Source organism: Strongylocentrotus purpuratus, unplaced genomic scaffold (genome assembly GCF_000002235.5).
Source record: "Strongylocentrotus purpuratus isolate Spur 01 unplaced genomic scaffold, Spur_5.0 spur5_contig_844, whole genome shotgun sequence".
Lineage (NCBI taxonomy): Eukaryota > Metazoa > Echinodermata > Echinoidea > Camarodonta > Strongylocentrotidae > Strongylocentrotus > Strongylocentrotus purpuratus.
The window spans coordinates 2,134,073-2,202,500 of record NW_022145551.1 but is presented as its reverse complement, the minus strand read 5'-3'; the positions used below and the strand labels follow the sequence as shown (position 1 = coordinate 2,202,500).

The following is a 68,428-nucleotide window of genomic DNA, read 5'->3' as shown; positions in this document are numbered from 1 at the left end:
GATTGGTATCTTGAACCAGGAAATATAGAAACTAATCACAACCTCTTCGAAGATTCGTTCTTTTAATTTTACACCTGTTTTTGTATTTATAATATGTTTTGTTTTAATTAATAATACAACATCCTGCTCGTGCCGTACTGTATAAATAATATAGGGCAATTCACAGATGGCACTTCTTCTTCTTCTTCTTCTTCTTCTTCTTCTTCTTCTTCTTCTTCTTCTTCTTCTTCTTCTTCTTCTTCTTCTTCTTCTTATTCTTCTTCTTCTTTTTATTCTTATTCTTCTTCTTCTTCTTTTTATTCTTATTCTTCTTATTCTTTCTTGACGCTTTTCTGCAACTGTGGAAAATCGTAGAGTACACCAGGTTCAATTTTGATAGAAATTTGGTTTTCTTTGGCATGCACAAGATTGCAAGATTGTGAAAATGATTTTTATCAACGGTATAATAAACTTGAACTCCTCTAGCGAACGAGATATTTTCTCCCTTATTTTCCTCATTCTTACAGTTTTGAATCTACGTGAGATCAATAAATATCAACAGTTAATCAAAATAATACAGCTAAGCATATCGATCCCCGTCATTACATCCATATGATAAACGCTTCTCAAAAATTAATATTTCAAGGAAACTTATTCTTTTGAAATCGGAGTTTCCATAGTAACTCTGTTTTGTTGGTGGTATGAATGGATGCATGCCGTGTTTCTTCCTTAGCCCCGATTTCACCTCCAGAATCACACACGATCTAAGCTTCAATACCATAACAGCCTTGGTCAGATATTCAAGAATTGAACAGCTTAATTCCAATAGGAACTGAATCCATTTTTGTAAATTCTGAGAGAAGATAATTTGTTGACCAGATTGTGTACAGGCGTCTATAGAAAAGTGATATTACAAGGTACATCTTTGTATAATTGATCCAAAAATTTAGGTAAATAATTTTGTTGAAAGACGGGTACTATAATAAATGAACAATGTTCTGATATCAAGAACTCAATTTTCATCAAAAGTCGATGTAGCTCCTTTTGGAATTAAGCTCTTCAATATTATTGTTGTGTCCAGCACAAGTGACACACACACACACACACACACACAAGCCAGTATAAAGTCATTATGGTAAAAGGACGTTTTAAAAGAGGCTTAGGAAAGCAATAATAAGATATAAAGACGGGAGACTCATCAGCTTCGAAGCACGGTGGAGTTTTCCAGGAATGGTTCGTGAAGATCGTAGCGGGAGAAAGCGGAAGGTTTTGTTGAGATGGCGGGTATAGACCGTGACCCCAAAGATACACAAAAGATGCTCGACGGAGGAATGGCAAAGGGCTTTAGAGATGAATCTGAGAGATGGTTTAGCTTTAATATCAATGGGTAAACTTAACCTAGAAAAAAAAGATGCCTGTTAATCACAAGTATTAATGCTACTCTTATGCAACTAACACTAATAAAGCGGCTTTGATCCGTACTCCTGAGGTTATTGTTATTTTAATATCTCTCTCTCTCTCTCTCTCTTTCTCTCTCTCTCTCTCTCTCTCTCTTTCCAGGTACACTTCAGTTGTTTTATTATCAGATCTGCTGTATACACTTTCATAATTGTTGTCTTAACTAGGCTAATATTATTATTTTCCCGATTCATAAACTGACGCTGATGCACTTGCGAAGTGTTAATCGTACTTGTGGTAGTACATGAAGTAGTAGAAGTAATTTTCTACAGTGGAGTAACAGTAACATTATTTCCCTCTCTATTTCCTACGCCACCCCCCTCCCTCCCACTTCTTTGTTGACAGATTTTCCCTCTCTTGTCATTTCTCTCTGCCTATTTCATCTTGACGAATCTCAATGACTTCTCTATATATCACAGACAATATCCGATACATACAGATTCGATTTGATTGATTATATCATCACGTCTGCCTTTTCATTAGGGTCAAGTTTGCTTGAAATTATTACCATCACATTTAATCATGTATAGAGCATATTGACAAGGACAACCTCTCTTTGTATCAGCATTGAATATCCTACCAAATTGATTTCTCGTAATGATGTCGTTGCTGTAAGGACATCACAATTCATTTGTAATCTCAGAGTCACGTATGGGTAATTCTGATAAGACTAATGGATTATGGAGTAAGAGGCATGGCCAGTGGCGTATCCAGCCGGTACTCCCCCCCCCCCCCCCACTTTAATCTTCATCCCCTAATTGCAACGATGTGTGTCCCCAAAGAGTTTATAAGATTTTAACTACTTGGTTTACCTAATAACTGTGACATTGTTTTTCATATAATTCATGTAAAAGCGAAAGCCCCCCCCCCCTGCTATTGTGATGTGCCCCCAGTCGTTTATTTATCTTTGAATACGCCAATAATAACTTAGATGACATGACCCTCGTATTTTCAAATCCTCTGCAGCAATGCTCACGATAGATAGAAATTTTGTAATTTCAAAACTCTTTTGCAATATCGAGTAGTCAAATAATATATTTGCCCGGCAGCATAATCACACAACATAATCTTGGTAATGTGCTTCTGATAATCAGTACAGAACCGGTTCAATGTGTTGCCCATTTCTTTGGTGTTTTGTTTTTTAATTACAATACTATTTTGTTTAATTCGGCGGTATATATTTATTATTGTTTTTTTTTATGTTTCATGCAATTTTTTCATTTAAAGAAGATAACCGACAAGTCGATAGATAACAGGAGCAGACAGACAGCTGCGTACCTCGAGGGGTTTGGTGGTTGGGGGGGGGGGGGGGAGGCACATTCAAATTGAACATTTATATCGTGAAATGCAACGGCAGCGATCATCCCTCTATGCGTGCCCTACGTTAGCGTTTCCCCCTCTTATGTTGTTTGTTTGTTTGTGGTTTGTTTGTTTCACATTTTGACATTCGGGTCAACAGCCAACATACCATAAACAGCGTGAAAGAAAATGATTATGTTCTTTGTTATCCCCTACATCGTAATTCGCTCTCCTAGAAACATAGCCACTAAAAACCGTTATCACTATACGAAATCAAATGACATCGCATCGTCATCACGTCATCGTCATCACGCCATCGTCATCACGTCATCCTCGTCATACTCATTGAAATTGAACATTATAACGTTTAATGCAACGGCAGCAAACATCCCTCTATTTGCGCCGTACGTTCATGTTTTTTTCTATCGTTGTTTGTTATTTTGTTTGTTTCACATTTTGACGATCGGGTCAACAGCGTACACACCATAAACAACGTGAAAGAAAATTATTATATGTTCTTTGTTATTCCCTACATCGTAATTCGCTCTTCTAGAAACATAGCCACTGAAAACCGTTATCACTATACGAGATCAAATCTCATCGCATCGCCATCACGCCATCGTCATCACGCCATCGTCATTACGTCGTCATCGTCATACTCATTAAAATTGAACATTATAACGTTTAATGCAACAGCAGCGAGCATCGTTCTATTTGTGCTCTACGTTCGTTTTTTTTTTCGTTATTTGTTTGTTTCACATTTGACAGTCGGGTCAACAGCGTACACATCATAAACAACGTGAAAGAAAATTATTATATGTTCTTTGTTATTCCCTACATCGTAATTCGCTCTCCTAGAAACATAGCCACTGGAAACCGTTATCACTATACGAAATCAAATCTCATCGCATCGTCATCACGCCATCGTCATCACGTTATCATTGTCATACCCATTAAAATTGAACATTAAAACGTTTAATGCAACGGCAGCAAACATCCCTCTATTTGCGCCGTACGTTCGTGTTTTTTTCTTTCGTTGTTTGTTACTTTGTTTGTTTCACATTTTGACGATCGGGTCAACAGCCAATACATACCATAAACAGCGCGAAAGAAAATGATTATATGTTCTTTGTTATCCCCTACATCGTCATTCGCTCTCCAAGAAACATAGCCACTGAAAACCGTTATCACTATGCGAAATCAAATCACACCGCATCGTCATCACGTCTTGGCCGTGAACTTCATCTTGTCAGAGGGCCTCTGATTAAACTCTCTGATAACGTCTTCTACCAGGAATCAGTCTCACATTCTTTGCCGTTGGATTTACTTAACATTAACATGTGTGTGCCTTATTGCACTGGATTAATAGAAGTGGGATACAATGCCAGGCCATCGCGGTAATTTCTGGCCAAACAGCGCCTTTGATTAGACAACTAGATATTGACGCTTTATACTGTATTGGATTGGATTGGGCAGTTACTCTAAAGTTATTAAACATTTACATTTAGGGATTTGCTTTAGGGAGGGGTTACGTGGAACGTGTATTGTCATCATATTTGACTCAATTCTCAGTTTTATGAATAATCTTACAGAACCATGTATTAATGAAAAGGTATCATAACCAAGAAATTGAAAACATAAATTAATCGTTAGCATAAACTGTGCAAATTAGCCAGTTTTGTTTAAAACTCAGGCTCTATTGAATACATAACAATCTAAAAAGCTGATTTTGGCAATTTGGCAATTTGTGTTTGATTGATCCCAGCTTCAAAAATTCATAACTTCCTTATTTTCAATTTGTTTTCCTCAAACTTTCACGAACCTGTTTCTGTCATTGTTCTGCTACTATTGAAACCAACTCAACTTCAAGGAGGACTTCCCCTTTAAAAAGGGATATCGAGTGCGTGAAATTGTGGGAAAGTTCCGTGTCATGTAAATTTTACTTTAAAGATCCACTGCACTACATTACTTATAGCTACATGTACATGCGCCCTTTATATAGCAAACAATGCCTAATCGATGACCATTGGTCCCCCATGATCCTCTTCTTCTCATGTTAATTGAGAGCTGATTTGATGAGATAACCAAACGTAGGTGACCATGAATCGAGGTCTAAGTCCTCCTGGCCAAACTAGTGCAGAGGGGCACTCTCTTTTGATTCCTGTATCTCTCTTTCTTGTTTTTCTATCATTTCGGTTTTCCCCGTCATGGACCCCCCCCCCCCCCCCCCCCTCCATGTAGTTACGCCATGACGTCATGCAACACACGTAGTCAGCAGAAAAGGTTAATCAAATACGCGTCACATGTCAAGCACTCTTTATCAGAACTATCGACTTCTATCAATTAGCCTAATCAAGAGAGAAAAATAGGAAGGTTAATTGATATGAATGTCCAATTATTGACACAATCGTAAATTAGAATCCAGATGATCATTCTAAAATAATTTCACTCCAAAGGGTTTTGGCTATGACTTGTGATGAACACTCATGGTTTTAACTGATAGTAGATGCAGCAATGCCGGGGAAAAGTCCATTAGGATAAACACGATATGATTATAACAAGTAATGAAATATATTAACTTGCTCTGTTCAAAAGAAGTAAAACAAAGTTTGATTTTTCTTAGCTCTGGACGACGGAAAGACTTGTTTAATACAGGGGTGGTATAAAAACACATTTGCGATAGTTACATTTAGGGTGAATGTATGATTAAAACATTTCTCAAGGGAAAATATTATTGTTTTCAAAACTTGTTTGGTACTATAGGTAAATGTTCGCAAGATACGTCACAGAGTTGCCAATTTGTGTTTCATTGATAGCACCGTCAAAATATTCATAACTTTCTTATTTTAATCATTGTTTGTGTTGCTCAAACTTTAACTGACTTGTTTCTCTCATTGTTCTGTTTCATTTAAAACAAACTTGAAATCAGGATTGACTTCCCCCTTTAAATGGGACATGAGCCCCTGAGCTACTGTATATAGCCCTCCTCTTAACGATGTACGTAAATACTGAAAGTGATGATGTCATATTAACGTCAACATTATTTCCTTATAACAAATTTCAATTTATATTCATTCCCCTTAGAATGGACTTTGGTAGATTAACGACATGCTTATGACTTGTAAATCCAATCCACTGTTATTAATGTTGTCAAAATGAAGCACATAATGATTACTGAATAATGACGTTACAATGACTCAGATACACACATCAGTCCCTCGTGCTTTGTTCTGCGTTGTGTTTTGGAAAAGGTGTAATGCAACGTTATTGAAAAACCATATGGAGCGATGTATTTATATCATCGTAATTAACAAGGATTGGAAATACTTCAAATGAGTTGCCCCTCTTGGTATTAAGTCAGTGATGAAGGACACTAGCTTAGCTAGAAAGGAACGCGACCACCCTATTTCTTAAAATAACTTAACATCAGATTAGAGTTTGTAAATTGTAATCTTTATCGAAGTACTGAACATAAAAAATAGATTAGGGTATCTATTTAGCAAGACTTTAATGAAATTCAACTTTAGAGCAAATTTCCAAAGCTGTAAATTAGTGAGTCTTGTCATAATTATGAGAAGATACAAAACAGGCCCATAAATGCAATGGTTCGTATTCTATATATATAAACCTGTCCGGTTTATCTGACTATATATAAGTCAGATAAACCGGACTCTAGGACTCAAATTACTTTTAGCTAAAGAGAAACTCGGTTTGGACAAACGGGACATTGACTTGAAATGCTTTGTGAATGCAGTGTTTTGTGGTATCCTTTGTTCTTCCTCTTGTTTCTTCTTTACTCACCGCTAGGTTATAATGTCATTTTAGAGGAACTAGACAAACAAATATTAACAGCAAACGCCAGTGAAAGGACTGCAATCAAGAAGACTGAACTTGATATCAAAGCGCGATCTTAATCAAGAAACTGAAATCTTAATGATTGCTATCATGGTTAGCATGCATGGTTCATAATAATTTTCCAAAGGATTTTCGAGCACCTACTTCTTTTGGGGTCATACTTTCATCTATTTGTCTTACCTCACTTCTTTTGTTTTTGAGTCAAACATTTCCGACATTTGGTTGATTATAATTCATTAGAGTAATGCGCGCGCCGCTAATGAGTCGACGGCGAAGATGTGACGAGGAAAATTAGAACCCAAGGCCGGTCCCATTGTGACGTAGGCTTAACGTTCAGACGGATTGCATAACTGCATCATGTATATAGATGTAGATGTACTTCAGAAGGTTTTCTGTCATGATACAATAATAGAAAATGGTCATGCCTTATTAAAGGTAATACAAAGTTTTGGTATGGGGTCATGAATTTGGTTCAAATGAACATTTCGGAAGCAAATACGATCCTACAATATTCAAAATCGTTGTCGCGGAGCACCGGTAAATTGTTATATTCAATATTTCTCGAAAGCAGAAGTGTTTTAGGGGCTATATTTTCTAGTGCTTATATTACATCCACAGGGGCATCCAAATTTATCAAAAATGTAAAGAATCATTATCCACCCAATTTTCAAAATTTCCCAAAATTTTGTATTACCTTTAACGTGGAGAAAGTGCAAAGACGTGATTGTCTTTTTCTTCTTCATTACCATTACCTCAGGCTACAGGGCAAGAGCGCCCACGTATACTTATAACGTTGTGTGAAGGCATTGACAAAATATTTAAAAAACATACAGATCTATGATATATGTGTGACATTATCTACGCTTTATAGCGTTTTTCATTACATTAGTAAAGTACAGTTGTACATGCATGCACTTTCTGTTTCAGAGTGTAGGTGCAGCCGGCGGTGCAATGTACCAATTCGGTTATTACTAAGCCGATGCTGACGGGGTCCTTTCAGGTATACCTACCATCATGCATACTATAATTTTCTATATCATGCCATTCATTTTTTTAATCAAAGGGAAGGTCATTTGACCTTGGCTAATCACCAGATCGGAGGGAGGAAATGATATGTAATATCCCTTTAGCGGTGCCTTTCGATCTAATTACATAGTCATTTGACATAGATGAATCTAGGGCAGTCTGATAAAGAGCTGCGATTGATCCGAATCAATCGCAAGTCCACGAATCAATCGCATGTTTGCGATTCCCTGTCTCTTATGTACATAGTTGCAATTGATATAGATCGCAAATAAGTTGCGATTAATCGTAACTGTTTATAAGAAGGGGCCTAGGCCTGACTGATAAAACAATGAATTTCAAATTCACCAAACTAATCAATCCCCTGCAGTTGCTTGTGTATTGTAAGTTGTATTTATTGATTTCGAAAGGTAGCCCCTTACTACAGACTGTTGAATTGAATCGTGGACGTCATTACGTCCATTATCAAGTTTTGCTGATAAAATAAAATTTAGAATTATGGCAAGAAAAGAAACAAAGCGTGACCCGGATGACATATTTTATAGAAGATTTACCTTAATTTAAGCGAAATATTATGCCGGACAAACAAGGGTGGATCGTTATAGGTGGTAATTCGGAAACAAGGTCTTTGAAAAGCAAAAAGCAAACAAAAAGGAAAAGGAAGAGAAAGGGAAAGTAGAAACAAAGAAAACGAAATACAGTGACCACTGTGAGAAAAAAAGTACTACATTTTGGGGTCATCATATCTGACAAATCAATTTTTTTCAAGTACCTTCTTTTGAATAAAATTGAAAAAAGGACACATTGCTTTTTTTTAATCTAAGGTATTTACCATCTAATGTCACCAGGCTGTAAATAAGAGGGCATAGGCCGGTGACGCCCCCTCCCCCTCCCTTCCCTTTTCATGAATTCGCCAACCATGCCAGTGGCACAAACACTGTATAAACTTTTGATATGAACAGGGAGGGGGGAGGGATGGTAATAATCGTATTCATATTGTTATAGAGGGTTTGGGAGGGGGGGGGGTGGTAGATTTTTATAATGTTATATTTTCGTAATAGTTTGTGTTTCATTTCTATGTTTAAGTATTTCTTGACCTCTACGAAGAACAGAGTCATTTTGATAATGGCTCTGAACAGAGCATTCCAGCCGTTTTTTATTTTTGATTTGTATTATATTTGTAAATTATGTTCTTGTATGTATTTGAATTTGTATACGGAAAATAAAACCAACCAACCAACTGTTGCATCACATTATTTTGACCACGTGCCAACAAGGATTTCAGGATTATTTAAAATGGGGTGCCGCGTTGCATTTACGACAAATTGCATTTAATTGTATATTTAGGCAATGTGAACGTGCTTGTCATTAGGAATGTATTTACACCATGCCACGTTTGCAATGATGTACACATCTGTTCTTCCAATTGGAAAAATAATCGCTGAATCATTTGTGCTCATCTTTTCTCCATTAACATGCATTATCTATGCACATACAGGTTGTCATATCGACTCTTAACATTACTCTTCATGTATTTCACTCTCTTTCTATCGCTCTTTCACTCTCTCTCTCTCTCTCTCTCTCTCTCTCTCTTCTCTCTCTCTCTCTCTCTTTCTCTCTCTCTCTCTCTCTCTCTCTCTCTCTCTCTCTCTCTCTCCCTCTCTCTCCTCTCTCTCTCTCTCCCCTCTCTCTCTCTCTACCTCTCTCCCTCTCTCCCTCTCTCCCTCTCTCTCTCTCTCCCCCTCTCTCCCTCTCTCCCCTCTCTCTCTCTCTCCTTCTCTCTATAATATATATCTTTCCAAACTTTCCTTTCAATTTCCTCTCTCTTCGCTCTATGTCCATCTCTTCCTCTTAATCCCAATCCCCGTCTTCAAATTCCTCCCCATCATCATTATCGTGCTCTGTGGAGCTAAAATAATATCAAATATAGTTGCGTTATGAATTATCGATTGCTATTCCAAAATGAATGATTAAAGGGGTACTTCTTCCATCATTACGAGATCATGGCCGTTAGAGGAGCACATTTTGTTAATATTAAGCAAAAGGGGGTCCATGAATTTCCGAGATTGTTTTGTGGTGATTGTGATGAGCTCACGTTTCGTAATTATATTGTGAGGGATTTTCCTGCTAAATAGATGAGTAAGAATGTTTTATGAAATAGTGATCAGGTATGGTATAGCGGGGAAATGTTTTCTGACAAGAAAAAAAAAACAATGACAAAAGAAGATGCTTGTATACATAATAAGAAGGGCAGCTAGGTTTTTTATTGTGGGAAGGGAGAAGGGATTGAGGGAGGAGGGGGGAATAATGTCAACATTTTAGACATTTATTTTTAAAGAATCTCCTTCACCTGTTGTACCTAAACTCGTTATCATACAACAAAACTACATTGAACACACAGGAACGAATCCTTTCCTGCGTTTAAAAAAGGTGTTCTGTTAACCCGTTGGCTACTGAATTATCTTATTCTCATAGGCTTAACACAGGGCCCCATTGCACTACTTAATACTACTTGCGCCCTCTATACAGCCCAGAATGCCTAAGTTATTCCCCATGATGCCCCTTTTCTTATGTTAATTGAGAGCTGATTTAATGAGATAACCACCTACCATTGACCTTGCATGGAGGTCTAACCCCTCAATGCCAAACTAGTGCAGAGGGGCTTTAAATGTGTATGATTGGCATTTAGATGTAAATAGTCAAGCCAGCCACTCCTAAAATGTCGAGGACAAAAAAAAAGGTATGACCAGACATTTGGAAGGCTTCTGTCAACCAACCTCTTTACTAGACATCATGTGATCATGATGATAATTGAGATGGAAGTAGGTTCCTCCTCGAGATGTGCAAATAAAATACAAGAACTTTAGCACATTTTCGGGGTGTCAGTTTTGCAAATTTCAGCTGAAGGAAGGTCCGTGTATATAGACGGGGAAATGTGATACCGACGACGAGGCTTGACATGATGACGGTTTGTCTGATTCTTGGTTTTCTGTCTCTTCCTCTCTTTCTTGTTCTTGTTGCTTGTTTGTGTTTTTCTCCCCCAAAAATACTTTAAAACGCTCCATAAAAGAATTAATTTGCTAAGAATCTATCACCTGAAAACAAAGAATAAAATGTGGGCAATTTTCCCGGATGAATATTTATTGTTCTCCAGGAAGTATCATAATCCACATTAATTTTAATTTTCCAAAAAGAAATTATGTCCCATTCATCAAGCCAATCTTGATTATGCATCTTGTCTCAGACACGTGGATGCACTATTTTATGTATGTCAATGTACACCGGATCCTCTCCCGGAGAAAAGATGGAATCTGTGTCGTCCTTCTTTTTTTCGTTATCCTTTTTATTGTTCTTCTCCTTCTTCTTATTCTGCTTCTCTTCCTATTCCTCCTCCTCCTCCTCCTCCTCCTCCTCCTCCTCCTCCTCCTCCTCCTCCTCCTTCTTCTTCTTCTTCTTCTTCTTCTTCTTCTTCTTCTTCTTCTTCTTCTATTTCTTCAATCTATTCTCCACCTTTTTCTCCTTCTCCTCTTTTCATCTTCTTCTTTTTCTTCTCATCAACTTTCTTATTATTCCTCCTCCTCCACCCTCCTCCTGTCATTCCTCTTCTTATTAGTATTATTATTATTCCGCGTATTCTTCTTTTTGACTTCCGATATAATTGCCTGGAATAATATTGCCTCTAAGAGTTTATCTTTTTGTTTTGCATTGGTTGGCTTTGATTGGTATTGAAAATTATATATTGCACTCCATCTAAAGTAAGGAAGACCATCCCTCTCTTTTCGTTTTCAGTTGCCATGGAGAAAAAATATACCGAAGTATACTTTATATGCAAAAATACTACTATTTGCTCCTTCTGATGACGTAAATACCTCTCCAAAAAATTCCCTATTTTCTTTTCTTTTCAAGTGCTCATGAAGGATTTCCTGTAACTACTTTATGTCCGCTTTGCAGAAAAAAATAATATTTAATATCAATTTGTTTTGTTGTGATTCATTCAACGAGATGATCAGTGAATTATTAAATAACATCGATCAGTCATTTATAACCAAGTTGTGATATGCATCTGCTCTTTGTTTGTAATGCGATCGATAATAAACCTGGCGTTAGTAAATATAACAAATTATTGTTATAATAGTCTATACAGAGCATCAGCATGATATCAACATTTTAAAAACATCCTACTTTCAGCACTTTATATCGTCATGAAACATCCGTTTCTTTTAATTCTTGAAGCTATCATGTTATGTAAAACAGAATTTCACTGGCCTTGTTGAAGTCCTTTTAATCAGACGAAAATTATAAAATATAACAACAAAGAAACTACGAACGCTGAAAATATTCTTTTTAAACCAAAAGAAACGAACACCAAATTCAAGAGAGGGGAAAACAATAAAGCTTACTAAAAGTATTGTATGTATGTATCATTATCTCTCTTCCCCTCCATCTCTCTCTCTCTCTCTCTCTCACTCTCTCTCTCTCTCTCTCTCTCTCTCTCTCTCTCTCTCTCATTCTCTCAAACACACACTTTTACTCGCTCACCAACCCACTCACACAAGATTTTCAGAAACGAGGTCTAAGTACGATTTTGCAAACTTTATATCTTGCAGACAGCAGCTCAAGATATTTTGTGTACCGTGATTTTGTGCACGGGGGATTTCGCGCCTTTTTGGAAAGCAACCAGTATGGATGATTTATTGCTTGTATGTGATCTCTTATCTCGGTCGTATTCTTCTCAATTACATGTCAGCATCTCATCTAGAAGTAGTAGCGAACTCTAGTATTTTATTTCATTTAAGGGGATCCGGTAACTTTGTCTTAGATCCTTTATAAATAACCCTTGATTTAGCTCATGCTGCAATAATAATTATAAATCTTTAAGTCAGTCATGAACTCCATGACTTTTACAAGCCGATCGCCTGTCTGATTATCAAGATTTTAATGATTGGAATTACAAATTTTGAAAACCGTTCGTCGAACGGTTTTCATAACACTACAGTCTATTGGGGAAAACGAGTATGGTAAAACCGGTCACTCGAAGATTTTACTTTTTTGAGGCACTTCTTGGTCATTTTGAAGCGCGATTTGTTAGGGCTTCAATATTACACCATATCACAGACACTGGTAACATGTAGGACCGTGTAACTCAGATTTAACATTGTTAAACGATCCCTTTAAGGCCCTATCTCACTGAGCGGCGAATGCTTGCGAACGTAGCGAATTTGGGGATCCGCCAGGGTTCGTAAAAGGTTGCAAAAGGTTGCAAGAGAGTTTGCAAAACAGTTTTCATTGTCGCAAACAGTTTTTCTTTGCGAATTAATTTTTCCGCAAACAGTTGCAGGCGTTTGCAAAACATTCGTTAGCGTTTGCAAAACAGTCGTAAGCCTTTGCAAACGGTTGTAAGACTGTTTTACGTTTTGTTTCGCCAGTGCTAGCGACCACGTTACCATATGGTTTCTTGATACAAATCAATCCATTTAGTACCAGGAGTTAGCAAAAGGTCCCAAACATTCACAAATAGTGGCAAAGGATTAGCCAAAAGCTGCTAATCTTCGCAAAAACTGTCGCTAACATTTCCTTATAGTTGCTAAGATTCGCCAACATTCGTCAAAAAAGTTGGCGAATCCAAATTCGCAACGTTCGTAAGCATTCGCCGCTCAGTAGGATAGGGCCTTTAGCAGTCGTATTAGTGACATACTCCCCTCCACTATATTTCTGTCTCTTTCTCTCTCTCTCTCTCTCTCTCTCTCTCTCTCTCTCTCTCTCTCTCTCTCTCTCTCTTTCTCTCTCTTTTCACATTTAATTTTGTGAAAATAATACAAAACTGTTTGTAAAATATTTAAATGTCGGGAGATCGTCAACTCATATTTTGGCAGTCTTTGCTTCATAATCATGGTGATTATCATATGCTGCCCCATCATCAAGCATTAAATTATCTCTTTTTTGCAATCTTAAAGTCGACAGCCCAGTGATTAAATGTTAATTAGTTCCCATGAAAACAATTCATTGAAAATATTGTCTTTCTTCTGTATAAATGACTGCATAAAGTGTGTGTGTACAAGTACGACTATCCATTTTCAACACTTGTCAGGTTTTTAAACAAAGGGGGCAGACTAAAAATAATTGATGGGGCGATGGTAAGAGGGATAGACAGAGAGAATGAGACAGTGATAAGGAAGGAAATACAGAGAAAAGAAAAGAAGTAGAGAAAATAACTAAATATAAGGGCATGTAATTCAAAACTGAATAAACAAGGAGCTTATGCAAAGACTGAAAGGAAGACATGGTGTATTACGACTGAACTAGCAACAAATTGCTTTGAACTTGTCTCTAGCGTAGTCTCGTTTACGTTTCCAATCATCTTGTTGCGTCATTAATGTGACAACGATATGTAATAGAAGGCTCTGCGGTCGGACCCCGAGGAGCAAAACAGAGGCGAGGTGTAGGGTTCAATACCCAGCTGGACTGAGGTTGAACCTCTCTTTGTTTCCGCGCTCAACCAAAAAGGTTTAGCTTCCACCCCCTTGAGATATGACAGTGATAACGAGTCTCATCTGTAAGCCATTTTGGGGGTCATTTTGAAAGGGGGCGTTTACTTATCTCTTTGTTTATTTATTTATATATGTATTTTGATTCATGTATTTATTCAGTCAAGCTGTCTTCTATGAATTGAATTATTTGTTCGATTATTTGTTTAACTTTCTTCTGTATTATGTAATGTAATTATCTATTTATTTATCAAAACATTTACTTTGTTTATTTATTGTTTGTTTATCTATCTATGTACTTTTATTCTGAAGTATACGGTGAAGAACCGTATTTCCTAAATAAACAACAAGAACACTACAAACAAAGCCATATAAAAAAAAAAAATAAAAAAAATCACAATCATCTTATAAAATCATGTTAGTGAAGTATAATTATAATATTCACTTGATGGCACCACAAGGGTTAAACAGAAGTGTATCTCCCTCCGGCTATTTGCATAAGCAACCGTATACATAATTCCCAGACAACCCCCCCCCCCCCCCCCTCCTCCACCCCTTTCTCACTGCCCCTTGGCCTAGCACTCCCCTGATTACCGAAAGACAGTCCTCTCAGGTAATTGAGAAGGAATCGCGGTTGAAGAAAAGTGCGGCGGCTTCGTCTTATCCTACTCTGTGTCCAGAGGGCATATCATCTTAGGGGCAAGTGGGGGGGGGGGGGGCAAGGGGGTACACCCCCAGCATAAAAAGAGATCGTCCACAGATTTTCGTCCAAAGGGCATGTCGCCTTAGGGACAAGGAGGGGGAGGGCACACACTCCAGCATTTAACTGAGATTGTCCGAACTTGTCGTCCAGAGGGCAATCGGTTTTAGGGGTACGGGGGCAGAAGCCTCAGCATATTAAACAAGGAATTGTCCACAGTTTTCGCCAAGAGGGCATTTTGTCTTAGGGGCAAGATGGGCACATGCCAATTACATGAACTGAGATTGTCCAAACTTGTCGTCCAGAGGTCATGTTATCTTAGGAGTATGGGGGCACAGACGCCAGGACAAAAAGTATTGTCCATAGAAGTTTTTTTTTTTTTAATGTTATCCTTATTTTCCCTTTTTTCCCTTTTTTTTTTTTTTGGGGGGGGGGGTAGTTGACATTTCAGAAAGAGCTTATTTTCTGTTTGTTCGTTTTGTTTTGCTTTCAGTATCTTCATTATTTTCCTTTTTAACTTCCTTATAAACTAATATTTCGATATAATGATTCACAACAATTTAACAATAGCTTCTCTGTTTTTGTCGTATGTACATGTACTGTGTGTGCATGTAACATTTCGGACATGTATAACGAAAGTGAGTATTTTTGTTTTGTTTAGCACCTTGGGAGACCTAGATAAGACTAATTGTACTTTAAAAAAAAAAAAAATGTTGTCATTACAACCATTGTTCTAAATTTACCCAATGAAAATCCCCACAACAGTTTCTTCTTCTTCTTTCGTCGTTTTCCTCTTTCTTTACATTTTGCATTTGTTATTTTTGTGGCGGGCCTTTCACATGTGCAAACATAATTAATATAAGACAACTGTCCATGTATATTATTTTTGTCTGATGTAACCCAATTAGAAAATTAATTATAGCATATTAGGTTATTTGGAATGCAATGTCTAAAACTAGAGGTGTCTGTCTTTTGTATTCGAGAAGATAATACAGCGAGTTGGATCGTTTCAAATTTCGCTGCTCCGCGGGGAAGGATTCACCGTCATTGTGGATGTGATGTTACATTCGATTATCTCGCTAATCAGCGACCAATTAACTGTCCTTTTTGACACTATACCGGCAAATTCGATTTGTCAGCGGAAAGTTTAGTGTTCTTTCGATTTTTCTAGCTTAAATGGGAAAACCCCTAATTCATTTAGAAAACAAAAACATTTCCTTAGTGACTTTCGACGAAGAAAAGGCCCCTGCAGTATTAAAGAAAAAATACAACCCCATAAAGCGGCTAATTTTTATCTTTCAATCAGCGCTGGAAAATTTCTTCCTGAAATAGGCATGAAACACACAAGAGCAATTTGATATGAAATATTAGACCCGTTATCAGAAGTGTATCTATAATGTATCACAAATATTTCTTTGTCCGTGAGCATACTCTGGGGGTTATAAAAGAAAGAGTTAGAACATATTACGCCCGGGTTTTATTTCTTCTTGCTCTTCTTCTTCTTCTTCTTCTTCTTCTTCTTCTTCTTCTTCTTCTTCTTCTTCTTCTTCTTCTTCTTCTTCTTCCTTTTCATCTTTCTATTCTTCTTTTCTTCTGTTAAATACTTAAAATACTTAGTACTTAAAGGGTATATTTTTGTTTTAGTTATAAGAATTACCCCTTTTACAAAATCTTGGATCTGACAATGCCCTACTTAACAACTTAGGAAGACATGTGAAGGAGGGAGAAAGAGAGAGCGAGATGGAGAGAGAACGAGAGAGAACGAGAGAGAGAGAGAGAGAGAGAGGGAGGGAGGGAGGGAGAGAGAGAGAGAGAGAGAGAGAAAGAGAGAGAAAGAGAGTGTGTGAAAATACCAACGGCTATAGAATTACGTGCCGACTTTATTGAAGCTTTGATTTTCTCAATTTAATCAATGTTGTCGCTTTAAGGATGTCTTAGTTCAGCCTTCTGTAATAAATACAATCTCCTCTCTAAGTTCAATCGTGTGAGCGATCGATGCCATTTTACTGGAAACAACACGACCCCCCCCCCCTCCCTCCCTCCTCCCCCTTCCTCTCCCCTCCCTCCTTGTTTCCCGGATTAGCTTATCGGTGTTTTGCCTACATTGTAAGCATTGTATTGTAATGCAATGCGTACTGAGCAAAAGCCTTTCCTGAATCAATGAATACAGTTTATTCCACTGCTTGCAACAAACAAACAAACAAACAAACAAACAAACAGACAAACAAAGAAAATCAAACAAACGAACGAATAAAATTATATATTATTATTACTCCGGTCATGGGATTCATTCACGCACAGTGTGCACCATCTCCACTCCCTTTAGTATGAGTATTCCTACCATACCGCGAGGACATATTATGGCAATTTTCATCACAACGGCGTTCGTTATCCTACCAGGGCCCCAGTTCTCTCCTGGGTATGGAGTGGCAAACGTGTATTAATGTCTTGCCAAATGACATTAGTGTCCATGTCGGGGATCGAACCCATGACTTTTGCATTTCCTGTGATAAAACATACTGTAATGTACCTGTAGTGCTTAAACAACTCGATTACGACACCTCTAAGCAACAAGCGAACAAACAAAACATATTTTCAATTGAAATCGATAGTTTAAGTCGTTAAGTTTGGATTTGATGTATAATGTCCGGGTGGCCGTTCGTTTCAGTCGTAACAAAAGATCCAGGATTGTTATTCTTGCAAGAGGTTAACTATAAGCTAATATCAGTTGATTGATTGTGCACAACCAATGATTACACCGAACACCGACAATTTATAAATGTGTGGTTAAAATATTACTTACCGTCGATTATGGGCATGAAAATGTAATAATATAATAATGTACCTATATTGACCTACCTGTATATATCAACAGGCTTTGTTAAACTTTGTTTAACAATTGTAATAAAGCTTTATGTTATTGATCATATACCAATTTTAGTTACTAGATGTTTAGTTACGATGTTGTATGATGGAATAGGTGTGTTATTATTTTGAATTATTTTTGAACTATTATGTTTTAATTAGTGCTCTCGTTGAATACTTTTCGATGTAAAATTAATATGTCACATTCTCAAGAAATGTAAATCGGGACAAATCAATTTTTCTCATAGGCCTACTTTAAAACAATTACAGAACTTGATATGGGAATGAATGATTTTAGTTGTAAACTGTCTGTAATGGGGTGAACCATGTTAAAGTAAATGACGTAATGAAATAAAATCAACCGAAACAAACAATACTGCAAATGGATTTACGAGTTCATGAACAAAAGCCACTACCTGGCTGTCGATATAACAACGTAATGCCTTTCCAATAAATTTCCCGCCTACGCAGAGATTGAACGTGATTTTAAATCACTTTGACCCTCCATCAATAATCGGCGATAGATGTGATTCGTTTTTCACACCGCATTCTTTGAAGTTGACCGTTCGTATTCACTTAATGGCTTGCCTGCTAATCCCATCAGTGTTCTAAAACTGACCATGAACCCACAGGTCATCAATCTGCGGACGTTAGCTGGATAACAATGCTTTAACTAGAGCAGGAATATAGTTTATGAATATGAGAAAGTACAAGGCATTACGGCATTTGGCGTCCCATACATCACCTAGTATCGTTGATCGATTGAGTGATTGATGTTCATTTATTTTCCATATACATCACCTCACATACATGATTGTTAACATGGTTACATAAAAGCATACGTGGCAAAAAGGGTCGTCATAAGCAAAGCTTGAACTGACTTCCTGACTTCCAAAGTTCTTTAGAAGCGAATAGCGACGTTAAAATATGATATGCGCTTTACAAGAACCGAATATTGTTATCATTCCTCATCATAAGTAAAAACATGTTCATACAATATGTAAGTAGCAATGCATAATGGAATAGCTGTTGGCCAACGAAAATAAAGAGAGAGAGAGAGAGAGAGAGAGAGAGAGAGAGAGAGAGAGAGTAAGAAAGGGAAAGGAAGAGGGAAGGGTTACATCCAGATAGTATCAAGTGAAACATACATTTAAAGTCTGTAAATATCGAATACTTTGATAGCATTTTCGGCAAATGAGATTTTCATATTGTAAGGTACAAGGATACATGGTTCATATCAAATAATAGCTGTGATATATGATTACAAAAATTTATATCGCAACCAGGAAACTAGGATACACCCGAGGTCAATTCGAAATTAGAATATCATTAATAAATCTATAAAAAAAAAAAAAACGACAACTGTCTTCATTTAGAGGGGCAAAAATGAATAAAATGGAAGTATTCGAATGAGCGAAGACAAATAAAAGATTGCGGACTCCAATATCGTTGTCATTGAGAAAACGAATTTGATTTATCTTTAATTAAGCCAATGGCATTGAAATCAATTGACATAAGAACTAGTAATACAGAATAAACCAATCCTAATTACGGTTTTACTCTGCTCTTTTACCCAAACATTTCGTGTTTGTTTTGTTTATTTATTTGTTTGTTTATTGTTTGTTTATTTCATCCCCCTTTGCAATATCAGCAACGTTTCCGAATTCTGAATCAAGATGTGTGTCAAGGCCCAATTCCGTTTCCATATTTTACCTCCTGTGCAACCTGTTACCCTGAGGCTGTGGAATCTTGAATGCTACGCGCTTTCTCAAGTGAAATAACGTGGATAACTCAACGGGAATAAACATCAGTGGGAATAAGGGAGTTCCTCACCATGCACCTTTTTTTTGGGGGGGGGGGGGCGGGGTTCAGTCACGTGCTTCCGTTGGGATCTCGTGCTTTAGTATCCCACACTGACCCTCTTCCAAATGCACACACATACCCGTACACACTTTTCTTTATTTCGTTCTCTCTCTCCCTCTTTCTCTCTGTTATCTGCTCTCTTATCTTCTCTATCTATCTATGTATCCCCCTCTCCCACTTTCCTGTCTCTCCGCCCCTATAGTTCCGTCCCTCCTTTTTTCTTTCTCTCTAAAATAATGCTTACCCCCAACTCTTTAAACCGAGGGCATCTGTTCATCCTCTACATATGGGTGAAGAGGGAGAGAGAGAGAGAGAGAGAGAGAGAGAGAGAGAGAGAGAGACTGACTAATAGAAAGAGAGAGAGAGACTGACTAATATAAAGAGAGAGAGAGATAGACATAGAGAGACGATAAGAGCGAGAGACAGAGATAAATGGGGAAGGGGGGGGGGTACTGCATGCCCCCCCCCATACTCCTTCTAATCGACATCCTATTTTGAACACATCTTATACTGCTTTACCTGTATGCACTTGACCGAGTTACCCCGTTTAGCTCCGATCCGCGCTTATGTTAACCCCTTGGGATAAAATACTGTAACGTAGGTGGTAAGTAGGTCTAAAAGTACGATGACCTCGTGTAAAAGACACTTTTATAGCGTGTCGGATGAACTTAGCCGCTCTATATGTCGCATCCATCTTGTCCTCAGAGTTTGGCCAACTTAGTTACAATCGGTAGCACTTCCATTTGCGCAAACTCTTTTGATGTGCGTTAGCTCGACATTCATGTTCTGTAGCGCCACAAACCACATTGCTACCAGCCATTTTTTGTATCGATAACTCTTGTTGCCTTGTTTCAAATTGTCTGGGAATGTATGCTAAGTTGAAAAGCTGTCAATTTGCGTCGAAGAAATCCAAATCAGATATTCCCTACAGAATTCATGAAAAGGTTTTATATTTCGTAATGCAAGTATAGCTTTGTATAATAAAGAAAAGGATTGTTTTCAAATTTGATTTGAATAACAAATATATTTAATTTCGTTTTGTCATGCGCATTTTCAGGTGATCATGAAGGTTAAATGATTGCGTTCAATATCAGTTGTATACAGTATACTGTACATGATACAGTTGTAAAGGGAGGGGGGGGGGTAATACTTACCTATTTTTTGTGTATGTACCATGGACAAGATCTCCCTGTTTTACATTGTATTTCAAATGGGATATTTATGCCGATTAATGGATTCCAGAATATATCAATGTTTCTATTGTGATGGGCCCGTAGCTAATCATGACCGGAAATTGCTACTTTTGCAAAGCATTTCTTTTGCACAAAGCATACATTTTGTTGATTAATACCTATCGCATTGTGCAAATCGGCACACTTGGTAAGCAAGCAATTGTGACAAAGAAAATATTTATAACAGAATAGATTTATCATTATTCCTTTAATTTTTAATGGATGACACACACCCAGTAATTTTTCACCTTGGTTTTATTTTTGGACTAGTTTTTAGCACCATAACACAGCTTTTTATTCATTTCTTGGATTTTCGTTACTAATCCGTATCATAATTATTAAAGTATATTCTTTATACTATCAGTCGGCTTAAATTTCAGCATTTCCCTCCAACTTTACTTATTAGAGTAAATAAATTGAACCCCCTCTATCCCTCAAACCACAAGAAAACAAGTACCCCTCACAAAATAATGAGAAAGAGAGACAAAGAGAATGCAATAACTAACGAAAATATTTATAACAATCCCCCCAAAAGCACTACAAAGAACCTGAAGCTGACAAAACTATATACCTGAAACCTTCAAATTATTTCTGAATATATTGTGTATGTTATTTTTCGATGCATTTGAAGCGTCCCGTCTTTCGTGAGTTATCATTGGTCCTTTTCTAATGATCACGTGATAGGTTGTGCGTGGCGACAGTGGCGCCTCGTACACTGTGCGCTGTAGGCCAATGTAAAAACAGTTGTCTATCTCTTCTCTGGCTTTATAGGCATACATTTACTCTATCGTTGTGAATTCTTATTTAAATCGAACAATTGTCTCGAAAATGATATATTTTGATGCGACCAACATTATATGGCAAACAAACATGTATTTGATTTCGCGAGAATAAAATATATAAACGTTGTATAATGCTGTGTATATAAATATCGCGCGGTTGGTTTGGTTGTACGCCCGGTCGCTCACAGACTGACCACCTGAATCTCACGGGGGAAATACACGCCACTGTCTGCCTCGATTAACCAGTGAAGGGGAACACAGCATACGCTTTTGTTCCGTTCCCTGCATAAAATAAGACAAATCTCTCTTTTTTGTTCTTCTTTCTTTCAGAACATCTCGTTTTCACTTTTTTACTCTAACAAAAAAAAATCTGTTTGCTGCATAAGATGGGGCCAAATGTTTCGAGTTCTTCTTTTTGCTATATCATTCTTCTTTCTAAAAAAACATATTCAAATTTTAAGATAGCTCAAGTTATCATTCATTAATTAGCCAGCCAAACTTATACATTTAATTTCATTTTCTCTTTCGAACTACTGTACTTGGTGATTGAGCCCGCCTAGAAAAAAAGCATTTGTATCAATGCATTTACATTTTAAAGATTTAAATGTGAAATCAACATCTAATCAATAAATAAGCAATGCAATGAAATTCTAGATTTAACACTGTTCGATCACTTTAGTGTTTGATCCAGCTTGTTTTAAAGTACATATCCCGTTTAATGAAAATTAGCGTTATCACTCCTCGGCTTTTCAAAATGTTGATTTATACTTCGCTTTTAGAGTGTATACTTTTATTGATAGATATCACCGGAAATTATCTTAGTTTGCAATCGAATCGATTTATTCATCATTACCAAAAAAGTATATACGATTAAATCACGGTAATAGAAGGATTACACAGGAATAAATGGCACCCAGTTTAACAAGCACAACGATTCAATGTTATTTGACCATCTCTTCCTTATTACCATGTTGACTAGAAGTAGTAGTTTGTCTATTTTCTCTTTTTATAATTTCATATACATTTATTGTTTGAGGCACGGTTCTGAAGAATGGACATAATTTGATAATCCATGACCGAATTTTACAGTCTGTATATTACTCGTTTTATTTGTATTGTTTGCTGCACATATTCAATTCTCCATTGTTTGATACTCTCTCTCTCTCTCTCTCTCTCTCTCTCTCTCTCTCCCCCTCTCTCTCACTCTATCTATCTATCTATCTCTCCCCTACCGTCCTCTATCTCCCCACTCTCTCTCTCTCTCTCTCTCTCTCTCTCTCCCCTCTCTCTCACTCTATCTATCTATCTATCTCTCCCCTACCGTCCTATATCTCCCCACTCTCTCTCTCTCCCTCTCTCTCTCTCTCTCTCTCTCTCTCTCTCTCTCTCTCTCTCTCTCTCAGGAATATGTAGAGCAAAACTGACAATGCTTCCGAGAAACGTAATCGTTCGTGTAGAAAGGAAAATCGTCTCAATGATCCCCGAGAATACATACATTTGCATTAAAGCAGAATTGAAAAGAGCGGAATTATTGCATTATAGTTAGAAAATTTGGCAAGCCAAGTAGAAAATCAATCGCTATGTTTCAGTGTGTTGCCATAATATTATTATCTTTGAGTTGATGTATCGTGCTAATGACATTTATTTGTCGTATATATCTTCCTGATATAAAAAAAACAAGAGAAACCGACAACATTATGAAATAATTATCTCATACCTAAGAAACTGTATTGTATTGAGCAGATATGTTATCTATCTTTTTCGTTGTTTCACTTTTGCTCTTCTTCAAAATCTCAAATCACGTCGGGGTCAGGGTTCGCTCCATTGTCACCGATGATTGAGAGACTTCATTGATTCAATTATTTTGTCATATATATATATATATATATATATATATATATATATATATATGAAGAAAAAAAACGTGCTGAATTTTTAATTTTTCAAGATTAAGAAATTTAAATTCAGCACGTTTGTTCATATTATATGATATATAGTCCTGTGGTCATCTCTTAGGTCAAGTTTAAGTAATGGTGTTCAATGAAGTTTTAACAAGTGTGCAATAGTTTGTATAAATGTCTACAGAGGCATAACGAAAGATGAAAGGTGTAGCTTAAAGCCCAACTGTCCTACTTGTTGCCGTGATATTGATTAGATTCCAAATCCCCACAAGCAGAAATAACGTATCAGACTAATGAACAATGATACAGTGTTTAAAATGTGCAGTTAACATTTATGTCAAAAACACGTTGGACCAACCACAGACCACGTTGCACTGAGTAACCTTTAAAGGTCAGACTAATGGACAATGATACAGTGTTTAAAATGTGCAGTTAACAGTTGTGTCAAAAACACTTTAGACCAACCACAGACCACGTTGCACTGAGTACCCTTTAAAGGCAGGCTTTACTACTTCAGCTAGAAGGGATTAGACCAGCCAACGAGCCAGCGAGGTCACTGTGACAGGTGGCTATCTCATTAACTCAGCTCTCATTTAACAAAAGAAAAAAAGAGGATCATGGGGGACCAACAGGCACTGATTGTGGAAGTTTTCTATAGTCGCTAAAAGTCGCTAAAAGTAGGACAGTGTGCCTTTAATGAAGAAAACAAATGAAAACAATTCATTGGGCAGTATCTACTACTCGCTGCGCTATGATGAGACTTAAAGCCCCACTGTACTACTTTTAGCGACTTGCTCCCTCTATATAGCAAACAATGCCTAATCGGTGACCATTGGTCCCCCATGATCCTCTTTTCTTACGTTAATTGAGAGCTGAGTTGATGAGATAGCCACCTGTCAGTGACCACTAGCCAAACTAGTACAGGCGGCCTTTAAGATTGAACAAGTCAGCCTTATAATGCGTTCACATCTAAATAAGATCTCGATCAAGTGCAGCGCGGGAATAGATAACATTACTGTATTGCTAAACAGCTACATTTGCTCACCAATTCAAGAAACGTCTGCAGTCCCATATAATTATTTTGCAAACAGACAATGAATTGCAATCGCAGGGAGATGTGAGTTGGTCTAGCGGTAATGTCTGGTCAGCTCTCTGTCTCCGCCTATAAACTGACTGGCCCGAATTCACAAAGGAGGTTTGTCGACAAACCAAGGTTTATGTACGTCATATAACGCGTTTTGACGCGTTTTCGTTTGTAAAAACGCGTCGAAACGCGTCATATGACGCACGAAAACCAAGGTTTGTGGACAAACCTCCTTTGTGAATTCGGGCCAGTCAGTGGACCCAGGTTCGAGACAGAGTCACGTCCTTCGGAGGATGACCTCACAGGCCGGTCCCCAGTCGTAAATTATCATAACTGATTGATACACGTCTGTACAATCCCAAATGGCACACTATAGCAATCGCTCAACAAGTTTTTGAAGTGATTCTTGTGTATTAGTGGCCCAATTAGTCATGTAAAGCGCCATCACATTCCTTTTGGACTGGGTTCGAGTCGATAAACTGGGTCCTGTTTCATGAAACTGGTGATCAATTAAAAACAAAAAAAGTGGTGAAATCATATCACAAATTTGCTCTCAGCCAATCAAATGCCATGAATTACGTAGCTTATAACAGTTAATGTTACCCGTTATTGATAGATAACAGGTTTTTCTGAAACAGGGTCATGAATCTTCAGTAACACGATCCTAAAGACTTTGGTAAAATGAACTTTCATTCTTCTATCGTATATTCTTTATAAATATTGTCCGGATTACGTAATACAACATTGCATTCAAGGAGTAAATCCTACAAGGTACCCACCGCCTAGACCTGGGTCGAGCGTGGCAAATGTAGAGTAATGTCTTAATGGCAAGGGAAGTTAGTACTGCATGTTGCAAAGTGAATCCATAATGTAGGAGCATGCAAACTTAACTCCCCACTGCACTACTTATAGCTACTTGCGCCCTCTATATAGCAAACAATGTATAATCGGTAACCATTGGTCTCCCATGGTCCTCTTTTTCTTATGTTAATTGAGAGCTGAGTTGATGAGGTAGCCACCTGTCAGAGACCACCTCGGGTGGTTAAACCCTCCTAGCCAAACTAGTACAGACGGCCTTTAAAGGGAAGATTATACTAGTACTTATATCTCTCCCCCTCCCGCTTGGCTCTTAAATTTCCTAGTCGAACGTGAATCCTATCTACTTAATTAGCTGACAATCGAATATATATATCTAGTTTCAGCTTTGCGTGGGTTTTGACGCAAGCGACGAGCTCCAATCGAAGTTTTTTAGAGGGCGTTTGGGCGTTCTTTATACATATCACGTGCTGGACCCACTTGACTTTTTACTGGTCACCATTTCTTCATTTCCTGCTCTGCTGGCCGAGTGTGCGTGCTCAATGCAAGGGTGATTTGCGAGAATGGAGTACCACTCAAGTCTGTGTGTCTGTGCGTGTTGGTAGCTAGCAGCTATGGTCAGCTGGGCGTGGAAGTTTTCGGGGTGCATTTGCACATCACATTTGAAAAGTAATTTAATTCTACTTCATTCGTTATTACAGGGGATGTTAAAGGTCACGTGTTTGATTTGAATAGGAAGGTGACATCTCTAAAGTTCAATTCCCTGGTCTCTTAATTTAGAATGTGTTGCATTCCACGAACCGGGACCGTCGTGATGAGAATGATTAAAAAAAGGATCGATAGTGACGAGATAAGGCGCTTCTTAAACCGCATTGTTTGTCGCCATGCTGTGTTATCATATATTGACATTACTCTCTCTCTCTCCCTCTCTCTCTCTCTCTGTCTTTATCTCTTTCTCTCACCCCCTCTCTTTCTCTCTCTCTCTCTCTCTCTCTCTCTCTTTGACTACCATCTCCTTGTTCTGTATGCACCCTCCTTCTGCCCCCCCCTCGATCCCCCCTCTCTCTCCCTCTTTCCTTATAATCTATATTTTCGCTCACTTAAATACCATCTACAAATGAATTGAAATTTATATTGTGTTTTATACGCCATCCTTAACCCGAAGGGAATAATGATATTTATTAGTTTGAGCTTTAAAAAATATTAAAAAATAAAAATGTTGAAATCTATTTTTTTTTTCTCCATAATTTATAAGGCTATTATATGAAACTTGACAATGGAAAAGGAAACGCAAGCTACACGTTGACTGATTAAGTCATTATATTGGGGGGGGGGGGGAGGGGGGGGGGCGTACATAACTTTATTAGCACAAAAAAATATTCTTAAGAAGTAAACCTGATACAAAATGATAAAAAGGCTTAATCACGCACAACATTTCTATATTTGTTATAATTGTGTTGTACATGTGAACACGCACAAATATGAAATGCCGCTAACAATATACAGATAACCACTAAAATTATCGTGCATGCCCTTTATTAAGTACTTATTAATTATATGAAAATTGAATTTTTCCCGATTTATGTTTCTTGAGAATGTAACATATTAAAGTTTAATTCTAAAAGTATTCATCAAATGACCTGATTCTATCAACTAGTCCATCTTTCATACTTTAGTTATGAAAAACATAACATTTACAATGGGTATGATTTTCTTTTTAATTGCTAACTATAGTCCCTGAATAACTTACTGTCTATGACAGTAAACGAAGACATAATGTAGGTTAAGTCTTTAACTTCTACCCGTAGTGTGTGAATAGCAAAAGGGAAAAATCGTCATATGTCTCGACTTGCAATGCAATTTCTTTCATCTCGAGTAAATAAGATTTCAGTATTTATACACTCGAATCGTTGCTCGTGATTGAAAGGCCAGTGTTAGCTCATGAAAGGTAAACTTGATTGTCCGTCTTCAATTATTCCAAGAGGTCTCAGGCATCGGGAAATCGATTGTATAGACGACATAACTCCTTGAGATATTATATTTTTTGAAGAAGAATTCATTTCAATTCACCTCGGTGGGAGAATTCTGATGCGATTGCGATAGAACGAAAGAGAAGATTGGGTAGGGAAGAGGGAGAGAGATACATAGTGAGGGAGAGGGTTGTGTGCATGTGTGTGTGTGTGTGTGGGAGAAGGAGAGAGAGGAGTAATAGGAGAGAGAGAGAAAGAAAGATAGAGAGAGGGAGAAAGAGAGAGAGAGAGATGGGATAAGGGGTGAGGAGTCGATTGGAGATATAGGTGAGGGAGAGGGGGAGAGGGGGGAAGGGAGAGAGGGGGATAAATTATAGAAAGGGAGTGAGAGAGAAAAGAAGAGAGAAAAAGAGAGACAGTGAGAGAGAAAGAGAGAGAGAGTCAGATATACAGAGAGTGAGAGGAAAGGGATGAAGACATAGCGAGATATATAGAGAGATAGAGAGAGAGGGGGGGAGATGAAGAGAGGGAGAGAGAGAGAGAGAGAGAGAGAGAGAGAGAGAGAGAGAGAAGGGGGGCATCGAGGAGAGAAACGGAAGTGGAATAAAAAGTAAAAAGATTCATAGTGAGGAGGGGGGGGGGGACTTAATTAGGTATAGAGAGTGAGACGAAAGAGGAGTGAAGACAAGATCTCGAGACAGAGAGAGAGAGAGAGAGAGAGAGAGAGGGGGGGGGGGGGGGGGGTAAGTGTGTCTTCGGAACGACGAGGCACGACGATGTAGGTCAAATCAACCACGAAGAGACTAGCCGGTAAGAAGCAACATTGTTAATATTTTCTGGACATGCCGGAGAGGCTGCGACTAGAAAAAAGTATAATCGTGAAAATATCGAGGTACTCAAAGTGAAGATTTTTATACAATACCAGATATCATCTTCTGAACATGATCACCGATCTTTTTAAAAAAGAAATAACAAATCTCCCTCCCCCAACAACAGCAAAATTGATAGAAACAATAATAATATTTCCATTAGATTTTCTTTCCGCACCGTTTACAAATGACTCTCAAATAACAGAATCAAATAGATTGCATGGGAATGTTGACTTCAAAAGACATCTGAAAACAACAAGCCCCCATCAAGTCTACATTTCTCCTTAATTTGTTGATAGACTAAGGGACAGTGTCTTGTTTCCTCTGGAAAGGGCGCTATATAAATCCAATTATCATCATTATTAGTACCTCTTATCCCATCCCGCTTTCTATAACCTTATAGACCGACCATATTAACAGAATGAATCAACAGTACCTTTGAAGTAATTAATCACTCTTTCACAGTATACTTGGAGACAGTTTTTCTGGAAAGAAAGTTAAATTTAAGATTGCACTTGAAACATATTCGCCTTGCCTGTCTTTCAAGCTACTCTGTAGAACAAGATGAGATGTTTGTTCTCCTTCTTGTGTAGATGATACACAAACAAGTCCAACTGATCTTCTTACAAGATAGCAACCACAGGAAAAAAGTCACCTTCTGATGACGTCATGCGTGATATCATTCTAGCTACCACTTTTAATTAACTTCGCATTCGCACCCGCCCTTTCATACTTTCTTTTCGATGTGTAGTGGCTCAAATACAAATGTTGTTTATCTGTTTACAATGTCGTGCTCTCTTGTTATCCATGCCATCGCTTGATTGATGACGGTTACAGATAATTTACTTATTTTTGTCCACAAAAAAGTGGAATCTTGTTTTCTATCACTGTAGTGCCTGACAATCCGAGACCATATAAAATACGACTGAAAAAATACAAAAATACGATCATTAAAACACCATGTTATATGTTGTAAACCTATGGCCGTCTGTACAGATATTTTATTATTTTTGTTTTGAATTCATACTGTTGTTACTGTTGCGTGGTTATGATTTTATGATATGATTTTATATCCTATTGGAGAAAAGGCGTTTATTTCTGCAGCGCCAACTCTTTGGAATGCTCTTACACTGATAATCCGATTAGTAGAATTCATAGAAACATTTAAAAAGACTCTAAAGTCATATATGTTCGTATGTTATTTTAGTTAATTATAATATGTTGAATGTACATTTATGCATATTTGTTCTCATCTCTCTATGTAACTCATTCTAATTCCATCCCTAAGCGCCTCAGAATATTTTACTAGATCGATGGCGCATAACAAATGATGTATCCATTATTATTATTATCATTATTAATGTCGCCTTGTGTTGGCAATATGTCAATGTTATTTACATGGTTTCTCGTTCTCTCTCTCTCTCTCTCTCTCTCATTTTTTTTAGAACGCCAGAAGAATGGAGAGAAAGTTGGAATATGGATACGTTACGGACGTGCGTTGGACCACAGCTCCAGAGAGTGGGCGAATTAGCATGTATAAACGACCCGCGAAAAACAATTGTTGTTAAAAGAAGCAATTCAGGTATGTGAATGCATTATAGTTCCCCTTCTGTAATATATAGTTACGGGGGGGGGGGGGGGACGTAACCAGGAAGAACCTTCTCATTCATTCCGTAACCGACAGCTTTGCTTTCCCATCTCATCGCCTTTACGCGGACTGGTTTTAACAATTGATTGCAAAATATATATTTGTTTTAATCTCCTTTTTTCTTCTTTAGTCCTACATATTTTGTATTTATATTTGTACTGGGGGTGTTTTACAAAGATCCTAACTTGAAATTATCTCTAAGTTGGACCTAAACAATATGGAAAGCCATTAGCATCTTTGAAAATATTTTGTAGAAGTTATTTAAAAGCCATAAAATGTTAATTCAAATCATTCATATTTTATATTATCAAGGAGATTTCATTTTTTGATGTGTAATTTATGAAAAGTCTAAAATACTTGAATTATTGCTTTTGAATATATTTTATTTTAAGACTACACATGGCTCTCCATATTTTTTAAGTCCAACTAAGAGTTAAGTTTGAATTTAATATGATCTTTGTGAAACACCCCAGGTTCTACTGTTTATTTGAATGTTCTTTGGTTACGTTAATTAGTTTTATTTATATTATCTAAATCAATTTTTCATTAAATTGGTCAGAAAACTCTTCATACCATCAAAATGGCCTTCTTACACAACCAGTTAGAAATGGATGTATTTTCCCACTTTCTCTCTTTCTCGGTATTCTGTTATATTATACATGTTCGAATCGTTTATTATTATATTAATTGTTTATTTGTTTACTTTTCCATGCAGACCGAGATCTCTTCCTTCCAGCAAAGCTGGCTAAGGCCTTCTTACATTACCGGCATCGGAAGGATTCGAGGAGGCGACGAGTGGGGAAAGATGAGGAGTGCTGCGCCGAGGCCCAGGGTTGTAGATGGGAGGAACTGGGAGAATATTGTACCCTTCACACCAGAGCTTATCACCAATCGGGTGAACAGCCTTGATGTCACATCCAAACTTAAAATATTGATTATTTTCTTTTATTTTTGTTAATGAATCCCATGGGTTTGAAGCGTTTTCAAGCTTGAATATTGGCATAAGGTAGCTCATGACCGGAGTTTGAGCCAGACTCACCGTTTCTTGTTATCTCCCAGTGTATCTCTGTTCATCATATTATTTATTATATTGCTACAAAGAAGACGTTAGACTTCATAACAGAGTATATTTGTTGTTCGTGTTGTTGTTTTTGATGTTGCAACAACAAAATCTTAAATTTTGACGGATAATAAGAGAAAAGAAAATACTCTGGCAAGAAAACTAATTAATTTTAGCTATCTGTCAATAAGCCAGTTCACGGTTGCAGTCTGAGCATGAGCAGAAAAAGGTCATTGCAGAACAAATTGTGAAATACACAGAGACAAAATACTGGATACGTGCTCATGAAAGTTATGTAATCATTATTCATTTATGCACTCCATGATACGCAGGTGGAAGTATTCTTTGAAAAGGGGAAACAAAGGCTATTTATGTAGCACCTCCATCGCTGTAGGAGTGATTATTTCAAAATGTACAAAGTGGGACCTCTTCATGTTTGAAGATCTATGGATATTCAGGGTCATTGCAGTAATGTGCTAACCGTGAACTGGTCTATTAAAATGAATCGAAACAACATTAACAAAAACATGAACAACAAAAGCCAACAACTGCAGCTGCAGGAACAACAACAAAAACAATAGTGACAAAAATTAAACATAACTCCTCTACCTATAGTATTACCATTTTTTGTCTTAGTTGCAGCAGCATGTAAAGCAGTGAATTAAAATAGGCTATCTCTGACTCAGGCTAGATAAACTAAAATATAGGATTTCCCGGCCAAATTCGCAAGTTTGTCATTCAAATTAATTTGTCTTGCGTTCAAATTCGACGGTTTTAGTGCAGTCAGGTATATCTCGGGTTTATATTCCCTTTTCTAGTTTTCAAATCTATGGAATTTTCGTTAGAATCTACGTTTTTTTCATTCAAATTAATGAACAATGTGCTTCTTTCGCTATTTGGTCATTCGATTTGGCGCAACACGATTTTCTGACAACGCGACTGTGTACTTTTAGCATTCTAATTTTGTAGCATACAAATTAGCACTTTGTGCACTTAAATTGATGGTCAATATAAATTTATCGTGTATTACACACTTTTTATAGCTCATTCTTTTTCTTTCAAGATTGTTTTTTCATGTGTATTTCATCATATTTCAATTTCTTGCATTAATACACTTATACTTATTAGATTTATCTGATATTCATCAGCATTTAAGTTTGATTGTTAAGAAGAAAAAACGACTTGCATCTACGAACCTGATGGTCTCAGTATATTTGTAAATGTTCATGTAAGGAAGTTGTTTGTCTTACGTTTCATCATAAATTTATCATAATTTCATCATAATTTCATTATGGAAGAAGGGAACATTATTGTAAAATTCCGAGTTTGTAGTACAAAGGGGCGATTGAGGGTACCCCCACCTTTTCCGGGTATATGAACGTGTCCGTGCAGAAATGCCATATCCCTTGATTTCGCCCCTTCTTTACTGTATGTCTGACTACACCCATCTGCATTGTCCTGAAAATAAATAAATGGAATAACAACTTAGACCCCAATGGCAAATCATGCATTTTAACTGCATTATTTAAAAACTATAACAGTACTACTTTCAGCTATCTCTCTGGTGTCGCTTGATCATTTGAAATATTTAGAGGAGGGGGGGGGGGTCTGGTAAATTTGTAAATAAAACTATATTTGAATGTCAAATAATTCATTGAAAAAAAACCCATAAAGTTTGACTATTCATATTAGACAAGGGCATACATGAAAGTGGTCCCATATTTTAAATAGCCAACAAGGATCATAGAAAGTTGCAGACTTACAAATCTGACTACACTGTTGTGCTAAAAGTATCGATCAAGTTGTGAAATTAAAATAAACAACAATAATGATTTATTTCAGATGTTTTGACAAGACTCCAACATTTCTTACCAATGCATAATTACACATTTTCAGACAATATTTTCGTTTCCCGGGTGCTGCATCCCAACTTCATAGACCCCCCCCCCCCCCCACACACACACACACACACACACGCACACACACCCCGCCTCCTCCACGAGCCAGCTTCCTTATTATATAACTTTTGAACCCCTTTACCCTAATGAACAACACTTAGCGACACCTCGGTTTTCAAAGTAGACAATTTAAGCTCTATGGTTTTCTGATTTCTGAATACATTAGTGAGGTAGGTTTTGATAAATGCTTAATAAAACATTACATGAACAGGTTCAACTGTTGTTACACGTCACATTATTGAGGTAATTTCATCATTGTTTAAATAATAGACTTTGTTGTAACCTTTTCAAATTTGTGTTTAACCAATCACAGTGATAATATTTGTCTTGTTGTTGGACAATATGGAAAATGTATGGGTCTGAAACCAAGCCTAGTCTAGTATTGATTATTTTGATTCATATTCCCATTATGAACTAAATGATATGGCAAAAGTAGCCTTGAAAATTGTTGGATAATGATGTTAATAGCCTGCGCGTTAGGGGTATAATCCATTTTTATTAGTGAAAGAGAGAACAGCAAAATTCGGGCTGAAACAACTCATTCCCAATTTATGGTTTTTAAAAGTGCAACAATATGCTATCAATTCAATTTTAAGTAGGATTATATTTAAAAACAACCTTGGTCATAATTAAAAGCTACATTTATAGTGCATATACCTCATATATTTTGTCTACTTACTTTAAGTATTTAATATATCCCATTCTCTATTCATAAAAAATGTCTATTCTCTAGTTGAAAGGGGATGCTTAGTCTAATTCCTCAATTGAAGGGATTGAAATCCCACATTATTTCGTAACCAATTGAAAATCGAAAGAGAATGGTCATGGATACGCTGGAAAGAAAGGACGGACAAATTGCACTTGACATATAACTGCAGTTGATTTATGTTAACAATCATGGGTACTTATATTGTAAATAGAGCATTGATGAGTATTTATTGTGGATTTCGCCCACTGCATTGTCGTATTTATTGCTGCGTGATGGCGAGGGATTGAAGAACCTTGAGCGACCGTAATAAATATTACGATGTAACTGAATTCGTCACGTAATTGACTCAAAATTATATCATGGATGGTATTATGAAGGGAAAATGCCCTCTCTCTGTATCTGTCTGTCTGTCTCTGTTTTTGTAGCTCTGTCTCTCTATCTCTCTGTTTCTCTTTCGCTCTGTGTTTGCATGTCTCTGTCTGTCTGTCTGCCTGTCTCTCTCTCTCTCTCTCTCTCTCTCTCTGTTTCTTTTTTTTTGACTAGCTTATTGAAATCATATCTTTTATTGTAAAATACGTCACGTATCAAATAAGTGTTGGATCCGGAAGGCACGGGGGAGGGAGGAGGGAGGAGGAGGGGAGAGGTACGTGCCCCCCCCTCCCCCACCCCACTAAACCAGGGTGGGATACCTTAAAGTGTACATAAAATACAAACAAAGTTGAGTCACAGATTTTTGAGCTAGTGCCCCTCTCTGTCTCTGTCTGTCTGTCTGTCTCTCTCTCTCTATCTGTCCCCCTCTCTCTCTCTCTCTTTCTCTCTCTCTGTCCTTTTCTCTCTCTTTTCCTCTCTCTCTCTCTCTCTCTCTCTCTCTCTCTCTCTCTCTCTCTCTCTCTCTCTCTGTCTATCTCTCCTTCTACATGAGATGAACAGGCTGGCAGTGCCATTATGGATTCCATTGTTGTGCTTTTGATTAAATTGATAATAATAGTTAAATGAATATAGGCCTATGTTGTTTTCCAGGGAAATGGGACTGCACTAGCCTATAGTATATCTTGGAAAGTAGGCCAATATAATAACGATAGAACTTTTGAAATCCTGTAGAGGCTATATCTAACAATACAACTTGTTTCCAGCTGCCTTAGGTAACCGCATTTATGCTGATTCCGTGGTCTCTTTATCTTTATTTGTAAACGTGTATATTAATATGAATGCGATGAAGCAGCAGAAACGGTGATAAAGAATATACGAGAGGTATGATATAGTGCTACTGGAAAGCATTCAGCAATTTTGTGCTCTCAGATTCCTGTAGCATACTTTTACGAACTCTTTACAATTGCATGTAGAACATACCACTTATGTGTTTCTTTATTAATTTAAGAATGAATAGACAATGTTTTAGACCATTTTAGTTATGAATATGTATATATTTGGGTGCTTATATACATGGCCGATGGATAAAGCGTGACAAATGGAGACAACAAGTGTAAAAATAACATGTAGAAATATTTGAGGCTCTATATTTGTGTTATCTGATTGTAATTAACTGATTAAACATGAATGGTTTCCCAGCATTATATTGTCGTTTATCGCTTTCTCTTTGAATATGATTATGAGGGAGGAGAGAGAGAGAGAGAGAGAGAGAGAGAAAGAGAGAGGGGGGGACCAGAAAAGAATGTAGGGATACAGAAAGAAGGCATATATAAAGGGGGAGTAAACACACGGGCATGCATTTAAAGAAAAAGAGAGACAGAGTGTCGTGGGGGGGGGGGGGTAATGGGTTATGAGAATGAGGAAGTGGCACGAGAAAAAACAGAGATAGTTAAAGAACGAGAAAGAGAGAGAGAGAGAGAGAGAGAAAGAGAGAAAGAGAGAGATAAAGAGAAAGGGGGTGGTGGGTGTGTCGACGAGTTTAGATCCCGCGATTTGATATTCATAATCAACATTTTATTGGAGGGCAAAGGGAGGAAATGGTGGTTGCAGTACATTGGAAAAGGCGTCAATGTAATACAAACAAAGAAATATAAAAAAAAACCTACAGGTGGCGCTATTCCTATTAAACACTTTTCCAAGTAAGAGTCGCGTAGTGTCGCATCAGATTAATATATTGGCATACCCTCAAACATGTTCTCTCTTACTCTCTAGAAATAAGTTGATGACTGAGATGACCCGCTCTTTATTTAAATGTACGCTTTTTTATATCTTTTTAATTTATAGCTTTTAATTTAAATGGTCATTGCAGCATCACAACTGAAGCCTTGCAAAAACTAAATATAATGCAAACAATTACAAACAATAAATTCAGAAACACTATTTTTACAATAAAGAAAACATCTATTATATATGATTATTTGAGCAATGGAACTGAAACAGTATTCATACAACCTTACGGTAAAGAAAATTCTGTAATTATTATCACAAATATAGTATAAGCGTAGCAATATATCAAAAGTAGTATGCATACAACCTTAAAATAAAATATATACATAGACCGCGATTACAATAGCATGTATATGATTATTGTAGCAACAGGACTGAAACGCAGTATACATGCAAACTTACAATAAATAAAATAGGAACTGCAAGTATTATTATCACAAGTAAATGATCGTTGAAGCAACAGAACTGAAACAGTATGCATACAACTTCCAATAAAGAAAATTATATTCTCTAATTATTATCATATAAATGTGATTTTGTAGCAATATGACTAGAACAGTACTCATAAAAACTTACATTAAAGTAAACGTCTTCTGTAAATATTATCTGATATATATGATTATTCGAGCAACGGAACTGAAAGAGTATTCATACAACCTTACGATGAAATAAAAAATATGTAAATATTATTACAAATATTGGATAATTGTAGCAATATATATGAAGTAGTATTCATCCAACCTTAACATAATGTATATGTATGTACATAATACTGCGATAAAAAAAGTGCGATTACAATATCATGTATATGATTATTGTAGCGACAGGACTGAAACAGTATTCATGTCAACTTACAATAAAGAAAACAGGAACTGCAATTATTATCACAAGTAAATGATCATTGAAGCAAGAGAACTGAAACAGTATGCATACAACCTTACAATAAAGAAAATATACTGTTAATATAATCATATATCTGTGATATTGTGGCAATAGGCCTACAACAGTACTTATACAAACTTGCAATAAAGAAAACGTCTTCTGTAAATGTATATAGCCTATATTTTAGCAACAAAATTGCAACAGTATTCACACAACCTTACAAAAAACAAAATATATTCTGTAATTATTATCACAAATAAAGGATTATCGTAGTAATATACATGGAATAGTATTCATACAACTTTTCAATAACACATACACTTATACTGCGATTACTTTATCATGTATTTGATTATTGTAGCAACAGTATTCATGCAAACTTCAAATTAAGAAAATATATTCTGTAATTATTATCGTATATAGGCCTATATGGTATTGTAGTAATAAGACTAGAGCAGTATTCATACAAAGTTACAATAAAGAAAACGTCTTCTGTAAATATCATTGTATATATATGATTATTCAAGCAACAGAATTACAACAATATTCATACAACCTTTTTACAATAAAGAAAATATATTCTGTTATTATTATCATATATCTGTGATATTGTGACAATAGGACTAGAACAGTACTCATACAAACTTGCAATAAAGAAAACGTCTTCTGTATTATCATTGTATATATATATATATATGATTATTTTAGCAACATAATTGCAACAGTATTCATACAACTTTACAATAAACAAAATATATTCTGTAATTATTATCACAAATAAAGGATTATTGTAACAATATAAATGAAATAGTATTCATACAACTTTTCAATAACACACATATACTTCGATTACTATATCATGTATATGATTATTATAGCAGCAGCATTGCAAAGTATTCATACAAGTTGCAATAAAGAAAAATGTACTGCAATTATTATCACAGGTAAATGATCGTTGAAGCAACATAAATGAAACAGTATTCATACAACTTTACACTGAAGAAAATATATTCTGTATTTATTAAATATTTATGATATGATATGATTTGATATTGCATGATATTGTAGCAACAGGACTGAAATAGTATTTATGCAAAATAACAATGAAAAAAATTATATTCTGTAGTTATTATCATATATATATATATATATATATGATATTGTAGCAAAAGGACTAGAATAGTATTCATACAAACTTACAATAAAGAAAACGTCTTCTGTAAATATTATTTTTATATATATGATTATTCGAGCAACATAATTACAACAGTATTCATACAACCTCACGATAAACAAAATATATTCTGTAATTATTATCATTAATATAGGATTATTGTAGCAATACACTGAAATAGTATTCACACAACCTTACAATAACATAATATACATCTTCGGTAATTATTGTCACATTTACATTAGTATCGTAGCAATATAAGTGGGACAGCAATCATACAAACTTACGATAAAGAAAATATGAGCTGCAATTATTATCAAAAGTAAATGATCGTTGAAGCAACCGAATTGAAACAGTATTCATACAACCTTACAATAAAGAAAATATATTCCGTAATTATTATCATATATCGATGGTATCGTAGCAATAGGAATATATAAGAACAGCATTCAGACAAACGCACAATATAGAAAATATGTACTGCAATTATTATTATAAGAATGTGATATCCATACATCCTTATATTTATACATAAGTATTTATACCATTTTAATGGAGCAAATATTACCTGCGATTATAACCTGATGTACATTGTCATTGTCGAAAAAGAACTGAAATAGTATTCATGCAACCTTACATACAAAATATCTTGTGATATCGAAATCATATGTTCATGATTAACATAGCAACATAATTCAAACAGTATTCGTACAACTTTACAATAAAGGAAATACCTTCTATAATTACTATCATATGTTTATGATTATCATAGCAACATAATTTAAACAGTATTCATACAAAGGAAATACCTTCTGCAATTACTATCATATGTTTATGATTATCATAACAACATAATTTAAACAGTATTCATACAACTTTACAATAAAGGAAATACCTTCTGTAATTACTAGCATGTGTTAATGATTATCATAACAACATAATATAAACAGTATTCATACAAAGGAAATACCTTCTGTAATTACTAGCATGTGTTAATGATTATCATAACAACATAATTTAAACAGTATTCATACAACTTTACAATAAAGGAAATACCTTCTGTGATTACTATCATGTGTTAATGATTATCATAGCAACATAACATAAACAGTGTTCATACAACTTTACATTAAATGAAATACCTTCTGCAATTACTATCATGTGTTAATGATTATCATAGCAACATAATTTAAACAGTATTCATACAACTTTACAATAAAGAAAATACCTTCTGTGATTACTATCATGTGTTAATGATTCGTTCGTTCGTGCAAAGAATATCAGGGAGTACATCATCTAGATAGGAAGATCCTTATTGAGCCAACAGATCGTCTCATCATCGAGCTCACGAAGTCCGGAAGCGCCGTGGGGGGATTTGTAGATCGGACAATCATCAATGACATGATCCATAGTTTGGATCTCTCCACAGGCGCAGTTTGGTGATGATTCAGCTCCAATTTTATGTAGGAAATATTGTGTGCGGCCAACTCCAGTTCTGACACGGTTTAGGTTGACCCAGGCTTTTCTTGGGAGGTCGCTGCCACTTGGTTTTGCACAGGGCATAGCAACATAACTTAAACAGTATTCATACAACTTTACAATAAAGGAAATACCTTCTGCAATTACTATCATATGTTTATGATTATCATTACAACATAATTTAAACAGTATTCATACAACTTTACAATAAAGGAAATACCTTCTGCAATTACTATCATATGTTTATGATTATCATAACAACATAATTTAAACAGTATTCATACAACTTTACAATAAAGGAAATACCTTCTGTAATTACTAGCATGTGTTAATGATTATCATAACAACATAATATAAACAGTATACATACAAAGGAAATAATAACATTTTTGGGGGCAATGTTGCAAGGAAAACGGCTCTAACATAATAACGGGCAGAATCGGGCAGCCAAATCTGGTATCAACTTAAAGCTTAGACATCAGAGAAAATGTTGGAAATAAAATTGAAGCGAAAATCCCTGAAAATCCAAACACTTCCTCTGGATTTATAAAAAATAAATCCCTAAACATGAGTTTTGGCGCACTTTGGTTCCTCCCTGGCCCACTGTGGCACGGCCCGTCACGGATAGCGTGAAAGACCGTGAGAAAACTTGAACACAGAGAAAAATCTTGCCAAAATCCCACGGCACACTACGTTTCGGGCAAACGGGGCTGCCGTGGCCGCCGGGAACAAAGTGTAAACGTAGCATTAACATATCCATAACTTACTTATTTTATTGTCTGATTTCCTTCGAAATTTCACTAGTCTGATTTTTCTGCTTTCTTTTTGTTCAGTTTACTAATTTGGATTTTCCTTTAATATATGCTTTAATATTGAAATGGACCAGTCTCGAAAAACAACACAATTCTGTTAATTACATACATGATATAAGACTTCAATTTTTACCCATTAGCTGGATCTGTAAACCACTCCGTCTTTAGATATTGAATTTTCAACAAAGTATAATGTTAATAGTTCTCGTACATGTACGAGAACGTGCATTTTGATGACGTCATGGAGTCACATCTCAAGTGACTTTTCAATACAGTGCTGTGTAATTGTACAGCATTACGTATTGAAAAACAAATTTAGCATTAAATAAATATTTAAAAAGATTACTCATTTTTGTCCAAGCTTAAATTTTGTTCAAAAGCAGGAAATAAAGAAAAGCTCTTACGCGTACGTCATAAATAATAATAATAATAATAATAATAATAATAATAATAATAATAATAATAATAATAATATTGGATATTTATATAGCGCACGTATCCACCATGCAAGGTCATCAAAGACATGTGAATCCATGACGTCACCGAGAACAGCGTCGAAACCAAATTTGCATACGGACAGTGAAAACTTGTGTTTTTCTTTCGATTTATACTATTTCAAATTGGATTGAAATAAAATTCTTTTCCACCACTGAGGTCCGAATATAATTTATAACACCAAATTATGTTTTAAAACGTGAGGACTGGTCCCAGCAGCATTGGCTAGGGAGGAAAAAAATGGACTTCCGAGATTCAGGCTGAGAATCATGCAGACTTAGAATATATGTTTCAATCTATTGAGTCTGTTTGTAATTACATTTGATCGTTGACATGCCGTTTGTACGTTCAAACTAACTTTCGTGGAAGAGGACCTCGGCTGTATAACTTAATCCAGCTTTCTCCAAAGCAAGACGAAGTTTATTAACCTGCTCACTCGGTCGGACACGCCGTCTCCAGTCACGAAGCATCTCCTTGAATCCTGAACTTGAGACGCTGCTAGCCGAGGAGTCTGCTCTGTCAAGGTATCTCTCTACCGCTGAATGCGAGAAGCCAAGCTGGTAGCCGAGGTCACGTGCATCCTTTATTGCACAGACTAAACCAGACAAGAATTTTAGCGTGTTGTCTGATACAATCTGTATTCGGTCGCGTCTGTAGAGCGAGAGTTATGACAAGCGAAGGAAAAGAACAGACAGAAGAATTAAATACAATGTAGAAAAGTGAAATGACGACATCCTTTCCTGCTTTGATTAATGCTATCCAACCAAATATTTACCAATTTTCACCACTAATACCTGCGAAAAGAATAAGTCTTGGAAGGGTTTGTGCTGCTTCGTGAATTCAATGACTGACATGTAAATGTATGGGGTTTTGCATGTATAATTTTGAATATTTTTGATTAAGTACTTAAACTAATAAGCATGGTATAATGATAATCAGTGTCATATGCATTAGGACCAACAATTGATTTACTTACGTGTGGGAGTCTCCATAATCTGGCTCAACTGGTTGGAGGAAAAAGGGAAGGAAATAATTATGATATTTAAACTTCAATTGCACTTTGGTTTATGAAATTTGCCACTGATACCTTTCTTTAATTTATTTATTTAAAATTTAGTTTAGGGATAGGGAAATATATGATAATGGATTGAATGTTAAATATGTGGCTTACTGGCTTGTGTAATAATATTTACCACGGAACGATTGAAGCCTAAATATATTCCGTTAAATACTTTCTGCACGCTTTAAAGGTATAGACCAGTTCTGGTCATGCGATTGCATTGTGAAAGAAACGTTGTGAAATCGACCAGAAAAGGTTGATCATCTAGCATATACAATGTAAATATTGGTGTGTACTGCAAGGTACTGGAATCATCAAAATGATAGGAAATTTGACCCAGTCTTGGTAAAGTTACAAGCACTGTACACAGAAATATGAATATGGGACTACCCTATATCTATCCAGTCCGGATAGATATAATAATTTACCAAATATATCAATTAGTAGGCGGTTTTCCGGCAAAATTTGTACCATCACGTATTAGTAAAAACATATTATTTCACATGATTGGTAATAAGAGCTTCCATTTCATTTTTTGAGAGGGGTCGTTTCCAAAATTGGTCTTTACCTTTAACCGTAACCAACGAATTGCGTGTGAACATTATGACGTAATTCTGAACACAGAGAATAAGGAGATAGGCCTATGTGTCTACAGGCACGGTCCGTCAAGACTCACACTCATGGTAGAAATAGACTCCATTTCATACTATATATGTTCACCTTATGGTCGGCTACTATACCTTGCATGTAAGCCTACACTTTGACTACGATGATTGGCTGAATATCGTGGGCGTAACGTGCTAAAATAAAGGTTTTCTCCATGATTTTCAACCACCCTGGACTTTGTTTAAATGTCTCCCTCGAGTGGTGGACATAGCGGAGTAGGTTACTTTTGCTTATTGCTTCCGCCCCCACCTTTTCTGGATATTTTAGGTTCACTTAATATCGTGTGAAATTCCTTCAACTATAATAGCGACTTGAAGTCCTATGAATTAATTTATTACGAAGAGTTGGCATACCTTCCATTGAGGTGGGTATTTGTTGCTCTGCGAGTGTTGATGTCCCCTGCTCAATACGAAGATAGATATTTTTTGCCCCTCCCTCAGCGTTTGAAGACAGCAGCTCGAAGTTTAAGGTGTTGCAATCTCCATTTAGTAGACAACGTACAGGGACCTGGTAAACATTTTCAAACAAAATTGCGGATAATTAAATGTCAGAGAATGTTAATTAGTCGATGTTCATACTATTGGACTTTTATTATAAATGGTGTGAAGTAATCTATATCGGGGGGGGGGGGGGGGGGGTGATTAATCAAAGATTAGTTAGTAGGAGAGGATGATACCGTTATCATTTTGTGAAGAAATCTTTTGAAAATTGACTGAAATAACGGTCATACATACGTATGTTCTAGTGCGATACTTACAGTTTCCTGGACCTTTTCTGAGTCAGAAAGACACCAAAGCTTGAGATCATCTTCACTTGATTCAAGAGAGAACTTGATCGCGGTCACCACATGGTAGGATGGTTCCAACAAGCTCCCTTGTATCCTGTACATATCCTGACAACAAAACATGATTGAAAATGTGACTGAATTGTGTACCTAGATTAAAAACCTGAGAAATTTAACAGAAGAATGGCAACGTCAGACAAGTTGCATTATTCCATGTCGTTGTTCTCGTAGTTTTGTATTAACACCACTTTTGGACGTTTTTTATTTGTATGTTTGTATTATTTTAGAATTGGAGCTCATTGTCGGGATTTATTGTACACTACAGGAGAAATTTCGCGGCTCGCCTATAGCCAGAGTACTGTAATAATGTATATTCTCTATTAGCATGACAGCGTAACGGGTGCTGTATACATAATATAAGAAGCCGTAAATTATATACATACATCAGGATATCTCTTGCAGGGATGAGCTATGCAAATACGCAGTTTAAGTTTCTGCGAAGGAAGCATGAACAGAGGCTGAAATACTTCACAGGTGAATTGTACTACATTAACGTTGCTTGATGACAATCCCCAGAGTTGAAGATGACGCGTAGAGAAACCAACTATGCCCTCCGAGATATGGAAGTCTCTTGATGTATTTGGAAGTAAGCTCCTGTAACCAAATATATCTTGACAAATGCAAGAAGAGTGAGAAGGAAAAAAAAGCTTTGTCAATTTTACAAAAGCCAAACGGAAAATATTCATGTAAAATCACAAACACGCCAGCCCCTAACATATAATATGAATATATGTAATGACATATCATGCACCATCATTTAAGAAACGTTTAAGGAGATTTATTTACTAAAAACTATTTACATAACTAAATAATTTTACCTCGTACTGTGGCTCATAAACAAGGGTGGATCATTTGGAATTGTTTGGAAATTAAAATTTAAGCCTTTTCTTCTGCACATTTAGAAAACAAACGAGAATTTGTACAAAAGAGAACAGAGAAGAAGAATAAAAGGCCTACCTGGTCCTAACTTGGTGTAAAGGCTAACACGTAAGTCATCTTGATGTTGTTCCGGATGGATGCAGTGTGGAAGAGCTACAGTCGCAGGTTTGAGAAATTCTTTAGTGAAAGAGCATTCAATGACTGGAGTAATGAGAACGTCTCCATCTTTAAGTGGAATCTTAGATGAACAACGACCAGGTACACTTAGGGTGACCACAGATCTCATCCCTTTTGGGATTGCTCCTGCAGGGATTGATACTCTGATGTTCAGTTCATCTAGCTTCAGCTCTCCACCGTCGTGATCAATGATGCCATGAGAGAAGGGGTCCAGGAAACCTGGGTGATGTTCCATTGCTACCAACAGATGATTCAGAGACACAATTAACAGATGAAAGACATGTCCGGATAATACACGGGTAACCGTTACCAGAATTACATGTACATACAAGTTGAATAAGTCATTAAAAAAAGGTTCAAAAACACCTGCAGTAAGATTACGTAAATTCTTGATGTGAAGGTGGTCGAAATTAGACAGGATATGCCAAATATTTTATTCACAGGGTGTTCTTTATATGTTCTTGTTATAATCCCCCACATTGACATTAATTTGCGTGTAGTATTATGTTATTTTGTATTTCTGCTTTTGTTTATGTTAATATTCTGTTCCTAATTAGAATTATGTAATTAATGCGTTGAATAATTACTATGTATAATGTTTTGTTATTTGTAAGGAAATATGGAAATAAATTAATTCAATAATCCCAAAAAGGAAGACTTTGAACGAAATTGTGATAAGTTCAATGTTACCTGTTGCAATTTTGTCTGCTGCGTCATTAGAATGAAAAGCTTTTGTAATTTCGAGAAGCCTCTTTCTTGTTCCTCCGTGTCGTACCCATTCTTGAAGCATTTGTAGAACGATGCGTCGTATTGAAGTTGGTGGAATGAACACAGATGTGATCATGGCCTGCAGGATGTCAGAACCTGCTAGATCAAGGCGCCGGGAGAGGTCGAGTAGATCTGGAGTTGTGCAAATCTTTGAGGAGATTTCATCACGACCTGGGGAAAATAAAAAAATAAATTGTAATTTGGTCTTTTATTGCCATGATTGTCCGTGTCGTTTCGTATTCCCCCTCTTAAAATGGACTAAGAATTCTTATAATTCTAATATTTAAAGTAATTACAGCTTTCCATCATCCTGTTCACCTCTTAATACTACATACGCACTGTAAAATCACACATACCATCCAAAGTGATTTCTACTGATAGTTATAAACGTGATTGGGAAAAGACTTTACCGTAGTACGGCTTAAAAATTGCCATAATTGTATCAAACCTGCATTGCAATCCTGGATGTTGTAATCTTGAAGAAGCTTTGTCATCAGTACTTTCTTTTCCTGGCTTCCTAAACATTTGCACCACTTGTTGAGGAGTTGCCATGCTAGTCTGTTCATTGCTGCAGAATCAGAAGGTGCGACGAAACCAACAATGACGTCATCATCCAGACGAAGGGCTTTCCCCAGTTCCCATGCCAAAGACAGACTCTTCACCGGAAGAGCAACGCTACACTGCTCGCCCGTACTAGGTGAACCTCCACATAGGTCGAAGTCTTCACTGGTTCCATCTCCATCTATGATTTATGAAATAGAATATGTTTTATATATATATATATATATATGTACAGTCAAACCTGTTTTAATGGCCACCCCTATAAAGGCCACATGTATATAGTGTCTATACATATTGTCTCCCCCTCAAAAGAGAAACGTGCGTTGTATAACCTGTCTAGAAAGTCCACATGTGTAAAGTGGACATTTTTTCTGTTGTTCTTGAGTTGCCTCAATATACAAGTTTAAATCTTTCTCTATATAAAGATAGATAGACTTTAGTTATCGTATTTAATAGCATACTTTATACATACGTTATGGCAGCCATTATACTGTGAAAGGCCACCCTTAGACCTAATGTGACATACCCGAAACTGAATTTCTGATGATCGACATATCTTCAAGATCTACAGACTCGCTCTGCTCTGTTGCTTGTTCAGGCGGTGAAGTAGAATTTCCTTCCAGTTCTTCGTCTTCTTTTTCTTCTTCTTTGTCTACAAGCAATAAAGTACATTGTATTAGGCTATCGTGACCTTAGAATGGTTCTTTTATTTACGTGTTTCGTTTAATTACTCATGGGGCCTGTCCAATGGTTGTTCTTTTACTTATAAGCGAAATATTCGAAAAGATTTGATCATAATACACAATATTTCACATTAAAAAAAAAAAAATTGTAACGAACATCCCTAAATCGGAGAGGGCGTCCAAAAAAGGGTCCTCTTGACACAAACATTTTGTTGTTAATAATGCTTTAAGAAAACCTTGAAACACCATGATGAGTCTGGTGTCATGTAAAAGGAAATTGAATTATCTACATTTTGATACCAATTTCAGAGGAATTGGGATCAATTAACATTGCAAATTTAAGTACAAATCATGATTTGTGTGATTTGTATTTCTTCGAAATATTGAAAGGTGCCTTTTTTCGACATTTTCTAGGAAGTTGGCCATATACAAGGACAATTATCCTATGCAAAGGAGAGGCTTATATCCCTTTCCAGTGCACAGTTATAGCAACCTAAAGTTATTGATTTGATTTGATTTGAAAATGTGGGCAATGGGCAGATGCCCCCCCCCCCATATACACACAATATCAATGATTCTTTGACACCCCTCCCCCCTTCCATCTGGGAAAACTCTTCGTCTAAATGATGTTAAAGAAAATTGGCTTGACCAATCAAAACGAGGCTAACAATTAGTCAATGTCCATTTAGCGTGAAGAAAATGTTTACTGATTTATACTCTGGAAAAAATGAAGTAGAAAAGGGATAACTACACTGTTTTATTGTTTTCAATCATTTATTCACATTGAACCCAAATTATTGTACCAGTAGGCTCAACAGAAGACTTCACCCTTTCTGCTAACATAGGGACGTGAACACACTGTTACTTCCTACGGGTTTATAATCAGATTAACTAACTGGATAATAAATATGGTTTCACGGCATACTGGCATCCCGTTCAACTTGTATTTCAGTGTTGTGCATTGCAAAAGTTAGGGTTAAGAATATAATTAAGAATAAATTCCAGTAAACCTATTTCGAGACACTAATGGCACATAACAGTCAAGAAATAAAAGCTCTACATAACTTTGCTAAAATGTAGTAAACATGAAGTATTTGTGTTAATGTTAATGTCCTTTTATTCTACAACAGAAAAGAATAGAATAAATAGGGATTGGCGTACTCATGAATGACGAACAGTTGCCTGTATTCTCAGCCGATGCCAAGGAGACAGATTCAAAAATGCACTTTAACGTCTCGGTCGCTTTAGCACCCGATTTTTGAGATGCCTTCCACGTGCAGAGCATTTGGATGTTAGCGTCTTTGCGATTCTGCATTGTCTTGTGTTTGAAGTTCTCAAGCTTATTCCGACTGAATCCAAGCTTTGTGCCAATCTCCATGAAGTCCTTCGACTTGATATGTCGAGCCAATTTAAGCAAGTATTGGTCAGAAATGTCACTAAATATATTGAGAAGGAAGGATGTTTATTATACTAGAATTAAAGTTTATTTTGACTTTTGTTTAGCGAACTGCTTTTCCAAAAAAGCTGTAATCCAGTCAATCGGATTTTTGTCATGCAGTAGGATAGATCGCTTGCTTCGACCAGCAATAATTTTACATGTATAAACAAATGAAGCCATGCATCATTCAAAATTAAATCAATGAAACACGTAATCCGCTTGACCCGCAGTCCGAAAGTATACCTTCATTTTGCGTTCTTTTGTGTCAACCTTTAACCTTTATACTTCACTATATTTATTTCACTAATAGTATATTTATATTACTAATGATGACAACTTAAGAGATATTATTTGTGTCCTATTTCAGGCTCAAGCTCTCACTAATTTGTTTCGCTAATGCTTCGGATTTTATTAACACCAGCTAATTATCAGGGTGGACTTCCTCTTTGATAATCTAGTACCTTCTTGATGTTCTAACTTTTGGCGCTGCGACATTTGCTCTGGGTTTATTTGGTTTAGAAAATTTACGGTGAGGGTTAGTGGCCAAAAAATATTCTTACCCGGTTGGAGTAATATCTGGAGTACGGTGACCAAATACAAAGGACGTCATTGTTGCACATAAAAAAACAAAAACAAAATATAGTTAGATTCGATTTGTCTGCATAACCACAAATGAGAAAATGTACAAATAGATATTTGAAAACATAATTTTGAATATGTTTTTTCACAATGTACTTTTTCCATAATTGGTTAATGTATTTTAGAAATATGAAATCTTCGCACTCTATGGTTTTTACTATTACTATTACTATCATCATTATTACTGTTATTTTTATCATTATTATTATTATCATCAATATAAATATGTAAATATCATTTCTTCATTGTTATGGTTTTTTTAAATTTTTGTTGTTATCATTATTAAATATTAACATTATAATATTTATTTTTGTGTCCTTTTTGTTACATCATGTTCTTTAAAGTCGATTTCTTTTTTGTTCTTCTGCTTTTATAATACGTTGCAGTTCATTTTAAAACAAAACCAATGGGCTCATCTTAAGTGAAATAGAGATCGCGCCTTTTCATCCATTGCTCCGTCTTTGTGGAACTCGTTTCCAGAAACATTTTGCGCCACACTAAAGATGTCAATGATCATCACTGGCGTCAAACTGTGTTTCCTCCATAGCAACAATAGAGGTACGTATAACTAAATCAAAAGGTACTATATGTTTTGAGTCACCACGGATTATGTTTGGCATGCTTAAAAGTGTTAAGAATCTGCTGATAAATTCAAATGAACAGTTAAACCTGCTATTTTCGTATTATCTGCCTCTGTTTCTTCAGACTTCAGGAGTGAAAGAAGCACTTCCTTCACATTTTGATGTGGTAGTTGTCTCTGTTTCCATGTTATCAACATTTCGAAGATGGCCCCTTGTCTGTCGTTGAGCCTCTTATACTCGAATGCATCCAGTTGTTGTATATGGAATCCAAGTGCAACTCCCAGGTCATAAAAATCGTCTATCGAAAGCTCTTCGGCGATTTTCTGGACGTCTACATCAGGGAGGTCATTTCGAGAAGTTCCTTCGATTTCTCTGTAAAACAAATACCTGTAACTGTTTCTTCATCTTAAAATGTATGCATTTCCTGCATGGTTAGGCCTTATAAGATGTTAAGAATCTTTTAAATTCCATTTTAATTTCGTAAAAAAAGAGAAGAAAAAAAACATTGCAAGAATATGAATACCTTGTGTTTCAGCCATTACGCTGTGCCTCACTAAATATCTTTACAAAATTGTAGTTCAACTTAGAAAAGAAAATGAATCATAATTCACCTTAATCGAACATTAATTTATTTCTAAAAAATGTGAATAGATTGATAACGACATACTTACAGGATAACTGGAGTAAATTCAGGAATCTTGATTTCATCTGCAATCATGTATACGATGATAACAAGTTTTAAAAGAAAATGTAAAAGCATTAAGACATTACACAAAAAATCATTATAATAAAAAAGACAGTTATAGTCCCAAATAAATGTCCAGGGAAAAACGATTCCAATGATTGAAAATTATGTATAGATATCAGTGAATATGTAATGTCTACCAATTAATTGCTAGTAAGTAAAGAATTGTATAGTGAGCCTACGCAGGTATATCTTTATACTTTACACGAAACTGATAATTTCGTTCATTATGAAAGTAACAACCAGAGCTAAGAATGTTAAGGAAAAATAACATGGACGAAAATAACGTTCATTATATTTATCATGTACCATGTAAAGCTCGTCAAAAAAAGAGGAAAATATAATAATAGTCCATCCCTCTTTTTTAAAATGCTGGGACGGATTAAAGATTGTCAGACAAACCTTCGCATCTAATGACGAATGACATTGATCGAGACACCCCTAGTTTCCCAGACTGTGTAAGTGTGATGTTTATTACGTTGAATGTAGTATCTTCCTCATTCGGGGGCACTTTTAAGACTACATTATGTCTCATTCGGTTGTGAATTTCCTTGAGAGAGAGCAGCTAAAGGACGAAAAAGTAAGAGTATTAGAAAACAAAACAAAATTGTTTCTGGAAAGAATCCCCGAAAATAAAGAGAAAATGAGTTTCGTATCCAAGGTTGCAATTTTATGTCATTTATTTTCTTCATACTCTTTATCCTTTAGACCAAAGAAAGCGGCTTTTACTAAATAGAAGGGCTATAGTGCGGCGCGGCTCGGCGTGCTGGCCGAAATAGGCATTTTCAAGTGTGTTGTATCTTGGGTAAAGGTTAATACGTGTCCTACTCGGAATTATTTTCTGGATTTTAGGGTTTCAGATATTCAGTAAAGATTTACACAATTATAATGAAAGAAAGATAATAATAATAATAATAATAATAATACTCAGTTTTTATATAGCGTTTATTACAATCACTAAGCGCTTCCAACCTTGGAGATTATTACCCCGGCTTTAGCTGTGCTGCCAATTGCCACTAAGGTGCTCTAGCATCTCAAGGAATTAGTTCCTGCCAGGTACGTTTAAAAGACGCGATTTAAAAAAAATTGTTCATTGGAACCTCTCCAAAACAACTGAGTTGTGATACTTTTCTAATTTTGTTAGGACAAACCTGGACTTCCCCCTGGACGATTTCGTCAGGACAATTTGCCCCGAGAAAAAAGATTCCGGCAATCACTGCTGATATTTACACACAGGACAATTACCTCCCTGGACAATTACCCCACTAAATGTAAACCTACAAATACAGGCTTATACGAAAGTGATAATACCTCTGGCATTTTTGCCTCTGACATTTTTAAACCGAAGGCTCTTTCCTTCCACCCCCTCCCACCTCGTTAATTTCGAATTGACAACATTGCCCCCTGCCACGTCGATTTCAGATAATGAAGTGATCTCTTTGTATCTTTTTTCAAACATTTCTCACGGGTCAAATATTGGTCAATGTGATGACGACATTTCTTTCGCTTAGTCTAATAATTGAATTGGTCACTTCGCTCGCTTGCACAATTTTGGTACCCCTGTAGTTGATAATTAAAATACCTCAGCCACGCACACTTAATTGTCTTGAGGCTTTTTGTCTTGGGGGGATTTCCTTGAGAGGTAAGTGTCCAGGGGTAGATGCCAAAGGCGGGGGGGGGGGGGGGGGTCGCCCTTGGGGTCAGTTTTCCGGATAGGGCAGTAGTCTAGTACAGGACTAAAAATATGTGTGTGAAAAGGCAAAAAGGTTAGTACGGGTTTAAGGATAGTACGGGGTGAAACAAAGTAGGCCTACGGGGTTAAGCAAAACAAGTGTAAAAACAGTATTATTATGTCTTAATAACAGACTTACACAAATTAAACATTCATTTGAAAATAAGGAGCTTGGGAAATCATTAATAGTTTCTAAAATTGTGGGGGAATGTTTGAATTAAAATATTCCTAACTTTTTTCATTTCAATCTGATTTCGCTGAACTTTCACTGACCTATTCTTTTCATTTTCTGCTTTTACTTAATCCAACTTCATATCAGAGTTGAGTTCCTCTTCAAGAACAAAACAGATTATCGTACCTTAGTTTCTGCGATCTTCCCTTCACAATCACGTGCCACTGTAACGTCACCTGAATGAGATATGATGCTAAATGGGACCGAACGATGGGCCTTGCGGTACGCCTGATGCTTCTCATCATGTAGAACTTCCTATTTTCAAAGCAAGGAGGACAAGCAATAAAGTAAAACAATGGCCTAATGAAGCAGAAATTTTCTCGGGTTTTCATGGAAATTTGTCTCGACAACATTGGAATATACCCGGTGTTCACTAAACAACACTATCTTCTCAGTAATTATCATGATTCCATTTAATTTCATTTCCATGGAATTCATAAACATCGATACGAGAAAATTGGTAGTTCACCCGACTTTTCTCAGATAGCATTTCGGAAAAACACATGGGCCGCTGATGAATGATTCTTGGGGAAATTAGAATGCCATTCCGTACTTCATTCTGGTACTATCCGAGAAAATTATGCTTGTTACCAACATTGTATAGGCAACAAGTCGAACTTTGGATTCAATTTACCACGCGATTGTAAGGTTATAAGTCAAGCACACGAAGGATAAGAAGCATGAATTATCATAGATCAGTTCTGATATGTTCATTATGTCCATTTCATCCAACCCCCACCGAATTTTTTTCATTTAGTAAAGGCAAGCATTTTGCCGAGGTAACCAAAAACATGAATATTCATGAACAGTCAGACAATATAGCCTTTTAGTACGTAACGTATAGTGAGACGTATCGCTCTTGGAAGTGTAAAATGGCCGCCGCGCGTGCGAGCCCACTTCAACTGTTATCACGGGCGAGAATGGTCGATGATCCGTCCAGGAGGTAGAGGTCAGTGGTTTGTGCTGTCAATGTTCCAGCGAATGAAAATGAAACAAACGGAGCAATATGAATCACACTTCTAGGAAATCCCATGAAGTCTGATGTTAGCAAGCTGTGAGACCTTGCAACTAATAAGCCTAGAAAGTTGGATTTATTAAACAACAACCTTCACATCTTCCAGAAATTTGAAGTAGTTGACATGACTGTAAATTAAAAATTCACTAATAGAACACGTTAAAGGTGAAATTCAAAGAAAATCACAAATATGTCAACTAATGTACCACTAGAAACTGGTAAGCTAACAGAAGGCCATCGTACAAGTTATAGGTCAACTACATATCGGGTGATTTATAACAAATACAAATACAACCACCTCCATAGCAGTTGGGATATACGAGAGATTCGCCGGAAAAATAACGATGTTTAATGACGTCACTATATGGACCAACACTGCCCAAGCAGACGACATCCCATAGAGAATGAACATAATTGCAAAGCTATTATTTCTCAAATTATAATGAGTTTAGTGTATATAAATGTAATGGCATGTCAAACCATTCAAAAGGGGATATGACACAGGATAGGGGTTAATTAACAATCAAAGAAACCAGACTTTCAAATTGAAAAAACCCGGAATGATATTACGGACGGCATTTTGTTCCCTCTTGAAACGCCGAACATACCCCGGTGTGTGCAGCTGAATATACAATGGCGTCTTATTTTGTTTACAGGCGACAGATTCCTTTATTTTTGTATCACTGCATTTGTCATCAAAATAAAACCATGCGCGGGGTTTAGAGTGAGGCAATAAATTATTCATTTAGCCTGACGGTAGTGAAGTAAGAGAAAGAAGTCAAGAGAAGATGAAAACACAGGCACTGAAAATATGTGAGATGTCATGGGGCATCGTCTGCTTGTGCAAGTCATGTCCATACTGTGATCTCACACATCTCAGCAGCGCTCAGAGAGCTCTTCAGGTGCTATGCCGGGGTTGTATTTAAGCGTTTTGTAATTTATAATAATAATTACTTCGAATGTTTCCAAGCATTGAATTTTGATAACCTTGTCGAATCAAAGTTTCAGCTTTGCAATAATGAAAATAAAGTTAGTTTTTAAAATCAATGAATATCTACTTTAACATGCTGTACTAACCGCATCCATGCCAGGAACATCGGCATGCACATGAAGATGAACTTCAATCTCGTTGCCTCTTTCTACGGTTTCTGGGATGTATGGAGTGCACATAAGTTGGTGTCGGATCACCTGCTGTTCAAGAGGAATAAGAACCCACCAGTCAGCACCGTGACCAATATACAGCTCAAGATGTCCCTTGTACATTCTGCAATATGGTGGTTCGTCCGGTGAGCTGGATGATCTCATTCTTGATGTTCTTGGTAGAGCTGTTGCCAGTGGGTAACAAAACAAAATGCGTTTATTTTAAGATGTATATTTCCGCAATGGAGCCAACCTGTCCTTTAGACTGTTGCATCTGTATATGGTGAAACCAAAAATTTAAATAAGTAATGGTGTCTTTGTGGAGAATAATTACTTAAAATGGTATAAAGTTTAATAAGCCCTCATAACACGCACCAACTCTCCCCTTACACCAGTTTCCCTTTATTGAAAACTTGAACGGAAAAATTGGAGTTATAAATTGTCCCTCGATGTTATGGCGCTGTGATGACGGCGATACCTATAACTAGACCTACCAACTTGAAATTATTTAGAACACAATCTAAGTCCACAATAACAAAAATCAGGATTTAAGAGTCAAGTTTTAGTCAAGCATAGCTTCCATTTACCTGCAATGGAGACATAGAAAATAACGGGGCATAGTTACTGAGAATTTATTTGTTATTGATTTTATTTTTATTTTTGATTTTACCCGACTGCTAGGAAAGCAGTTTACTTGTTGACATATCACAACTCCTCAGTGTTATCCCGAAAATGCTTTGCCTGGTTTGCTGGAAAGAGATCTCAGGACATCAGATTTCGTCAGTTTCAGCATCTTTCCACATGAACTTACCGTTTTCTGAATCCCATAGATGGGAAGCGATGTCTGGTGTCACTCGATCAGGGTTGATGGCCAGTGTAGAGTGCGGTATCCTTATCTTAACAGGTTGGTGGAAGATCATGTTTGGAGGATCACATCTGATCCCGTAGCAGGCCACTGATTCATCATCTTGGATGTCAACACTAGGAGGGTCTCTTAAGAGGGTCAGGGTGATCTTGCACGGATCATTCTGATGAACAGCCCCCGGAGGAATAAACAAAGATACGCCATGGTCTTCTAGTTCGATCTCCTTACTTGTATTTCTTTCGACTTCAACAGAGACAATGGCGGGTGCTGATGGTTCATCTGCTGTTTATTTCAAACATAAGGAAATGACACGATAATAAGAACATATATATATACACATATACAACAAAGTAAATTTATATGCACATCGGGATAATCATTGGAATGAAAAACCAATAACATATTATTATAGTTTTCATTTCGGTCTTGTCCACACGAATACAAATTGACTTTATTACCATTTCCAAAGGTTATGTTAATTACCCAGACTCTGATATTCACTACTTGTTTCTAATATTTTAATTAGGCCTATGACAAATCATATTTCGTCCATTGGTTTTAACCTAAGAGGTGGTTCGACATACACACTTGTATTGTTCGTAGGAGATAAACGGGTAAGTTTTGTGGCGTGCGCCTGTAATCCAGCTTATAATGGAAGTTACACAATGATTAAGCTGAGGACGCAGGTTCGAAACTGAGTCACGTCTGTCGGATGGTGACTTAAAATTCGGTCCCCAGACGTAAATAATCATATATTATTGATGGACATCTGTAAATAATCAATTACACACACGTGAGATTAATTCAAGTAAAATACACGGACAATGAATAATCAAATCCCTTGTTCTTCGTGATGGAAAACCTGAAATGCCATATTTAGTCATTGTTATTAATCCGTGACTTAAATATATATATATCAAAACCAATTATATAGCTATTACACTGGGAAAAGCTGTTTGTGTTTGAAGGATTTTCTTACCTCGATAAGACTGGATCTCTTCTAAAGAAGGTAATCTGAAATTAATCATACATAAAAAGTAATTTGTATGGGCTGTAAAAACAAACGCATATAAAACGACATACATGATATAAGCAAAAGTCGAACAACTGTAGAATTTTATTACAAAAATTGAAGCTCTAATTATACCATTACACATAAAAAGAAGAACATATTATACCTTTGCTCCTGGTAATGCCGTAAAATACAAAACACACAAAATAACAACTTTTAAAGAACCACAGATAGAAAAATATCTTCTAAACGAATTTGGTAGAAAATGTCTTACTGTCCATCTCAGTAAAAGAGTAGAGGGAAAACAAAGATATACAAGTCGACCTAGTAGGCCTGACTTATAGCCCCGAAATATTAATTGTCTCAGTTGTCACACACTGTACACTTTTATTGTCCGAACAACATATATTTATATATGATCAACTGTTAAGATTTACAATAAAACTAAGTTGACTTTCTATTTTGAAATATGACATTCCATAAACCTAATATCAAAAGAGCAAGATTTTGATGAATATCTTGTCGTACGAGTGACATGGCTGATGGGACAAATATTCTTTTAGTTCTGAAAAGAATCACCTAGACAAAATCATCTGTTTGATCACTTCGTCCTTGGCATACTGGATTGGTAGGTTGCCTCTCTCATCCTTCACATCTAACCTAGCTCCATTGTCTAGGAGATAGAACACTAAGGCCTTCTCGGGAGATAGTTCGCCCTTGTAATACTCATCAGATATCTGAAACATACAAACAAAATTATACTTTTTTATTATTAGAACAGTATCGTCTATCAATAGCCAGGGTGAATGAGCATCATACGCATATTATAACGCTGTCTCTTGGCATCACAGTAGTGGAAATCACTATTTTCGTTGTAAACTTCCCCACACACACAAACATACGCCCACACTAGAACTTATACATTTTATTTGGCCAATCAAGGGTATCAAATTCTAGTATTCACTAATGATTTAGAGGAGCAGTATATGACATAGACACCACAATAACGACTCCATGTACACTCCAAAACTGACCAGTATTTGGCCGTAATGGAATTTATTGTTCAGACTCTCTTCGGTCTGGTGTCGGTCTCGTTGATATTACTGGGGTATGGCTCACCTTTCTTAGTGTGGCAGTCTTTTGCACAATTTTCACGCTCTTGTAGCAGAGTTTGATGGCTTTATGCAGACACGTCTGGCCGTCAATTGACTGTACATCGAGATCAGCTCCCTCATAAACTAACTTTTCAATGATGGAGGTGCGACCGTGTTGTATGGCAAGATGGATATCAGTTAAATCATTCTGGGCGAGCGGGATATAAGAAAATACGCAGCATGAAAACTTGGGATTTTATTTTTATTTTGTAATGGTAGGCGGGAAAGCCATATTTCTGTAAACACAATTACTGCCATGTGCTCAATTTAATCCACTGATTCGAATAAGTTTTAATCAAGCATTGAAACTTGTCTAAAACAGTCTATACAAACAAACAGCGTTGAAGTCTTACTGGTGTTAAAATTACGTACGGTTATTATTGGTGATACAAAAATGTTGGTGCTCAAATCGGAAAAAATAATTATCCCTAATATTCACTTATTTGAATTTCATTTCTTGTTATTCTACATGCATGTATTAAATACATCAAGTTGGATGAATTCGAAATAAAGTGTGTTTTAATATGATTACCTTGGAATTCGAATGGTCGATGAATAGATCAGCGATGTTTTGGTACCCGAGGGCTAAAGAAAATTGTAGAGGTGTATGTCCTTGACTGTCTTCTGTGTCAGAACGTGCTCCTCCTGCCAGGAGGACTTTAACGACACCAAGGTAACTAACAGCAAAGTGTAACGGCGTTCTACCACGATTATCTTCCTTATTCACCTCAGCTCCTAGGCCAATGAGATAATTGGTGACATCAAGATGGCCACTGAAGGCAGCAAGGTGTAATGCAGTAAAACTATTATTACTTTCCTTTTTCAGATCACCTCCTTGACTGAGGAGATATTTGTTGATATCAAGGTGACCATTGAAGGCAGCAAGGTGTAATGCAGTGACCCTTACAAAAAAAATCTATGATATTCCTATGGTACGGCTCTATGGTGAATGGTATTTCTATGATATATTATATGGTAGAATATATTTCTATGGTATACCACACAATTGCTGAATGGTGGAGTTCTATGGTCAATGGTATATCATTGATGCCGTCCTATGGTGTATGGTATTTCTATGATATATTATATGGTAGACTATATTTCTATGGTATTTCTGTTGAATGGTATCCCTATGGTGGAGGATATTTCAGTGGTAGCTCTATGGTGGATGATGACTTTATGGTATATCTATGGTAGTTATGTGACTCTATGGTGGTTATGTGACTCTATGGTGGCTCTAAAGTGAATGGTAGATCTATGGTAGCTCTATGGTGGCTGTATGGTGTATGGTATTTCTACGGTATGTTATATGGTAGAATATATTTCTATGGTATTTCTGTTGAATGGTATCCCTATGGTGGAGGATATTTCAGTGGTAGCTCTATGGTGGATGATGACTTTATGGTATATCTATGGTGGTTATGCGACTCTATGGTGGCTCTAAAGTGAATGGTAGATCTATGGTAGCTCTATGGTGGCTGTATGATGTATGGTATTTCTACGGTATGTTATATGGTAGAATATATTTCTATGGTATTTCTGTTGAATGGTATCCCTATGGTGGAGGATATTTCAGTGGTAGCTCTATGGTGGATGATGACTTTATGATATATTAATGGTGGTTAGTGACTCTATGGTGGCTCTAAAGTGAATGGTAGATCTATGGTAGCTCTATGGTGGCTGTATGGTGGGGTATGGTGTATGGTATTTCTATGGTATGATATATGGTAGAGTATATTATATGGTATTTCCGTTGAATGGTATATCCCTGTGGTGTAAGATACTTTAGCAGTAGCTCTATGGTGGATGATGACTTTATGGTATATTTCTAGTGGTTAGTGACTCCATGGTGGCTCTAACGTGGCACTTTTTACATAAAAAGGGCCCCTTTACTGTAAAAAGTGCCCCTATTATTTTTTTAAAGTGCCCCTTTTCCTTCGATAAGTTCCGGTTTTCCTTTGCAATAAGTGTCCATTTTCCATTCTCATAAGTGCCCCTGTTCAGATACGAGAAGTGCCCCTTTTCACTTTTGATAAGTGCCCCATTCACCTCTGATAATTTCCCTATTCAAATCTGAGAGGGGCCTTTCCCCTTTTAATAACTACCCCTTGTTTAACTCGGATAAGCACACCTTATATTTTCACATGTGCCCCTTTCCTTTCTAACAAGTGCCCCCATTTAAAAGAGAGCCCCTTCCCTTTATCATAAATGCCCCCTTTTCATCTATGAAAACAGTTCCTTTTCATTCTTAAGTCCATCTTCATTCTCATAGTCCCGTTCCATCTCTAGTAAATGACCCTATTAAATTCTGAGAGGTACTCGTTTTATTTTTGACAAGTGTCCCTTTTCCTCCTGATAAGTGCTCTTTTCATCTTCAATAACTGCCCCTTTTATTTTGCCCCATTTAAAAGAGAGCCCCTTCCCTTTATCATAAATGCCCCCTTCCCTTCCTAATAAATGCTCTTTTTCCTTCTTTTAAGTGCCCCATCCCCTTCCCATAATTACCCCCTTTTCATCTCTCATAAGTGCCCCGTTTATCTTGACATGTGCCACTTTTCTTTTTAATAATAGCCTGCACTTCCCCCTTCTCATAAATCCCCCCCCCCCTTCCCCTCGTATTAAATGCCCCTATTAAAAACTGATCGGTGCCCCTTTTCGTAAAACAAATGAACATTTCCCCTTATTATTAGTGCCCCTTTTTTATTCTCATAAGTGCCCCTTTTCTTTTCACCTCAGATAATTACCCTTTAACAATGATACGTACGTGCCCCATTTTCACCTTCTGATAATTACCCGTTGTAATTTGACATGTGCTCCTTTTTTTTTCTAATAAGTGTCACCCTTTTCGATAAGTGTCCCCTTTTCCTCTCTTCACGTGCCCCTAATTTCCAGCTACTAAGAGCAATATCACCCAAAGCACACCCGCATTTCTATAGATGTTATAATTATGGCACTTATCAAGGGTCTTTTCAGTCTTCTGTTATGATAATGTAATAGACCCATCAGGATTGGGTTTTTCTTCTTTATAATTGATGTAATTTTTCGCACTGCGACCTCACAAATCTTATTTATAAAGATAAAAAAAATATTGAAATTATCCCTGATAATCTAATCACAATATAGGGGGTATATACAAATGTTGTTTTTTTTAAATATATATGTTCGCTTTGAGATTTCCCTTTGTAGGTGCCCTATTTATTTTCTCCAGAAAGTGCCCTTTTTGTTGGTGCCCCCCCCCCCCCCCCCCCCCCCCCCCCCACTTTGGAAGTCGCTCCACTGCCTCTGTTTGCACTCAATTAGTCTCAATCAATTAAAGAAATCATTAAATTAAAAATTCTAAACCAAATTGTAACAAGTAATGTATATCAGCAGAAAGTAGATAACAAGGGCTGTTTGCTGCCACCTTGTGCCCAAGATTTGAATAACTCTTCTAGCCGTTGGTATTGGCCGTTGGTCTCCAATTTCTACTCACTGAAAATGCTTCGCAAAACTCCAAAATATGTGAGGAAGAGGAAGGTGTTCAAAGGAGATCAATACCAGATATTACAGAAGAGTAACATGAATGCTGGAGAGGTGCCAGAAGAACTAACAGCTAATTCAGAGATCGAGGAAGCTTTCCCTGAATAAGTGTTTGGACAGCCCTATTTTTGGCCCTGGTCCCACATGTGAAGATCCGCGTCATTAGTGGCCCACAACTTGCAGCTGCTTTGCAAAAGGCTCACGTGTGTCTGGGAGGTATGTACTTACTATCAAACAATATTTTTAGTTTGCAAACTGTTACTTAGAGATTGTATTGCATGCTTAAGGGGTGATTGGCTCAAAAAGCCAAATCAAATGATTAAGAATAGAGTAAAGGAGGGGGTAATCGACCATCACCAGTTTTCGGCCGATCCGTTGGATGCATGGTAAAATCCCTGTAAAATCCATCGCATAACAGCATATCATATATCCCACACATACCATACCATGCCAGAGTCACTGAAGAACCACATTTGCAATGGAAAATATATCCTAAAATATCACATTTTAGCGATGTAATCGGCGGTACCGCTCCCCGAATCTGAAAAATTAAGTATCTTACGCGTGTAAGGAATATGGGTACCATAAAATGAGCTTTATTTCAAGTATTTTTCAGATTTAGAGTCCGATTTTGTGTGAGTCGCAAGCTCAAAAGTATCTCATCGCATGTATTTAATCAATGCAGCCGGATACCGCAGCGCACACACGATATCTCTGTCTAATTCAGATTCCAATTTCTGATCACCGAAGAGGTAGTTTTCGGCACGGGAAGCTCCGGCTTGGGATACCTGCTCCGGCCGCTAGTGCTATAGATCAGTGGGGAAACGCATGGCGCGCTTGCTTGCTTCCTATTGACTTTGTACATGCGGCCGAAAACTGCCTCGCTAGGCCGAAAACTACCTCCGAAACGGTGAAAATTGAAATGAATGTTGTCATGGCAATTCATGATTTTTTTTCTGGGATTCTTTCTTTGTTTAAATAATAATAGTATTTGCTTCATGATTTGAACAAGAAATGATAATAAATAGGAAGTAAAGAGTAAAACAAATAGGATTTTGTCTTAAGTGGCCGAAAAACCCCTCCTTTACTCTATGGTGAATCGAAGTGGGGGCATCGGAATTGTCGTGAAATCTGTGAAAATGTGTATTTGTGTAATATATTACATGTATGTCATAACTAGCACTTTGTTATTATTTGGGGATTGTGCTTTTCAAAATATTTTCCCTGTTCCATAAAGTGTTTTGGATATCTTTTACAGGGCATCTCATTCCTCTGGAGAATTTGTCAAAGAGGAATGGGTTGAACTGCGCCATGGTCCTTGGTTGCTTCATTTGCAAGAAGGAGAGGACATTCTCTTCATCAGAAAATGAATGCGAAGGACGTGGAAAGTCTGCAGAAATAAACCGCAGAGCTACTCTGGCAGCAACGGAGGTTGGTTTGGCACGGGATAGCTTGTGCGACTTGCTGACCATCCTCGGAACAGCCCCACTAGTCGAAGCCCCTAGCTACAACAGGCACATAGCCACTTTATCTTCCTTATCCCAAGAGGTTAGTCACCAGCCTTGTGTTTTCTTCATTACATTATCTTAGCTGTACGTACATTTAATCCAAACATATTTTTATTTCTTAGTTATGGTCGATAGTATAATACATGTACATCAATATCCCTTCTTGTCAAATCAAGGGATGAAAATTAATCAAATCTAAATATTTGTAATAGGGTCTAATAAGTAAGGGGCCTGAGGGAACTTGAAATTTACTTGTTATTTATTACAAACTCTTTTTTTTTTGCAGACCAGTAAGGATCAGAAGAAGAAGGTGGCAGCATGCCTACGTCAAAGGGCCATGGACAAGGATCTGACCATCAGGGAAAATGATCATGTGGACGTGGCAGTGCCCTACGATGGAACATGGCATAGACGAGGTTACACATCGAATCATGGGGTGGGGGTAGTGATACCGATCGATACAGGGGGGATTGTTTGACACAGAGGGTCTATCAAAATCATGTAAACAGTTTGAGTATAGAAAGGGTTGGGTCTTCAGTGTTCTCAGCCAGAGGGACCTTGATCGCCTTCAGAGACTCCAAAAATGAGCAGCAAGGCTTGTATTTTCTGCTCCTCTTCGAACTCACATACAACCTCTTTGACTTGAACTTCATTGTACATGTTTATACAATGTTTTAGAACATTTCTGATTTTCTGTACTGCAACTCAGTGCCTTAGTTTTTATTGTACATGTTTATATATTTTTAACTTGCCTTTCATTTTAGTCACGTTTACATACACACTATATATGACATTTTAGTTATTTAGAGGAACTAGGGTGATATATATGTGGGTATTTATTACACCTTAGTAGAATAAGTCCAAGTAATATGTGTTGCAATTATGAACTTGCCTTTCATTTGAGTTTTTATTGTACATGTTTATACAATGTTTTAGAACAATCCTGTGCTGCAACTCAGTGCCTTAGTTTTTATTGTACATGTTTATATATTTTTAACTTGCCTTTCATTTTAGTCATGTTTACGTACACACTGTATATGACATTTCAGTTGTTTCTTTTTAACTTGCCGATTATTTATAGGAACTAGGGTGATATATATGTGGGTATTTATTACATCTTAGTAGAATAAGTCCAAGTAATATGTGTTGCAATTACGAACTTGCCTTTCATTTTAGTTTATAGTGTACATGTTTATGTGATATATTTTTTACTTGCCTTTTATTTTAGTTTTTAGCATATGTACATGCATACAACTTTTGATATAAACCAAATACATCCTGCCACTTCCATTCAATTCATTTTTTTAATAAGCATCATGTGTGTATTGTAAGTTAACATTTAAGTTTAGATTTCTCAAAAATTCAATATATTATAGTCACCATTCTGTGTACTATAGAATGCACTACAGCCACCATTCTGCTAACCATAGATCAAGACCCAAACTACCATTCTGAATATACCATTTCAAAATGCTACAATTAAGCGTAACATTTTGTTGCGTATTTTGAATGGTAGTGAATGGTAGATGAATGGTGGCTCTATGGTAGATGAATGGTGGCTCTATGGTAGATGAATGGTGGCTCTATGGTAGATAAATGGTGGCTCTATGGTAGATGAATGGTGACTCTATGGTAGATGAATGGTGGCTCTATGGTAGATGAATGGTGGCTCTATGGTAGATGAATGGTGGCTCTATGGTAGATGAATGGTGGCTCTATGGTAGATGAGTGGTGACTCTATGGTAGATGAATGGTGGCTCTATGGTAGATGAGTGGTGACTCTATGGTAGATGAATGGTGGCTCTATGGTAGATGAATGGTGGCTCTATGGTAGATGAATGGTGGCTCTATGGTAGATGAATGGTGGCTCTATGGTAGATGAATGGTGGCTCTATGGTAGATGAATGGTGGCTTTATGGTAGATGAATGGTGGCTCTATGGTAGATGATGGCTCTATGGTAGATGAATGGTGGCTCTATGGTAGATGAATGGTGGCTCTGTGGTAGATGAATGGTGGTTCTATGGTAGATGAATGGTGGCTCTATGGTAGATGAATGATGGCTCTATGGTAGATGAATGATGACTCTATGGTGGCTCTATGGTATATGAATGGTGGCTCTATGGTAGAATATGTAGGTGTGGCCTAATTTGAATAAATGAATAAATTTGTCCCAATTATTTTAATTAGTTCTATGGTAAATGAATGGTAGATCTATGGTAGATTTGCTATGGTGTTTGTATGGTAATCTATGGTAGATTTGCTATGGTGTTTGTATGGTGTACCATAGAGATTTTTTTTGTAAGGGGAAACCGTCGTTACTTTGCTTATTCACATCAGCTCCTTGACTGGTGAGATATTTGGTGACATCAAGGTGACCATCGTGAGCAGCAAGGTGTAATGCAGTGGAACCGTCATTTACTCCGTTATTCATATTAGCTCCTTGACTGAAGAGATATTTGGTGACATCAAGGTGACCCTTCTTAGAAGCAAGGTGTAATGCAGTTTCACCGTCATTATCTTCCTTATTCACTTCAGCCCCTTGGCTGAGGAGATATTTGGTGACATCAAGATGACCTTCCCGAGCAGCAACGTGTAATGTAGTTAAACCGTTGTTACTTTGCTTATTCACATCACCTCCTTGACTGGTGAGATATTTGATGACATCAAGATGGCCACTGAAGGCAGCAACGTGTAATGTAGTTAAACCGTTGTTACTTTGCTTATTCACATCACCTCCTTGACTGGTGAGATATTTGATGACATCAAGATGACCATTGAAGGCAGCATGGTGTAATGCAGTGATACCGTCGTTACTTTGCTTATTCACATCAGCTCCTTGACTGAGGAGATATTTGATGATATCAAGGTGACCATTCTGAGCAGCAAGGTGTAATGCAGTGGAACCGTCATTACCTTCCTTATTCACTTCAGCACCTTGGCTGAGGAGATAATTGGTGACATCAAGATGACCGACCTGAGCAGCAAGGTGTAATGCAGTTCTACCGTCATTTACTCCGTTATTCAGATCAGCTCCTTGACTGATGAGATATTTGGTGACATCAAGATGACCGACCTGAGCAGCAAGGTGTAATGCAGTTCTACCGTCATTTACTTCCTTATTGATACGAGCTCCATGGCTGATGAGATATTTGGTGACATCAAGATGGCCATTGAAGGCAGCAAGGTGTAATGCAGTGAAACTGTCGTTACTTTCCTTATTTACCTCAGCCCCTTGGCTGAGGAGATATTTGGTGACATCAAGATGACCGACCTGAGCAGCAAGGTGTAATGCAGTTCTACCGTTATTTACTCCGCTATTCATATCAACTCCTTGATTGATGAGATATTTGGTGACATCAAGATGACCATTTTGAGAAGCACCGTGTAATGCAGTGAAACCGATGTTACTTTCCTTTTTCACATCACCTCCTTGACTGAGGAGATATTTGGTGACATCAAGATGACCATTGAAGGCAGCTTGGTGTAAGGCAGTTTCACCGTCTTTATCTTCCTTATTCACCTCAGCTCCTTGACTGATGAGATATTTGGTGACATCAAGATGACCGACCTGAGCAGCAAGGTGTAATGCAGTTCTACCGTCATTTACTCCGTTATTCATATCAGCTCCTTGACTGATGAGATATTTGGTGACATCAAGATGACCCTTCAGAGAAGCACCGTGTAATGCAGTGAAACCATTCTTATCTTCCTTATTTACCTCAGCTCCTTGACTGATGAGATATTTGGTGACATCAAGGTGACTCCTCTGAGCAGCGAGGTGTAACGCAGTCTCAACGTCATTATCACCCTCATTCATATCAGCTCCTTGGCTGATGAGATATTTGGTGACATCAAGATGGCCATTGAAGGCAGCAAGGTGTAATGCAGTGAAACTGTCGTTACTTTCCTTATTTACCTCAGCCCCTTGGCTGAGGAGATATTTGGTGACATCAAGATGACCGACCTGAGCAGCAAGGTGTAATGCAGTTCTACCGTTATTTACTCCGCTATTCATATCAACTCCTTGATTGATGAGATATTTGGTGACATCAAGATGACCATTTTGAGAAGCACCGTGTAATGCAGTGAAACCGATGTTACTTTCCTTTTTCACATCACCTCCTTGACTGAGGAGATATTTGGTGACATCAAGATGACCATTGAAGGCAGCTTGGTGTAAGGCAGTTTCACCGTCTTTATCTTCCTTATTCACCTCAGCTCCTTGAATGATGAGATATTTGGTGACATCAAGATGACCGACCTGAGCAGCAAGGTGTAATGCAGTTTTACCGTCATTTACTCCGTTATTCATATTAGCTCCTTGACTGAAGAGATATTTGGTGACATCAAGGTGACCCTTCTTAGAAGCAAGGTGTAATGCAGTTTCACCGTCATTATCTTCCTTATTCACTTCAGCCCCTTGGCTGAGGAGATATTTGGTGACATCAAGATGACCTTCCCGAGCAGCAAGGTGTAATGCAGTTCTACCGTCATTTACTCCGTTATTCATACCAGCTCCGTGCCTGATGATATATTTAGTGACATCAAGATGGCCACTGAAGGCAGCAACGTGTAATGTAGTTAAACCGTTGTTACTTTGCTTATTCACATCACCTCCTTGACTTCGGAGATATTTGATGACATCAAGATGACCTTTGAAGGCAGCATGGTGTAATGCAGTGATACCGTCGCTACTTTGCTTATTCACATCAGCTCCTTGACTGGTGAGATATTTGATGATATCAAGATGACCATTGAAGGCAGCTTGGTGTAAGGCAGTTTCACCGTCTGTATCTTCCTTATTCACCTCAGCTCCTTGACTGATGAGATATTTGGTGACATCAAGATGACCGACCTGAGCAGCAAGGTGTAATGCAGTTCTATCGTCATTTACTCCGTTATTCATATCAGCTCCTTGACTGATGAGATATTTGGTGACATCAAGATGACCCTCCAGAGAAGCGCCGTGTAATGCAGTGAAACCATTCTTATCTTCCTTATTTATATCAGCTCCTTGACTGATGAGATATTTGGTGACATCAAGGTGACTCTTCTGAGCAGCAAGGTGTAACGCAGTCTTATCGACATTATTACCCTCATTCATATCAGCTCCTTGGCTGATGAGATATTTGGTGACATCAAGATGGCCATTGAAGGCAGCAAGGTGTAATGCAGTGAAACTGTCGTTACTTTCCTTATTTACCTCAGCCCCTTGGCTGAGGAGATATTTGGTGACATCAAGATGACCGACCTGAGCAGCAAGGTGTAATGCAGTTCTACCGTTATTTACTCCGCTATTCATATCAACTCCTTGATTGATGAGATATTTGGTGACATCAAGATGACCATTTTGAGAAGCACCGTGTAATGCAGTGAAACCGATGTTACTTTCATTTTTCACATCACCTCCTTGACTGAGGAGATATTTGGTAACATCAAGATGACCATTGAAGGCAGCTTGGTGTAAGGCAGTTTCACCGTCTTTATCTTCCTTATTCACCTCAGCTCCTTGACTGATGAGATATTTGGTGACATCAAGATGACCGACCTGAGCAGCGAGGTGTAATGCAGTTTCACCGTCATTTACTCCGTTATTCATACCAGCTCCATGCCTGATGATATATTTAGTGACATCAAGATGGCCACTGAAGGCAGCAACGTGTAATGTAGTTAAACCGTCGTTATTTTGCTTATTCACATCACCTCCTTGACTTTGGAGATATTTGATGACATCAAGATGACCACTGAAGGCAGCAACGTGTAATGTAGTTAAACCGTCGTTACTTTGCTTATTCACATCACCTCCTTGACTTTGGAGATATTTGATGATATCAAGATGACCATTGAAGGCAGCTTGGTGTAAGGCAGTTTCACCGTCTTTATCTTCCTTATTCACCTCAGCTCCTTGACTGATGAGATATTTGGTGACATCAAGATGACCCTCCAGAGAAGCACCGTGTAATGCAGTGAAACCATTCTTATCTTCCTTATTTATCTCAGCTCCTTGACTGATGAGATATTTGGTGACATCAAGGTGACTCTTCTGAGCAGCAAGGTGTAACGCAGTCTCATCGACATTATTACCCTCATTCATATCAGCTCCTTGGCTGATGAGATATTTGGTGACATCAAGATGACCATTTTGAGAAGCACCGTGTAATGCAGTGAAACCGATGTTACTTTCCTTTTTCACATCACCTCCTTGACTGAGGAGATATTTGGTGACATCAAGATGACCATTGAAGGCAGCTTGGTGTAAGGCAGTTTCACCGTCTTTATCTTCCTTATTCACCTCAGCTCCTTGACTGATGAGATATTTGGTGACATCAAGATGACCGACCTGAGCAGCAAGGTGTAATGCAGTTCTACCGTCATTTACTCCGTTATTCATTTCAGCTCCTTGACTGATGAGATATTTGGTGACATCAAGATGACCCTTCAGAGAAGCACCGTGTAATGCAGTGAAACCATTCTTATCTTCCTTATTTATCTCAGCTCCTTGACTGATGAGATATTTGGTGACATCAAGGTGACTCCTCTGAGCAGCGAGGTGTAACGCAGTCTCATCGTCATTATCACCCTCATTCATATCAGCTCCTTGGCTGATGAGATATTTGGTGACATCAAGATGGCCATTGAAGGCAGCAAGGTGTA

The 68,428-nt window shown here is 37.1% G+C and overlaps 3 protein-coding genes across 3 annotated transcripts; 1 reads left to right on the top strand and 2 right to left on the bottom strand.

Annotated features, from left to right (window-relative positions):
• Window positions 1-44,346: 44,346 nt before the first annotated feature.
• On the bottom strand, window positions 44,347-47,571 carry LOC105441325. The gene is made up of 4 exons (XM_030990575.1): window positions 47,370-47,571; window positions 45,398-45,691; window positions 44,891-45,120; window positions 44,347-44,418 (listed from the first exon to the last, which is right to left on the bottom strand). The coding sequence occupies exons 1-4, from the start codon at window positions 47,569-47,571 to the stop codon at window positions 44,347-44,349; spliced, it is 798 nt and encodes a 265-aa protein (XP_030846435.1).
• A 12,626-nt stretch (window positions 47,572-60,197) lies between these two features.
• Window positions 60,198-62,456, top strand: LOC115926304. Its single transcript, XM_030990956.1, has 3 exons — window positions 60,198-60,481; window positions 61,524-61,813; window positions 62,060-62,456. The coding sequence occupies exons 2-3, from the start codon at window positions 61,577-61,579 to the stop codon at window positions 62,249-62,251; spliced, it is 429 nt and encodes a 142-aa protein (XP_030846816.1). The 5' UTR covers window positions 60,198-60,481; window positions 61,524-61,576; the 3' UTR covers window positions 62,252-62,456.
• On the bottom strand, window positions 62,271-67,012 carry LOC115926107 (putative ankyrin repeat protein RF_0381). Its single transcript, XM_030990572.1, has 5 exons — window positions 66,978-67,012; window positions 66,287-66,495; window positions 65,691-65,992; window positions 64,194-64,748; window positions 62,271-62,339 (listed from the first exon to the last, which is right to left on the bottom strand). The coding sequence occupies exons 1-5, from the start codon at window positions 67,010-67,012 to the stop codon at window positions 62,271-62,273; spliced, it is 1,170 nt and encodes a 389-aa protein (XP_030846432.1).
• Between the last annotated feature and the right edge of the window lie 1,416 nt (window positions 67,013-68,428).

What these genes read in the sequence shown, in the direction of transcription:
- LOC105441325 (XM_030990575.1), bottom strand. Translation starts at nt 47,571, where the DNA reads ATGGAGATTGGCACAAAGCTTGGATTCAGTCGGAATAAGCTTGAGAAC. An exon ending in GGCTGAGAATACAGGCAACT is followed by an intron (nt 45,692 to 47,369) that starts GTTCGTCATTCA and finishes CATAAATCATAG; the next exon opens with ATGGAGATGGAACCAGTGAA. An exon ending in CTTTTCATTCTAATGACGCA is followed by an intron (nt 44,419 to 44,890) that starts GCAGACAAAATT and finishes ATCTGTTGGTAG; the next exon opens with CAATGGAACATCACCCAGGT.
- LOC115926304 (XM_030990956.1), top strand. Translation starts at nt 61,577, where the DNA reads ATGGTCCTTGGTTGCTTCATTTGCAAGAAGGAGAGGACATTCTCTTCA. An exon ending in TATCTTCCTTATCCCAAGAG is followed by an intron (nt 61,814 to 62,059) that starts GTTAGTCACCAG and finishes TTTTTTTTGCAG; the next exon opens with ACCAGTAAGGATCAGAAGAA.
- LOC115926107 (XM_030990572.1), bottom strand. Translation starts at nt 67,012, where the DNA reads ATGTCACCAAATATCTCCTCAGCCAAGGGGCTGAG. An exon ending in TCCTCAGCCAAGGGGCTGAG is followed by an intron (nt 66,496 to 66,977) that starts GTAAATAAGGAA and finishes ATATCTCACCAG; the next exon opens with TCAAGGAGCTGATGTGAATA. An exon ending in TCCTCAGCCAAGGGGCTGAG is followed by an intron (nt 64,749 to 65,690) that starts GTAAATAAGGAA and finishes CTTGCTGCTCAG; the next exon opens with GTCGGTCATCTTGATGTCAC.